This window comes from Pseudoliparis swirei, chromosome 3 (genome assembly GCF_029220125.1).
Source record: "Pseudoliparis swirei isolate HS2019 ecotype Mariana Trench chromosome 3, NWPU_hadal_v1, whole genome shotgun sequence".
NCBI classification, from domain to species: Eukaryota; Metazoa; Chordata; class Actinopteri; order Perciformes; family Liparidae; genus Pseudoliparis; species Pseudoliparis swirei.
Window position 1 is genome coordinate 8,598,479 of NC_079390.1, and position 69,780 is coordinate 8,668,258.

General features: G+C 41.2%; 2 protein-coding genes and 1 long non-coding RNA gene across 3 annotated transcripts; 1 reads left to right on the forward strand and 2 right to left on the reverse strand.

Moving 5' to 3' along the window:
• Positions 1-23,520: 23,520 nt before the first annotated feature.
• bco2a (beta-carotene oxygenase 2a) lies at positions 23,521-37,551 on the reverse strand. The gene is made up of 12 exons (XM_056442770.1): positions 37,472-37,551; positions 29,699-29,903; positions 29,409-29,620; positions 28,574-28,689; positions 28,321-28,423; positions 28,062-28,190; positions 27,798-27,958; positions 27,498-27,665; positions 27,112-27,249; positions 25,353-25,535; positions 24,870-24,980; positions 23,521-24,448 (listed from the first exon to the last, which is right to left on the reverse strand). Exons 1-12 carry the CDS (start codon positions 37,497-37,499, stop codon positions 24,332-24,334), a joined length of 1,671 nt encoding a protein of 556 aa, XP_056298745.1. The 5' UTR covers positions 37,500-37,551; the 3' UTR covers positions 23,521-24,331.
• Positions 37,552-38,966: 1,415 nt separating this feature from the next.
• LOC130191880 (uncharacterized) lies at positions 38,967-41,998 on the reverse strand. The gene is made up of 2 exons (XR_008831278.1): positions 41,913-41,998; positions 38,967-39,472 (listed from the first exon to the last, which is right to left on the reverse strand). It is a non-coding gene; the product is annotated as an uncharacterized LOC130191880 (long non-coding RNA).
• On the forward strand, positions 41,281-51,356 carry snx19a (sorting nexin 19a). Its single transcript, XM_056411604.1, has 13 exons — positions 41,281-41,327; positions 41,809-43,138; positions 43,741-43,879; positions 43,973-44,073; positions 44,155-44,274; positions 44,542-44,660; positions 44,835-44,925; positions 44,987-45,137; positions 45,669-45,792; positions 46,455-46,639; positions 46,746-46,833; positions 47,464-47,656; positions 50,348-51,356. The coding sequence occupies exons 2-12, from the start codon at positions 42,059-42,061 to the stop codon at positions 47,591-47,593; spliced, it is 2,328 nt and encodes a 775-aa protein (XP_056267579.1). The 5' UTR covers positions 41,281-41,327; positions 41,809-42,058; the 3' UTR covers positions 47,594-47,656; positions 50,348-51,356.
• Positions 51,357-69,780: the final 18,424 nt, after the last annotated feature.

The window sequence follows — 69,780 nt, forward strand, 5'->3', positions numbered from 1 at the left end:
AAAGAAGGAATAATGTAAATTGTGTGTTTATGATTTTTTTTCATCGATCGTGAGAATTCACTCCGAAAGAAACCAGTGGAGGGAAAGACTGATAATGTGGGACCACACAGGCCATTTTATTTGCTGTCACTGATCTCAGCCCATTGTGTGTTGCCCGTCAAAGAAACCCTGTTCTGGTAATTCCCTCTTCTCCCCATCGGTTGTCCTTTCCTACCATCTTGTCTCGCGTCCTTTTTCCTGAGCCCTTTCTGCTGCTTCACAGCAGCTAATACTGATAAAGTACAAAACAACCACACCACCAGGCTTCCAGTTACATTTCCCTTTACCGCTCCCTGAACTGTGTTTTCTCTCTCTTACTCCCCCCTTTTCTCTTTCGATCTTGTTCCCACCCTCCTTTTTCTCCACGAAACGCACGCTGTAATACCCAGTCGCTCTCGGAGACACAGAGGGAGAGAGACACAGGAACAGAGTACCGGACTTGCCGACCGGAGAAGGATTTTTTTCTTCTTCTTCCTTTCATGAAAAGGAGCTTGAAAAGAGACATTGTAAGGTATAACTGTGATTGTCTATCTTTGCCTTCTTTCTTTCTCTGCTCGTGTTCACTTTACCACGTTCTCCCTCCCTCTCTGGCTTTCCTTATCTCGCCTCCTCTGCATGTAGCAGGCCTTTTAGAGTGTAAGTGATTTCAGCTGTGGGAGGAAATGAATGCATGATATGTATTTCTCTTCCCCCCCCCCCCCTCTGTTACTGCTGTTCCGTTGCTGTATTTAGCAGACAGAGGGGTAAGCAGAGCCTCTACAGTACAGATGCCCTGGGGACGTGAGCCTGCAATCCATGAAGCATGCAAGGCAGAGGAGGGAAGGGAAATACACAGAGACACAGACAGAGAGGTGCGATATAGCGAGACGAAAGCGCCGAGCAAGAACAGAAAGAAAATGTGAGACAGATGGAGACGGACAGACGTACAGACGGGGGGAAGATTGGGAAGATAGTAGTGTCACATGAAAAGGAAAGAGCGGCGAGTCGCAGTGGATAGAGGGACGACAGCAACAGGCGTGACACATTTTTTCCTATTATTCACGACACTGGCTGTTTAGGCGTCCCGTGTCTGAGCCTATTTTCATAGCTTTTTATCATAACAGCAGCATCCAGATGATAGAACGAGAACTTCCGTTTGTTTTTTGTTTTGCTTTTGTTGAGGTTGGGTGTAAAACTGGGATTGGTGTGGAGAACTTTAGAGAGTGCAGAGATTGAGGGCACGTGTGTCGCTGATTGGTTTGCATGTGGCCTGCCCGTTAGTCTGAGGGCGGTGCATTTTTTTTATTGGTTTCATTTCATTCAACTAGTCAGTTTTAGCGTCTTACATTTATTTGCCTTTTGTTCAACTCTTTCCTTCCTGTCTTTCGTTCCCCTTTCTGTTGATCTTTTGTCTTTTGTTCTACTCCTGAGCATGTCGCGGTGCAGGCCCATTGATCTTCTTTTTTTTTTTAATATTCTTTTTTTTTATACTTGTGCATGCGATGAGATTTACTGCAGTGTCAGTCATGTGTATTACTTTCAATTTAAAACCATCTTTGCTATATTTATTGTTCACCTAGATTAATCCTTTAACCTTGCTCTTGCCGTGCCTTTCATCTCTCTCTCTCGCTCTCTCTCGCTCTCTCACTCTCTCTGGCTGCACATGGACCAGTCTTGCATGTCTGAGCAGCAGACGGCTAGACAGCAGCATCTAAAATATCTTCCTCTGCTCCCCTCTCCAGCTTTCTTTTTTATCCCAGATCTCTTGTCTTTTCATTTTGTCTGGCACATCCTCCCGTCCTCAGTTGACTGGCGCAGACATACAGAGGACTGCGGCAGCCTCTGCCATCACGGTCAGCAGGGTAAGTTTTCTTCTCTCCTTCCTCGCATCTTGTCTCATCACCCTCCCGACCGCCTATTCCTCCTCCTCTTCATCTCACGGGCAGTCGGATCTCATTCTGTCTCCCTGACGAATAGACTTTCCCTCCGTACAGCCAGAGCCGCGTGATTGACAGCTGCGGTCTCAGAGGACTGACGAGCCTGCCATTTCTGGAGATGGGATATCTCAGGGACAATAAAAGTTGGAAGGAAGCTTTGGCTTTTTTTAGCCACGGAGGGCGATTTTAATCTGTCCGTCCTTTTTCTGTCTCTGCTGCTCTCCTTGCCGTTTGGCTGGTACCGCTGCGCATGTGCATGGTGCAGAATTTTGTCATTTTTAGTAAAGAATCAAATGTGCTGTGCTATCAATTATCGTACCACGATTTGGCCGAGCAAGGCTGTGGCAGCGAGAGGCCAAAATATGCTAAGACAAATCCGCTCTTAGGAACATCATGAGATGATTAAAGGCTGTCTGTCTGGGATGTGTATGGCCGGTCAGTGGGGACTAGCGTACATGTGTGCAGAGCACATGTGTGCCCACGCGCAATACGATGATATGTGCTCAGTTTTGAATTCAGAGGGACTGATTGTGTGCGATGTGATTTACGACGTGCATCGGTAAACGACTCGTGCGCAGAGTACCGCCACACGTATTGTCTTTATACAGGAAACCAATGTGATGCATGAACGAATGCATGTACGGTGCATGTTACCGAGACCAGACCGAACTTAGTGGAACAACTGGGTCTTAGGTAACGGCACCGCCAGCGATAGCTGCCATTGTCTGCTCGAGTCTCAGCCACAGCGCTCGTGCAGCGGATGATCTGCTGAATGTTTGTCGCAGAGGAAAGGCCACGCGACGAAGCAATCTGTACCTCTCTCAGTCCCTGAGACCCTAACTTGTGCCGTTTTGCTGTGATATGCACGGGTTGGGCTCTTGGGAGCTGCGAGGGGCACTCACACATCTCTGTAACCTAAAGCAACAAAAAGAAAGAAAGAAGGAAAAGACGAACATGGCGGAGAGACAAAGCGCAACGGAGAAGGGACGGCTTCGCTTTTTTTAGCGAGGCACAGTGACGGGGAGTGTTCACGTGATCCACCCACACGACACAAATAAGGACAGAGGAGAACAAATAGGAAGGACATTGGGTTTATTTCAGGTTACGGGGGGATTTAGACCCAGAGGAAGGCACAGCGTGCGTGGCGTTGGGAGGGAGAGAGGGAGAGGGAGAGAAAGAGGGAGAGATTGATCGAGGAATGTGGGAATGAAGGACATGTGACTGGGTAGTGAGGGATGTCCAGACAAGATGCGGTGATATGGCAAAACGCTGTCACATTTATAGTATCTCCGTTTTTTACGGGCAGGAACAATGAATGAAGGAATGAATGAATACATGACACATTTATGACGAAGGTTACACCCACGGTGACTAATGGTACACACAGCGGAGCAGCACGAGTGCCTCGCTCAGCTGTAGAGGCACTGCCCTGCTTCCCCTGGACAGACACACGGGCATACGCTGACCACATAGCAGGACACATGCATCCATTTATATGCAGCCGAGAAGGGTTTCTGCTCATAATATCACTTGGGCTGCAAAGTACAAATCACCCTTTGATGATAATGGGAATCAGTGCTTTACTGTATTATTTATTATATAACAGAAAAAGACACAAATTCATCGTGACTTCCTTTTTTCCGACGGGCTCTTCTGGCCTCATATTGAGAGCAACACAAAGTACTGATGAGAGCGTGACACTGAAAGCTCGGTACACTTGTGTTTGACCTCATGAAAAAGATCATCTTTCTTTTTCTATACCTGGCACTCCTATCTGTGCGTGTGCGCGTCTTTGTTCCACGTACACACAGTACATTATCGTGAATAGGAGGCACTTAATAGGGAAACTCGACGCATGGTTGAGTGAGAATTATAGGACACTTGTCTCTGTTTGCAGCAGGGCGCCACCCCCATGGGTGCCGAGTCATTAGACTGTGGATGAAAGCAGTATTGCAACATTACAGTAAAAGGCTGTTATAGTGTGTCCTGTGTTTTAATGGGTGTTATGGGAGGGCCGAATGAGAGGGACGGTATTCGGCCCAGTTTTTTGATGCAGTACGGGACTCTGAGCCAACTCGAGTCTGCTGACGATAAGCGTGTCATGCTAAAGACTCGCTTCAGTGTTCCCAGTTCTCCTAAAACTAGCGTGTCGAAATGTGTCTGCATCTAAATGCCTGTTTCTATAGTTGGTCGGTGATCTGTGATCACAGTAACAGCTTCATTTCCAGCTCTCCCTTTACCCACACCTCCGAAATGTAACCCTTTACATGTCTCCTTCCTCTTCCTCTTTTTCTTTTTTCTTCAGCCACTCTGAAGTTGCTCTCAGTCTTCCGGCAAGCTTCAGCAAATATTTGAGCCGCGATGCTTCTAGATGTTTTGTCCTCATTCTTTCAGTCGTTTGGATGTGATGCGATGCGGGGCTCACGTGGTCCAAGGACAGGCAGCTTTGAGCTCCGATTCTATTTCCAGCTTTGAATTGAAGGCCATTTTTAGCCGTGTCAGCTGCCAATTTTAATTCTTTTGTAAAATTGCTCCATGCTTGAGGAATTTAGAGATCCATTAAATAGGCATTTTTTACTATGTGGTCATACAGTGACTTCTCTCAACGTGAAAGTCATTTACATTGTCAAAGCGCTTCACATCTTCGTGGGCGTTTGCTCCCCAGCCTTGTTTTAGTTCACTATGTGAGAATGGATCTGGAAGAAAGGTTTCCTCACAAGGACTCCAGCAGGATTTAATGCAGGCGAGACATTTGTATTGTGATTGTAAACCATCAGATATGCAGCAAAGCGTAACAACAGTCAGACACGACTGCAGTAGAATCGTTTCTGGAGGATTCAATCCACATTCTGTGCATGTTGAGATCCTTCAATGCCATGGTCGCAAATACCTTGAGGTTTCCAGCTCCGCATTATCGTCTTCATATTGAGACGTGCTGGAAGGGGGCTCGGGCGGGTATCAGTGTTTTTGTAATGCCGTCTTTCAATCACTCTGAGATTTGCATCTCAAACACAATCGGTGATAATAAAGCATTCGTTGTCAGCAGAAGTCCATCATCTCGACACATCTCGTCTCCCATGTGTCACACGCGTTTGGCCAAATGTAAATGCAGTGATGTGATTCAGTGGGGCGTTCGTAAGCAGCAGGTCTGGCTCAGTGGGTCACGGTGTCAGTGTTTGCCTTGTTCAGCTGAAACATGCAGAGAATAAACCCGGACGGACGAGAAGAGGAAAACAACAAGACGCAATGTTTGTAGATTCCGGTTTGTTTTTGAAATGTCATCCTCTGCTGTGTGTGTGTGTGTTTGTGTGTGTGTGTGTGTGTGTGTGTTTGTGTGCGTGTGTGTGTGTGCATGCCACATTATTAAGACCTCTCACCACAGCCTTGCCCCCCAGCCTCTGCTCGATTCTTTTCCAACTTGTAAAATGGCCGACCCTTTCTCAGAGGACTGTAGATCTTTCAGTATCTCTCAAGAACAACTTCCTGAGTGAAAAGTGCAATAGTAAATATATATATATATATATATAAACAATATATACAGAGTATATACATATATGTATATATATTTTTAAAAGTATGTACTAATACAAGAGGCTTTTGACTGTAAGCCAGCAGATGTTATACTTCCATTTTCAGGGATGAAAGATAAAACCTTTCACAGAGTGTCTGTAAGATACGTATATCTGGGCCGTGTACAGCTCTTCATCGCCGTCAGTCATTTGTGGAACAAGTAACGAGGTCATGTTTGGATGAGGTAACCAGACCTAAATTCATTATTGTCATTTCATTAAAAACAGCTTTAGTGACATGATAGCGTATGTCAATCTTTTCAAAATGTGATCAGAAACGCATCATATGACATGTTCTGTGGTTCACATATAATCACACGCGCTAAATGAAAACAGGTTGAACTGTACATCACAAAGCAAACCATCAGGGATTTTTTTTCTTTCTCTTTCCCACTGGGAGCAAACGTCAACATTTAAAAATGCTGATTTTTTCATTTCTTTTTCATGTTCATCTAAACGCATGAATAGACCCATCTGTTGTCTCTGCACGGCATATGCTCGTGGGCTGCGTGTCCTCGTCGGTCTGCCGTGATCTCACTCGCGTCCTGAGATGCCCTCTGATCGCGAGACGAGAGGCTGGACTGGCTTTTGAAATCCAGCTCTCTTTCCTTTTCTCCCCGCTGCTTCTTCCAGTCGCTGCTGTTGCTCCAGCGGCGGCAGCAGGTGTGTCCCCCCCCCTCTTCCCCCCTCCTTCCTGCTCCCTTATCACTGCAGTACGGCAGCTCTGTCTGGGAGCCATTCCATTGTTCTCCAGCCCCCTTCACCTAAAGGTGCTCTTGTGGATGTTGGCGCCGCCTGGCCGGCCCCAGCCCATAAACGGGACCGGTTCCAAATCACTGTGATACTTGGCACCTCGGTGCCCGGAGCGCATTACGTTTACGGCTTTTCTGTCTCCCCTTTTCTCCCTGGACAGAGCACGCTGCTCTCTGCTGCAGACCGCCGCCATCTTGTTACTGCAGGTCTGCCCGCCTGAGCTGCACTCGAAACCAAACCGCCGGACCCAGCCTCAAGTGTTTGCCAGCGTCTCTCTCTCTCTCTCTCTCTCTCTCTCTTGCCACGCTTATATTGTTCTATATAATCCTGCATTTTCATAACTTCATCACAACACTAATGGGCACATTTTAGACAGACACAACTGCAACGTTTATTATACCTGAAGGGCATCATGGAGGCTGCACGTCGCAGCGCACTTATGCCCGTTAGTACAAAAGATTATTGATGTCATTGGTAATATATATTTAAATGCAGACTGTGTGTTCTTGTCCAAACCTTACCGTAACTGCCACAATTACTCTATACAGTGTCCAAGCACAACGTAGCCGATTAGGCGTGACAGTAGACTCGTGGTTATACTGCGGATTTACAAATGATGTCATAGAAAGTGAGATCTCTTTTATGCAAGATATGATTGTTGGTCGTTTTAAAAGGGAACAACAGTCGCTCCCCGGGCGCTTCACTGCAGCACACTGCTCCTTAATAAGTAAGGATGGGTCAAATGCAGAGAAGAATCTCCCCACAGGGATCAATAAAAGTGTACATTTCTTTCTTTCTTTCTTCTTCTTATGGAGCCCAGTGTATGTGGCCACCATGAGCACATATTTATACTATCTTTGTGTGTGTGTGTGTGTGTGGGGGGGGGGGTCTTTTTATCTTTGAGGGGGAGGGCGAGAGGAAGAAATTGAGCCGTAGTGAGAATGTCCTCATGCTTGTTCTGCTTGGCACAAACCACGCTGTTTGACCACATGTGCACAGAGCTGATACTAAAATGACTAGAAATGAGTCACGTTCCCTCCTGTTGCATCTGAACACTGTTTACACACAACATATGTGCTGAAATAATAATAATAATAATAATAATCATTTATTTTATATAGCGCTTCTCAAGGCATGCCGACATCCCGAAGTCGCTTTACAGAGTCCAGTAGTCACACACACAGTCATCCCGGTGGTGGTAAGCTACATCAGTAGCCACAGCAGCCTTTTTTTTTTTTTTTTTTTTTTTTGCTTTTCTCCACAGAATTTAATTACAAAAACAGAACGCTAAAGTTTAGCCATTTTCAATCAAAGATAGATTGCATAGATCCATCTTTTCCCAACAGCTTCATAAATTATTCACAAATTTCTGCATTCTAGATGTACTACACTTTCACATATTGTAGTACTAGAAAGTGGATTGTACTTTTCCCAACAGAATTAATTACGAGTGAAATACAAACACAATTAAGGGTACAAATTGCAGCGTACACTTTGGAAATGGTATTACTGTATTGAGACCTGAGCTTTAGTGAACAACACGTGGGTGTGAGTCGGTGGAGGCCGAAGTGATGCAGCAGAGAGGTCAGGAGGTCTTCGATCCTCTCTGACGCTTCCAAGAAGAGACGAAAGAAATCATAAAGAATATAAAGAAAAACAAACTGTCTGGAGACTCTGGAGTACTTCTATACATCTAATGGTGTGTCTCTGGGCACACATGCACAGTGGCTCTGCAGTGATACTGAACATGCAAGGCCAAAGGCTTCAGGGTTCAAATGTTCAAAATCCTGACGTTTCATTTCTCAGGTCAGTGGAGGCAGTCGATCACAGAGCAGTCGATCGCAGAGCCGTTACAAGTATCACACTCATATTTCATCTGAATATGATGTGGTTCAGGGGAACGAATGACACATGGCCCGAATGTAAGTCTTATTTTGTTCTGCTTATTAAAGAAATACATTTATTGTCATATTACATATAGTTATATCCATATATGAAATGTATTCTCTGCATTTAACCCATCCTTAGTTATTAAGGAGCAGTGGGCTGCAGTGAAGCGCCCGGGGAGCAACTGGGGGTTCAGTGCCTTGCTCATGGACACTTCGACATGCAACTCATGAGGATGGTGGGGATCGAACCGACTACCTTGCGGTTGCAGGACGACCGCTGTCCCCACTGAGCTACTGCCGCCCCTAAATTGATGACAAACAGTTTAATTTGACTAATAGCTGAACATCTGGAGGGACATCTATTGAGGCAGTACACATCATGGTAAGACAGATGATGTTTGAAGAATAGAAGATGTAACAAATATAAGTTTCTTTTAGAGTGGAAGTACAACCAATAGTGCAATGTAGGGCCTCAAAAAGGAAACGTCAATCACAGTCGACAGAATTGTACATTTGAAGAGTCATTTCATTGCACTGTACTGTATTTACAGTGTTATAACATGCAATACTGGACAGAGATAAGAGCAACAAACTAGGAAAACACCTTTTTGGAGTGCCATTATTTTCACATCACCTTTTTTTGGGATAATAATCTGTCTTGTATGTACTTTAGTCCAGCCTGATTTATCTCAGCAATTGTTGAAACGCGTTTTTCTACAAATCTCCATGATGCTCTGAGGATGAATACTAATAATACTAAACTTCCCATCGAACACCATCAGCAGGTAAAATTTTTCACCTTTCCAGGGAGATGTCTCCTCCTCTTTTTGATGGACTGGAACAACATGTCAAACAGACATTTGTGGTCCCCAGATGATATGACCTTATGACCTCCAGCGGCACCATGAGGGTGACATGAGTGGTTTTGTGAATGTCTCAACAACTGGAATGTCATTAAATGTGGTGCAGACATTGATATCCTTTGGTAACCCCGTAACGTTTCATGTACCCCCATCATCGGGTCATAAATATAAATCTTTGGTTTCAGGCTAGATACCACACAAACTAATGACATTCCTATCAACCTCAACTATTTTGTGTTTAGTGCTAACATGCTAAGCTAAGATGCACAAAATAAATATTATTTCCGCCAGACTTCACTGTGACGATATTGTGAGCGTAAAAGCACGCAGATGTTAACATTTCTGTTAGCATGTATATAGCATTGCTCTGCCTGCTGTCATTACAGCCTCATCCACAAGTATCTTCTTGGAGTGGCGTTCCTCAGGGTTTCATCACGTGGAGCCGGCATCTCGGATGTAGGAGTGCCTCTCACGCAATGTGGCGAACATGTTTGTTTCCATTTCCACGGCATGTGAGTTTCTCCTTGGGGACAATAAAGTCAATAAAAAACCAAATCGCAGCAGACGACCCGCATTGCTGTTGCATTGTAGTGAGAAATAGGCGAATAGGAGTGAACTGTCTCCACGGCAGCAGAGGAGTTTGGAGATTGCATGACAGGGAGCAGTTTGCGCGTGGAATGAAGAAGGATTTCAGGCCCTCGGTGATGAAGGCCAGATGTTTGAGTTATGCAGTTGTCTACAGTTGCTACTGGGCATGACAGTAATGTGGCCAGGCACCATCACTGGTATCTACTGTATAATCACATTTACATATGACTTGTATGTAACCAAGACATGTGCTCTGTTTGAAAAAACCTCAAAACACATCAGGTGCATAAATAGAAATCTAAAGCCGTACATGTGTGAGTAAGCTTATAGCAACTGGTTATGTTTCACATAAAGCACATCTTACTAAACATTACACAACTGTTGGTCTGAAGGATGAAAATAAAGGTGAACCATCATATTACTGCTGTGGGGGGAAAACATCATGAGTCAGGGACTATTTTGGGGGATTTTTATTTATTTAATACTTGTACTAATGTTTTTCATTTTTCAACAGATGTTGGTCGTTTAAAACTTTTTAAAAAGCTGAACAACTACGAGAGACAACGCCGTCCCGAGGACAACGACAATAAAATCGGTTAACTGCTGTGTTCTGAAAAGGTGGTGATCACAGGATTGAGGAGAAATATACACAGCAGCCATTTGTCCTCCTCCTCCTCGGACTGTCGCCCTTTTCCCTCATTCCTTCTCCTTGCTTTTTTTTCTCCTTGTCCTTGTCTCGCTCACATTTACACAAACACCCAGCCTCTCTGTGTCACACACACACACACACACACACACACACACACACACACACACCGTCTTTTGTTTGGATTCAGACAGCATTGAAGGCAGATCCTGTGGCCCTTCTGAGGAGAATGTTAATATGGCCGCTCTGGTCTCTCTGGGGACGCAGAGAATGGACTCTGGCTGCTAATCACACGAGTGCTGCTTACTCTTCTCACACAGTTAGCAGCAGCACTGAAATGTATTTAACTTCACTAACAACTTACTGAATCATTAAGAGTCTCTCTCAACTTTTTTTTTCACATAACATGCAAACAGTTTATGTGCATTTAAACTTCACTTTGTTTCAGTGCTAGTATCTTTTGATCAGTATTCAACAACATAATGTACGGCTTCTGACTTTCTTTAATCTAACCTCATCTAAATCTGTTCATTTATTATATAGGCTCATTATTGTGTGTTCCACCCCAATTAATTATTGGATTATATTTAAATCATTGCATTTAAGGTCTTGCCTCGTAAGACAAGCTTAAAACTTCATGTCCTTTCAGTGCAAACTCTTTAAGTTAAAGAATAATTTGCCAAACCAAACTGTGTATCATGTATTTGTTCAATTATTTAAAAAATCTTTTTAACGAAAACGAAAAACTAAAATGCTCAAGATTCCACTTTTCTGCTGTTTGCTTGTTCCAGAAATGGAAAATGAAGATTTTTTCTGTCAAAACTATTTCCTCATTAACAGATTCTCCAAAGGTCAAAGTTGATGCAGTGTGTTGGAAGGACATTCAACTCTCACTGTAACCAGTCAGTCAAATAATGGTGATCTTCAGATGTATTAAACGGAACAGTTTTAATGATTTATTGGTCTATTGTATTTTTCCTTAATATTTAGTTTTTTAGATATTGCATGGATTCAAAAAAATTAGAACAGGAAAAAATAAAACTGTCCGCCCGGTGTTTAGATTGGAGTGAGACACGGAGAAAATGTGAAGTGGTGATCTTCGCAATAAAACATCTTTGATGGCTCGTGTCGAGTCTTGGCCAATCAGCGTCAAGATGTCTCGCGTCTTCATTGGGAGGTTAGTGTTAGCTTGAATGTCAGCCGCTCCATCTACTGCTGTAATGTCGCACGGTGTATCCGTGTTCAAAAGGGTATCCGTACGTTAAAAACGATACGATTTAGCATATTTTTGTATCGATACTTCATTAAAATATAAGAAATATCAACTTTTTTATATATTTAAAGGGCTATTTAGGTAGTCAACAAACAAACATAAAGTACCTCACACTTGAACTTGGGAAACAATATTAATTCTAATAATTTTCTGGAGGTTTTAATTGCTGGGGTCAAATTGACCCAGAGGGTAAAATATGTTAGTAAATGTGAAGGTAAAAAAGATGCCAGAAGGGAAATGTGTAAGTACTTTTACTGCATTACAGAGAGTGAAGGAAAGCCCACTGACACACAGAGACCCGTCTGCCGCCCGTGTTCAAAGCCACACAGACCAAACACACATCTGTAAAATGATGTAACTCAACAATCGCTCATACTGAAGGAACTATGTCGTCATCTGGTCAGATACAGACAACAGGCCGACATCGTGTATAATCAATGCTATGATGGCACCATGTAGTTTCATTAATATCTAGCTGTGGGCTAATACTAATATTAATGCAATTTGTTAAGTGTTGAAAAAGCTGGGCAGGAACAAGATGGTATAAAAGGAATCATACAGATGTTTTATTTATTACTATTATAGATAAAAATACCAGTTTTGTATTTGTGGTATCTATCATATTTATGGTATTGTATCGAATTCTGGTATCATGATATCCTAGTTATAATGTTGGTATATCGTGACAACCAGGAGGCCAAACACACTCGAGGAACGGGCTCATGGCAAAAAAAGGAAGTTGGTTCATGAATGACTTTAACCATATTATATATAATTACAATGTATATTTGTTATTATTCTGGTTAGGGCCCGAGCACTGACTTCGTCAGAGCAGAGGACCTATTGTTCTTAAAATGTTTGTTTTTCATTACCGTACGTGTTTTCGCTGTGTTCTTAATCAGATCAGTTTAGAATTGAAAAGACCGTAGTTTGAAGCTTGAGGTTTAATTTTTGTGGCGACAAAAAACAAAAAATTCAACTGGGTTCGGAAATGCCACTAATTATTGTTTTATTTCCTTATAACTGTCAAGCATACATGAACTGAGAACACCTGCTGCCGGGTGAACATGCTGTCGCTGGTGGTCACATCAATAAACGGGTGTACTGTAAGCGTCAATGAACTTTCCTGCATTCATTCCTTTTTCTTCTGTTTCTCAGCTGTGGGCAGGGGAAATCTCCCCACCCTGTCCCGCTCCCCGTCAACCGAAGTCCTTTCATGATGAATGGCAAGGTACGATAATGGCCTTCAGGTTGCCATAGAAATAAGACAGGGGCCCTGTGTGTGATTTCTTTCCCTTTTTTGTCTCTTTTTTTTTTCCCTTCAAGAATAAATGACAGAGGACTCTGAGGCAAACTCTTTTTCCCCGCCCTCACAGGCGGCTCTGCACTTTGCGTTCATCTTTTCTTCCCCTCACATCTTTTCTTCATCAGCATTTCTTCTTTCTTCGACCTAATCTGATGCGAGGCTTTAATATCAGAATCATGTGAGTTTAGCTGCAATTAATTTACCAGCACACATCGTGTTGGAGAAGGATTCAGTCGTCCACAGCAGTATCTATTCACATACAGGACTGTCTCAGAAAATTAGAATATTGTGATAAAGTTCTTTATTTTCTGTAATGCAATTAAAAAAACAAAAATGTCATGCATTCTGGATTCATTACAAATCAACTGAAATATTGCAAGCCTTTTATTCTTTTAATATTGCTGATTATGGCTTACAGCTTAAGAAAACTCTAAAATCCTATCTCATAAAATTTTAATATTTCCTCAGACCAAGTAAAAAAAAAGATTTATAACAGCTGAGTGTTTGTCAAGGCTCAGGAAACCCTTGCAGGTGTTTCGAGTTAATTAGACAATTCAAGTGATTTGTTTAATACCCTACTAGTATACTTTTTCATGATATTCTAATATTTAGAGATAGGATATTTGAGTTTTCTTAAGCTGTAAGCCATAATCAGCAATATTAAAAGAATAAAAGGCTTGCAATATTTCAGTTGATTTGTAATGAATCCAGAATGCATGACATTTTTGTTTTTTGAATTGCATTACAGAAAATAAAGAACTTCATCACAATATTCTAATTTTCTGAGACAGTCCTGTATGTCCGACACCACAAACAGTCCAGACAGGTTGTAAACTCGGGGCTCGGAGCCAATGCGACCACCTTTAGAGCACAAGCACCCGACCCGGGCAACTTTTCAAAACTGATCTGATGATGGAGAACTATCCAAGACTTTAGGGGAGCAGATGGAGCTTTTTCGCTGCACGAGGCATCCGCCCAACTCAGGTCTCCTCCCTGCATTGAGCATCTCAGTGCAGCTGCTACATGGCCTTTGAAACTGAGCTCTTGTGATCTTAGTTTCCCGCCAACAGCTGCTCTCAAGTTAAACAAAGTATTGATCCAGTCTGTCATTTTCACACTTGTTGTGTGTGTGTGTGTGTGTGTGGGGGGGGGGGGGGGGGGGGTTGGTGATGATCTCTGATGTGTTTGTGCCATGTTTGTGGTTTCAAGGAGTCACTTTGTGATTAAGTGATGAGTTATGAGCGCTAGTGCACGTATCAGAATGTGCACATGTATCTAGTTATGTTGTGTGATGGATACGAGGCAGACCTGCGGCTGTAGATGTTTATGAAAAACAGACTTTCGATTGGCTATAGGAGTCATAGATCATACAAGCTACGAACTTTAACTGCAAACATAATCAATATCCGCAAATACAAATAAGACAACGTGCACTAACATTCATGACCTAAAATCCACCCCAAACTGTTTTCTGCTCAGGTACGGTAGAATCAATAGATACCTTCAGTACACTGACAATCACATGTATATATTAAATTGATAAGCACTAGGATAATAAAAAACATCATCTAAAATATGAAAAAGCACAAGACAAATATTTTAATATTTAAGAGTATACATTGTTGAAATCCCTTAAACTTTAACATCTATGTCTTATTAAATGTGCATAACAAAATAAACAACAATCAGTGTTTAAACAGAATCCTGAGGTATTATTTATGGAAAGTTTATAATCTTCTACATTGTGTGGGTTTGCTTTGATCAGATACACAAATGAAGAGAACATCATCACTTTGATATTTCACTTTTAATAATCCTTCAATTTATTTTCGGATATCTGGGATGTGGGGGGGGGGGGGGTATTATACTGCATTATATTGTAATGTAATAACACAAATTAAAAATAACAGAATGCAAACACACAGGATGTGTATGCTGTTTGCCAGACAACAGCCAAATATTTGCCACATAATTGATTTGTGTTTGAAAATATATATTTACCGTCAACATGCCACGACAACACGGCGGGTTGACACATCAGTTTGTCTGTGGGTCCACATGTTTGAGTCTGGCTCCCTGTAGTGAGTGTAGCTGTATATGCAACATATATATATATATATATATATATACTCTCATATCACCTAATTCAGACTCAACCAAGGCTGAAATATGTTATTTATAATTAATTTATAATTTTTTTTATTCGTGGACTTGCTTTTTATTGACATGCCCCTGAAATTCAGGGGATTTAGTCAGATTAGTGAGGTTAGATTAAAATAATTCTGTCTCACATGTCTGATCCCCACTGCATCTTTTCATCCATTGGATTTGCTTCAGTCTGTGAGTTAATAAACAAGCCGACAGAACACAGTGCATGTGCAGTAAGAAGTCACTTCACCTGAAAATTCACAAAACGCGTCAAATGTTCATTCTTTCATGTATTTGCAATTAAAACTGTTTGTTATTGCATCAGATGCATTTGACTTTTTTTCTTCTGAACACTTAAAAATGATGCGTAGACTTTAGAGACTTTGGGATTGAACAAGATGTTGCAACTTATTAAATATGGCTGCCTAGCAATACATGTGCACCATGAACCCTGGCCTCACGAAATGCAGGTGAATCAGGTACGACTATTTATATTGAACTTGTTTGTGAAAAAAACATCTGCCTCTTGACCTTACCCTCTGCCGCCTGTCACCGTCCCGATAGCTCGCCAACAATAAGACGGCCACGCCGAGGAGGCTCCATCTCTTCCTGTCATGGACCGGGTTTATTCACAGGTCTCTGTGGCCGTTGCAACCGAAGGCCCTTTTGGCCAAAGTCCACGTGGCACAAAAAGGCAGCGGCATTCCTGATGTCTGTGGCTAATCTGTGGTGTCAGCTTGTGTTAACGCCGCACTGCCAAATTTGAGGGCGCACGGGGCCGGGGAATATTAAAAACTCCCATCAGCAGCATTCCTCCAGAGGAGGGCGGCTCTGATGAGAGCAAGGGTCACCGAAGGTTGAACGCTGGTTGTGTGTTCGAGCCGCTCGTACTGTAACGGTCTGATCCGCTGGACAGGAGGTGGGGCCGGGGCAGGACGGAGAGAACACACTTCAAAGAGGGAGCGCTCTTTCCTTGTCTTTCCTCATTGAAACCGGGCGAAATGAGCTTTGTGGGGCTTTTGTTCTTGCTGTTGGACAAATCAGAGACCTGACGGAAGATGCGGAAAAGGACAAGAGGTCATACGGGTCGTTCATTATCTGCTCCTCAACCCGCTCTCTGCTTGCCACCCCCAATTGACTCATAATGACCACGAGATATCTTTCTGCTAAATTTGAGAAGTGTACGGTCAGACTGTTCCTACAATTGCCACATGTCAAATTTCACATGGCCATGAGACGAAGACTTTGTACTTGAGTGCAGGCATTTCTTTTCACACACCCAACCCTGCAGCTTCCTCCTCTAATTTGAATACTAATATTACAAGAGTGAAACGAGTTGGCCTCGCAGCTTACAAGATGAACCATTAACATGAAACAGAACTGATAACTGATGCTGTGTTTGTGAGTGTAGCAAAGCTAACAGCAGCCCATACCTGTGCTCACCCCAAGCAATACGATCGGCAACTAAATTCAACGTATTTCTGCTTGTCTCAGGCTGCTGCGCAGACATGTAACATGTGCTCTGCTCTCCCCGAGTCCCAGAGGGACAAGGACAGGAATTCAGGGTCAGGGGTCAGACAGAGCCATGTGCATGTGCACTGCTGTAGCCTGGCAACAGGTGCTGTGCAAGAGCCTCAAAGTCATTTAAGATTACAGCAAACCTTCAATAAAGCTCTCGAGCATTTCCACATTTGTATCTGTCTGTTTCCCCCTCCCCCTTTGTTTTTAGAATGATACTGTATCTTATAATGGTTTTTTAAAAATGATTTTGTTGAAACTGTTTGATGTTAAACAAGCCGAGCTGCGACTACAATGAATGTGCCGAAAGAGAAGCTCGTATAGCTGAGAGGTTGGTCGTGTCTCGGGGAAATGATAGCTCTTTGCCAAGGTATTCCTTTTCCCTCCTGAGAGGCCCGGCAATTCAGCACTGTGAGGTCAACGAGTACAGACCATTACCCACAATGCCCTTGAACAGGGGGGAGGGAGAAAAACTTGAATATGCAGGACTGTTCCTTTAAGATGGTAAGACAGGAGCTGCGTGAATGCACTCCAAGCCAAGATGGAGAGACGGAGGGAGAGGGAGAAAAGGGGGCCAGAGAACAGAGATCCTCTCGGGATGTGGGGAAGGAGAAACTTGCGTTGCCCCGCTTCTGCAGCAAAGCTGTGAAGTCGAAATTATTCATATTGAAAAATGATGGGTGTCAGTTTGCTGATTTCGCCGCTCAGAGGAAAAGGAGTCTTGTTGCTAGGAGAGCAGGGATTCAGCCTTCTCTTATTGGCCACTGGGATGCGTAAGATGGTCCAATGAGAGCCCTCCCTCTTACAGCAGTGCAATAGTAGAGCTACACGCACAGCCCACATGCAGACCTGATTAATATGTCAGACATGTTTTATGGGTTAACGTGAATCAGGCTGCATGTGTTGAAAAGACTGCAGCAAGGATTTAGTGTGTATGTGTGTGTGTGTGTGTGTGTGAGAGAGAGGGAGAGAGAGGGAGAAAGAGAGTGTAATTATATACAGTATGTGTGCCAGGGAAACATACCAAACTGACATATCACACACACTACTTTGAGGTCAAGCTATGCTCTCAATTCTAAATGAAATGTACACGCACACGCACGCACACACGCATAAACACACACACACACACACACATGCACTGAATGCAGTAATGAACTAACTCAAAACAGACTTGTGTCGAGAGGAAATAGGAAATAGGATTCCTCACATGTACATGATTATTACGAGAATGCAGCGCACAAAAGAGAAACAGAAGTGAAGACACAAGAGACTTGAAAGAGAACTGCAGTATATTTAAGACGCACTGGCCAGTTGTTTAACATGTAGTGGATCTCAAAACAAATCTGACAGGGAAGTTTGATACATGTTTTGCCTGTCAGGAAGAGAAACGTTGAATTTCTCTGACATGTCTTTTGTTTCACAGGCAGACACGAAACGGATGATGGATGAAGCTATACACACTTTTCTACATATATTCAGAAATTTCCTGTGTATTCTTTGAAGGCGGCTGAAAACTGTGCAACTTGACTCGAGTTTTTTGTCAACGGCCCCTGCTGCTCCCACCTGCTCTCGTCTCCAGCGAGCCTGTGGTGAGGATGTTTCTTAGTTTGCAGGAACGTTTACCTTAATGATTATGAGTATCTAGCTATCACCTGGATTGGTCTACTTACAACTGAGGGGATGTGGTGCGAAAGGCTTGCTAGTGTCTAGCTAGTGTCTAGCTAGTCAAAAGCTTGCTAGATGGCTAGCTAGCTAGATACTAAGAAAACTAAGAAACATACTCACCACTCGTGCCACTGACGGGCATCGCCTCCCGTCACCTAGCCGGCATTCCTTCTGGATAGATAGTTCTCACTTTAGACGAGGTCACACAAAATACTTGACTAATGGCTGTTAACCACCTGAATTAATTATGAGTTGCAGTATTAAAACACGTTGATAAAGCACATGATAAGATAGTCCTTAACCATTAGTGCATTTCTAAATCATTATGCGTATAAATAAATGCATGAATAATTGACATTTAAATATTTTTTATAAACACTTCATGAACAAATGATCTCATACATGATCTATAAGTACTTAATAATTGGTTTGTAATATATATTACTTAATTTACAAATGGGAAATGCATCATTTATAAAGTATGAAAACCTAATCATGAAAGGCATAATAGTCAAGCTTATTAATCATGAATAAAACATGTATAATATAGTACTTATATATATAGTATTTATAACAACTGTACGTGAATCTTTATGTCTACTTAGTATTAGGAAATGTCTTATCTGTTGTGCCTGTGCACTTTTATATGTTTCACCGTGCAGAACGACTCGCAATGTGCTTGTGCGTTCAATAAAGCAAGGTCATTTCTCCAAATGAATAAGTGTTGATTTATATTTATATTATTAATCCCGTTGGAATAGTAAATTACCATTATTGTCCTCAGTACAGCTACACAAAGTGTTTTCACTTGCACTAATCGTAGGACTTTCTGAACAAGTGCCTCTCACTTAATTTGGCAAGTTAATTGACTTTTATTCAACTTTGTTATGTATCACAATTCTCCGTCAATCAAATGTAATTGTATTGTTTACTCTTATTTCATATTTTATCTTTTTGTGAGTAGCTCACATAATTCCCACCCGAGTTTACCGTCAACCTGAGCAGAGGTCTAATCAGAGAAGTGAAACACCTGTGTGGGGTGCAGGGCAGAGGACCAGTCTGGATGTATATCACATTACATTGGGAGGGGAAATCATTTTGGTGCAGGGACACATTTGACATACCGCATTTTGTTGTTGTTGTACTTCTCCAATATTGTTTAATATTATGTTGCAAACTTTTATTTAATCTAAGTTTTAGTCCTGATGTTGTTGTTGTTGTCATTTTCTGGTTTAGTACAGCCTGAGCTGACTGATGCTGCATGATCACCAATCAAGACCTAAGGGGATAACTACCATGAGTCTAATTGTTAAAGCTGCTCTGGTCAGTGTTGTTATATTAACAATGCGTCAAATTACTATGTGTAATGTGAAAGGTGCCGCTTGTAGTGACAAACCCACAGGAAATTGTGATTAAAGCTCAATGAAAAATAAAATATTGCAAGTTTGGTGAGTATAGTGTCTACTCACTAAACTGTATTTAGGGTTAATGTCCTTTGTCTGAAAGCGATAACTATCATTGACTAACAATATACCAATGTTATACATGTATAATTCAGTTTCTAATATGTATTGACTGCAGCAATACAGATGTTCTCTGTGGTGTCTGACTCCAAACATCTCATCACTTAGAGCTATTCATATCACACACAAGAAATGAGCTAAAAATACATACGTATGATGCCACAGCTGATCACAAACCACCATCCTGCTAGGAAATCACAATTCCTGACCTGAGACACGACTGACTGCTTCAAAAGATGTGTTCAATAAACTGCTGCCAGTCCAGGCTAAATAAGCCCAATATGATCAATATGAAAGTTATTGTTCACGCGCTGCTGGTGCATGTGCGTATATGGTTCTCAGAAGCAGCACAAAAGATACGGCTCTAATTCAGGTTTTAGTCTGATGCGTGTTGCCAGTGGGAATCTGTCTGTCAGCACTTCTCTGAGCGGAAACAATCGAAAAGATGCAGCTCTTGGAACACTGTTCAATGAACAACTGAAGTGGACAGAAGAAAAAAAAGAAAATCACGTCAAATGTTTGATTTATCGCTGTAATTATTATTTTTGACAGCTCCCTTTTGTCTTGTCATGCCACATTCATTCTGTTGGTATATTAATCCACGAATGTATTGATTGTGCAGCCTCCCTGTAGAGAAGAAGGCCCACTCAGAAGTTAGTGATGAGTTGTGAAACTGCATCAATGAAAGTTTCCGCATATTGTTCATGGATTCCTTTAAGATTTTTTTTTAAAATCAGTCTTATATAACATATTGTATACCATCTGCAGCCATGTGGTTGTGACCATCGATAATGCATTTTCTTTACTTCCAAAAGCCTTCCTAAAACTTTTAAAAGCTTAAATTGGCCAGAAAAAAAGAAAACCTCTTGGATCTAGAGGTTTTCTCCGAAGAGTTCGGTCCCTGTCGCTTTAACCGTCTGTTGGGAACACACAGAGAGTTTTTTTTCTTCTCTTCCCTTTTGTTCACTCCTCTATGGTAATGCGCATCTGTTCTCCGGCCACACACGCAGGCAAAAAAAGGGAATTGGGAAGCTGCAGTTTGTCTTCTGCTTTAATCCATTGTTTCAACTTCAATCTATTCCCACTTGTTTTTAATCAAGGTGTTCTCATACTTTATTTTTTTTCCAATTCACTTTTGAGTAGTACAAATGTTTTATCGTTTTTTCCACTCTTAAGTGTCGTCCAAATGCAGTCGTTCAGATCACAGCTTTGGAAATAACAATTCTGAAGGTCAATGCCAATGTTTGCTGTATGTTACAGACTGTCCAATTGTGAAAAGGTCACAGGTTTGATCCCCGTCATGAGACCAGAGTGCCCGTTTGGCCCGGCTTCTTCAGAGCCCGTTTCATGAGCCTGAAAGTGGAACGGTTAAGATCCACAGTGATGCAGCTGAAAGCAGAAGAGGCTGCTGTTGACAAGGGTTACAATACAGAGTGCAACACGGTCACTGAAGGCACCGGTTGCATTGTGGCTGCTCACAAACCCAGAGGACTTACTGTTGTCCAAATGCACACAAACAAGACCGAGCCTAATGCAGAACTTTTTCTTTCAACATTTCTTTTTCTATTTGTTAATTTTTTACGAACAAATAAATAACTTTATTTCTCTATTTCTCCCCCTGCAGATGTAGAGTGGGACTGAGGGCAGCTGAAGTGGCATGCTGCCCTCTAGTGGCGGATGTGAGGATTTCTTACAGCAGACAAAAAGAAAAATTTTTCACTCAAGTTTTATTGGTTTGTGTTAGTCGTATAATTATATAGACCTCATAACCGCAGGGAATGTTCTACATCCAATAAAATAGTTTAGAGAACCTTAATGTTTGGAATACTGCGATTATATTTCAACACTATATGTTGTCTTTCACAAAATGTATAATTAAAATAGAAAAGACAAGATTTATACACCAATGTAAAATGTGTATTATAAATTCAGTATGTATTTTGTTTACATTAAATCTTCTAATTGGAATATATGTCTCCAAATCAAAAACTTGTCCTGTAATGACACAAATCAACTACCAATGCAGTTTCTATGCGAGACAAATCTGAGCAGATAATATTTGCATTTGTCTATTATCTGCTGCAGGGCAGTTGGCCTATTCCTAAATGTATGGATAAACCCATGCTGTAAAACAGAACAATATCTTAATTAATAAAACAATATCATTGTTTTGGAATTTCACACCATTTTTTAAATTTGGGAAATTTGGGAGAATATAAGATAAGAAGCTTTTCAGAAAATGCAAATTTTGGGACAAACAGCGAAGGAAGGGAAAAGAAAGTTGAAGTGATCAAATAAATATACATTTTATTGTATTAAAAAAACATATAAATAGGATTTCTATCTAAAAAAAACATCAAAAGAGCTTTTAAACTAAATGTATCACTATCCATTCTTTTTCGGTATCATACATTGAGGCAGGCCCGGGGTGGGTAATCGGGAGAATCGGGAGAGTTCCCGGTGGGCCGCTTCACTTCTGGGCCGGTCGAGAATTGTATTTGTTGACATTTGTCACGTTAGTCCATCTTCTCTTAAAGTGGGCTACACACGTTCCGCATTCTGACACCGCAGCCTCTGCATGGGTTGTACCATGCGGGGAAGTTCACCCCTCCCAAATAATAGAGTTGGTTCAGTCCATGATGGAACCAACCAACTCAATTTGGGAGAGGAGAACTTCCTAATCGAGTTGGTTCGGCCCTTAGCCGTCTTTTCCAAAAAGTTTTCTCAGCTATTGATAGCTGGGCCGGCCGACCGCAACGATACGCGTCAGGGAGGATAGACGGGAGGAAGAGGGCAGGAGGGGCTGAAAAAGCCAGGTTGAAAAAAAGAAAGGCATTGGAGGAGGATGCTGCCAAATGTGCCAAGCTTACAGATTTATTTTCAAGAGGACAAACACAAGTGGCAACTGGTAAAGAGAGACAAAGGCCTAATGATAAGCAACATAACTATTCGGCTAACGTTGTCGCCTTGATTAATATCATTGTAGCGTTGTCAACCTATTCCCAAGCAAAATATTAAATTGAATTAAAATATTTGCCTTTTTATATCACCCAAAATATGGCGATCCATAGACTTTGCAAATATTATGGAAATATTGATATATACTCTTGATATTGATATTGAAGTATGCAGTAATATGACTTAATTTTTCTTTGTAGCTTCGGAGCAGCAGATAAGAGTCTCCTGCTGAAAATGATGAGCCCGACATTTGCAATGAGGAGGCCATGACGGACAGGTAGAGAGGATAACAGAGGAAACAATATGAATTAAAGTGATATATTCTAAGAAAGAGCAGTATATGACAGTACTTGATGAACCAATATGCATTGTTTGCTCAGAAGTGGGTGTAGTAAAGGAGTAAATCACCACTTTATAATACTCATGCAGAAAAATGATAATGACCATGACAATGACGGCCCCCATGAGGTCTCACTCCAACAAATCTGTCCGACTGCCTCATCTGAGTCTGACACCCCTGCTACGCCCTTCTGCCTTTTTTAATGTTATGCATATTTTTTGTTAACTTCTCATCTTAAGTGGATTATTATTGTTGTATTTAACCTTTACATTATTTGTTGGACCATGGTATTAATAAAAGAACTACAGGATAGTAAGAGCTGAACTGTTGCTTCATTTATCCAATTTCCACTACCATGAAAATAGTGGGCTGGTCTTGAGCCTGAAATTCCCGGGTTGAAAAGTGGCCCCACTCCGGCCCGGCATTGAGGCAATTTACATTATTAAGTTCTGAAACAGCAGTTTTTATAAACACATTCTGATTATGTGTTTGTAAGGGTGCACAGACAACTCGACATCTCAGATGGAGGTTAAGTATTTTATTGGCAAAAAAGTAGAAAATAGTTTGAACTCTGTATTCAAAATATAATATAATTAGACATACAATGTTCAAGTAACAAAATAATATATTGAAATTAAATGTTAATTTGACACTTTTGGTGTTTGGAGCATATCATAATGAAACTTGAAAAAAAGTTTGATTTCTCGAGTATAATAACTCACGAGTACCAGTTAAAGGTTGATATAAAAGTATGACAATAATAATAGTAATTAATAATAATAGAAAACATTGAGTTTATTGGGGTTCTTTAGCCTTTAGCCTGGGTTTGATGTTACCACAAACCAAACCATTTGTTTAGTAAAGTACTATAAGATACATCTGTGACCACACTGCTAGATACCACCAAATGCTACAGTCAATAGCAACCATAATATTTAATTAATTAATACCCAAGTCTTTTTGTTAATAACTCGCACAACTACGGCATACACTACAAACAACCTACATTATGCTGTACACTGTGCAGAGGTGTGTTGGTTTGGTTACAGTGAAAGGATTCACCGAGTATATCGCTTAAGATCATGGATAATCCCGCCTAAACTGAGTGAAAACACGGCCTCGGGAAAAAGAGCTGGTACCAGAGTGAGTCGGGTCGAGCAGAGCCGCACGCTGCATTGTAAACACGGCTTAACAGAACGCTGCATCTTCCTTCATATAGAGCAGCAGGCGGTCAGTACCATCAGGAATATAGTGGTTATAATGATCATCGCTGAATTTGGTATTCTTTGTATTAGACTCATTGAAGAAACACTTTGAATGTAACAGAAACCGGTTTATACAGAGGCCTCGAAGGTACCGTGGAAGCCATAAGCCATCTTCACAGGCACGTAGGCTCTAGCCAGTTCTTCAAAGTTCTTTGCATCCAAAACCAAGAGGAACGCCCCTTTATCCTGGAGAGACAAGATCAGAGGATGAATTAACACACAAATGGCTCAATGAGGCAACGACAGATCAGAAACATGCTGCTCTTCTTTCAAAAACAAGAGGGGATACATGATTGAATCATTTTGTTTTCTATATTAGCTGCTGATTACAACAGTTTAATTTAAGCTTTAAACAATGGGAAATTAATTCTGTGTTAATTCATTAATGCACATTTAATCTCCCTTCTGCATATTGATGAAGGGTTATGTGTCCACTTAATACCAAACTTGGAAGAGAAAATGAAGTTGGATTTAAAAGCCTGCTTCTGTTATAGATAAATAGTCTGACTTGGCACATAATAACACTGATGTAACCAGAGGCAACAGCACTTTTACTTCCAATGTTTTTTCTTACAATTCCGGTTGATCCTCAGAAACAGAGTCTTACCTGAGAGGGGCAGAGAACCACGGAGAGGATGAGCCCATCGTCCTCTTCCACGGCATCAGGTGACGGCACAAACACAGGCTCCGACGGGAAGAAGCCCTTCTGGTACCAAACCTGGACACACACACACACACACACAGAAACACACACAACACACACACACACACACACACACATATTATATTCACAAATAGTGGTATATTGTACCTTTACGATTTACTCATTTTAAGAGTAGTTGGTGTAGAATATTATACTTTCACCAAACAACATCTTTATTATCATTTATTTGTGTTTGTCAATGGGAGAATTAAGAGTTAGATTTTAGCATTAATCTAATATGTTACGATAGAGCATTAACTACGCTATTTTCCATGATGAGGATGATTTTATGTTGCGCCCCCCCCCCCCCCCCCCCCACACACACACACACACACACACACACACACACACACACACACACACACACACACACACAGACACACACACCTTGAGCGTCTTGTCCTTCAGGTCCATCTTGAGCAGGGAGTCTCCCACCAGGTGTCTGAAGCCACAGCCATAGAAATAACGGTATGGCCGCGTGTTATATTTCCGATAGTTGATCTGAGGGAACTCCAGACCACCGTACTCGAGGAGGTCGTCTCCATGGAGATCCTCGTGTTGGCAGAACACCTGATGACGACGAGCGGATGAATGGTCTTCGGTCACAAGGAAACAATGTGATACAATTGGAAACACCTCTTCTACTCCACCGAGGATGCCGGCGTCCTTAAGCCCCTCCTCTTCTATTTGACCGGCTTGCTCACGCAGACCACGTCAATAAACATGGGTACATATGGCATCCCAGGATTCAACACATCCTCATCTTTGCAAAGAAAATATCGATTTCCTTTTATTTCTTATGCATTTTTCACAAGAGGAGCCCAAACACACAATTACTTTTTAATTACGTTTTTTCTTCTTTTTATTCCTTTATTATTTTGTATAACTTTATTAATTTGTATTACTTTACAGTGATATTGATCCAATAACAGTGATATTGTTCCAGTTACAGCACTCAAAAAACGATTCAAGTCCTTCTTAGAGGTGACACATTTAAATATGGTTTAATAAATTAAATCAATTACATAAATGAAGATATTCATATTTAATGGGTGTAAATGTATTACTTTTTAACTTAAAAACAACTTTTAATTACTAAAACTTTTATATTACTTTATTACTTTTTAATTACTTTATTATTACTTCTGTACTATTTATTACTGTTTAACTTTTTCATTACTTTTGTACTTTTTATTAATTTTGTATTTTTTATTAATTTTGTACTTATTATTCCTTTTTATTTTTTATTATTTTGTAATTTTCATTACTTTTTCATTACTTTTGTACTTTTCATTACTTTTATACTTTTCATTACTTTTTCATTCCTTTTATACTTTTGTACTTATTTTACTTTTGTACTTTTTAATTTGTTTTTTAATTTAATTTCTTCTTTTTCTTACTTTATTATTTTGTATAACTTTATTAATACACTATTGAAATTTCCCCACTGTGGGACGAATAAAGGAATATCATTTTATCATATCATATCATAATATTTATCACTTTACAGGGATATTGATCCAGTTACAGCACTCAAAAAACTATTCAAGCTCTTCTTAGAGGTGACATTTAAATTCTTCTGAAACTCAATCACGGTTTCATTGTTTACTTTTTTAAATTTCACTCTATATATTCAGTAAAATTATTTACTTTGATTTGTTCTATTCTCTTTTGATCGTGGCTTTTGAAGCGTTGTACTGTGTATGAGCTGTTATTGTGACAAATAAACATTGATTTGATTTGAAGATATGAACTGTTTAATCCCTGCTCGTTGAAAACGTGAAAGTGGAAATGGCGAATAGTTTTTAGGCTGTCACTGTGTTTCAATTTATTGACACATTTTAAACAAGTAGATGTCAATAACATTGTATTATTATATTTCTATATTTAGCAATACCAATACTGTTAGATTACATATTTAGCAGTTACTTTGTGGCATGTAACTAGTTGTATATTTCCCATTCAACAACACATCTCTGTGTTTTAATGCATCTGTTATAATATAATCATACTGTATTATTTGTGTATTGGATTTTTACTATTTGTAAGACTAGTATTATAACATTAAATCACGGTATTGCTACTGCTACTCAAACAAAGGAGCTGAATCCTCCTGATTGAATATGAGCATTACTGAACAACTCACCTTATCTTTGCTGACGTGGACACACGTGGCTGCACTGGAGGGCCGTGTGTTCAGGTTCTGCTCTGATGGGCTTTCCCCGCCCACGTTAAGTGGAAGAACAAAACGCCGAGGGAATACCCGGCTCATGGTGTTGTACACCTGGGAATGATACCACACAGGAACAATACTTTATGGGTGAAATTGTGTTTCCTCTTTTCCAGGATGAATGTCTTTCTGTCGCTTGGTGCAAAGGAACGTAAACAGCAACACTACGCTTAACGGATTATTGTACGAACAGGTTTAAAACTATTGACATACCGAACGTTAAACAAAATTCTTCCTTAAGTGTTCAGCAGTTATTCATTACAAAGGGAAAAAAGACTAACAACGCCCATAATGCTGAGCACCTCATCTAATGCGTCTCCCGACTTGCGCAAGTTCTGGATGAGGTAGTTGTTGATGGCTCCGCCGTCTTCTGAGCAGCACATGTCGAGAATTAATAATCCATCTTCCTCGAAGGCGTTGATCTGATGGAAGGTGGAGATGGCTTTGGTGTGGTACTTCACTGAGCTGACCTGCAGTGCAGAATACGTAATTAGATGATGTCAAAGGGTCGAAAGCAAGAGGACCCCCCCCCCCCTCCCCATCAAAATGTCCACCGAGTGTCCGACATTAGGCGTAATTAAACGATAACGGTGACATCCCACCTCGCCTGATTGCTTGTCAACGAGATGGAAGACAGTATCCTGCTTGGGATCCCAGTAGATGCCGTCACTCAAAGCCTTCCCCCTCAGCTTGCATGTGACTATCTTCAGCAGGTCCATCTTAATCGGCTGCTCGATGAACACCACGTAGTTCTCAGTCATGGCTGGATGCAGGAGAAAGGCGTTACGGGGCCTCTCAGCTGAGGGCATCGCCATGAAGGTTGCAGACGTCACAAATGAAGGATGAATCCAGGAGGCCTGGCTTACCAAAGCTGTGGTAGTAGGAGGGGTGGGACTTCTTCGCAGGCACAATAGAGCAGAGTATTTGGGCTCCTTCTAGGGTGTCTTTGGCATCTGTCTTCTGGGGAGGCACTTTGATGATGTTGTATTGGGCTCCTGGAATAGACAGGATTATTTGGTTATATTTGAATTTTTTTTATTTTTTATAATAGAAGATGAGAGATGAATGATTCAGCTGTTGATAAATGTAAACCTTAATGTGGGTCCTGTGGACGATGGGACTGACCTTTGCTTCCATAGGAGTTGCCCATATTGTAGGTGGTGCCGTCGGGGTCATAATGTGGGTGGGCGGTGGCTCCATTTACAGCAATGAATTTGCTCCAGTCCACCTACAAAAACAGTGTGGAGAAAGACGGCAAGATGCTGATTCAACAGATATAACTGAACTACAAGATAAGAAGACAGATAATGTGTTTGTATATCGCATATAATTAATGACATTACTATTAACATCTATTACTCCATGATCATGATGGTACCTTTTCCAATGTTTCTAAGTTCTCCGGGTTCACTTTATGCATAAAATTGGTCTCTGTGCTGACAAAGTAGTCACCCTTGTATTTCACAAAGCTCACACTCGCATTGTCCGTGGGCACTGTAACAGAGAGAAATACAAAGTAAATGGCTTTTCGTGAAAGTCTTCCTCTGTGAATGTTTTTCTGTTTGCAATTAATCTGGAGAGTCTGCAGTACAGCACATGGCTCTTCTGGTCCCCCACTGCTGCACATGTCCTTATGTAACCTCTGCACACAGTACTTCAGAGGCTCCACCCCTGGCCCCAGTTCAAAAAAAGCAAGATGGTTTGTGCAAACAACTTAAAACTTTCATGCCTCAGGAAAAAAAAGACAAGCTACATTATTGCACAATGAGTCAACCACAGTTATTTATGTATGATGTATTCCATCCCTTTCTTATTGTCAGGTCTTTGTGACGGGGTGAGGCTCAGGCGCAGAGAGACAGGCTGGACGCAATATAAATAACAAAAAAGCTTTAATGAGGCAAAACAGTTTACAGAAAAACAAGGTCCAAAAGGGGCAGGCAGGGTCGAAGCAGGCAGGATCAGATACGACACAGGACGACGGGAAAAAGACACGGAACTAGAGACGACAATCCGACAGCAGACAAGGGAAAGACTGACACAATATATAGGGGGGGAAACACAGGTGTACGACATCAGACAGTAACGAGACAAGAGTGGCTGAGGGCAGGTGCAGGGAATTAAACAATTAAGACAGAGAAGACACAGAGGAGACATAGGAGACACGGAACACAGGAGACACAGAACCGGGTGTTACACTTATGCAGTGTACTCACACATCATCTCAAAGCGAGACAGGAAGCGCTGGAAGAAGTTTTTACAGGGGTCGGGCATGGCGAGGGTACCGAATTCTGACATCACGATGCGGTCCTTTTCACTATTGTTCTTGAATGCATCGCTGTTTAGGAACCGACTCATGTAAGTCACCTGGCCGTTGGCGATCTTGAACTGGTGCAGCATGGCCATGCCGTCAAACCAGTGGTTGTAGCTGTGAGGAAACATAAACTTAACTTGGAAACGTTTTGGTTTGTGCAACAGTATTTTGAGGTGTTTCCAACTCACTCACTGTGTGTTTCCAAACTCAAACTTCCCGGGGCCGTTGCGGAGCAGTTTGCCATTGAGCCAGGAGGGAATGGTGCCTTTTACCTCAGTGGAGATGGGCTCGGGGGTCTCTTCTACAGAGCGGATCAGAGGTTCTATTGTCTCCAGTCCCGTTAATGCTGGGGTAATGCATTCCTTGGCCTTGCCATTGTCCACAGACCTAGCATCATCTGTAGGAAACAGGTTCATACATTGTCATACACGTATTATGTTTACCTCAACCAGATGGACAATAGGGAGATGGACATATTTTAACCGTTAAACTATTATGCAACCATAATTTTTGCGTGGGTAGATAAAACAAGCATGTTGACTGCACTACATTATAAACAAGTTGATCTTGATTGATTTCTCCCCTGATCAACAATGAAGTTTTGTAAATGTCATATTGGTGTCAGAGGACAATGTCAGAGAATTGTAAACATCCAACGCACTGTCTTAGCTCACCATGACTATGAAAACTATAAAGCATTGCATTTGGGGAAAGGTTATACTAAAGATAATTCCCTTAGAGGGAGGAATAACAACCCTCTCGGTTCGCTTCATCACAGTGTTGTCATCCACACCTGCTCTCCAACTTGTTACCATTTAAAACTAAATTCCAACGTCGTCAACAGTCTCCATTGTTAGCGTGCACTGAATGGCATTTATCCCAGGATCACGGTTAAGGAACGGCCTTCGTCCTGTTGTTCGTAATCAAAGGAGCTCAGTCTCACATCAGAGCAGTCAGCAGTTCAATTGGATCCAAATTCAATTTGATCATTTATAAAGTCCTGGGAATTCTTTCTACTTCCAAAATAAAATCTGTGTTGCCTGCATGTATTATCTAGAACATATATGTTCACATAAAAATCACATGCGATATTTGTTCTGAAAAGCACCGTGTGAAACAAGAACGAGCAACAGATGGCATTTGTGGAATCTTTAACAAAATAGTTATTCACACCTTAAAGGAGAGGATTATATTTATGTGTCAAAACATGTTGAGAGCAGAAGTGCCTAACACAATCATTTGGCAAGACAGATATGAAACTCTATTATGAAGGGGAGATGTGGACATTCTTCAACATGCATCTTGATCTACATCCCCTGCTCATCACTGTGTGTTTTGGGAGTCCGTCATATCCTGTGTGTAGCGTACACATCACAAACCTGCACTTGAACTTGATTACGTCATATTCTCGGTACGACATGTTCTCAAAAACAATAAGTATATAGTCCCTTATAAAAGCACTTGTAGCTTGTAAACTGAAACCTGACACGAGTCTCACGGAGCGAACCGTTTGTCCAAGTGCGCAGTTTGGATCACCGCGCTGAACTCTGCATCAACAATACAATCAGATCCAAATATATTAAGAACAGCACTTATTCTATAAATATGTCCAGACAACACGATTACAATGCACACCTGCAACATGGGTTTTAAGCAGTGGTGTATAAAGTACCCAAAAGTCATACTTGAGTAAAAGTAAAGATACTTGACTGGAAAATTACTCAAGTAAAAGTAAAAGTCACCTATGAGAATACTACTTGAGTAAAAGTATTAAAGTATCTGATATTTATTGTACTAAAGTATCAAAAGTAATTTTCTGATTTTAAATGTACTTAAGTATTGAAAGTAAAAGTAAATACTGTTAATAAAAAAAACAAAGGGTCAGAATTTTGAGAATTATGAAGTTTATTTGTTTGGGTGCTGTGGCCGCCATGAACAAGGAGTATGAGCTAGGATGAACTTAGCAATATATGAATACTATGAAATTACTAAAATATAAAAACACGATTAACACAGAAAAAAGCAGAACCAAAAGTAACAACCAAAATCATCACTTGAAACTGAAAAAAAATTCTTGTTCATCTTCAAAAGAAGTTGATTTTCAAAATGGCCAGATGTCAGTGTCGCTCTTCTGGGGCTGAAGACGAGTCCTGCGATGCTGAAGAGCCGTTCACCTGGTGCAGGTAGAGTGTGTCTAGCTTCACAGGCCCTGGTGCAGGTAGAGTGTGTCTAGCTTCACAGACAGCAGCACACAGTTGGGAAGCATTTCAACAAGTCAACGATCTGCTGAACAGGTCACGTCTCCATCCAGCTGTTTGCTGCTGTCACGGCTTGAGATGACGAAGAAGTCCTCTTCATCAGATGAACTGGACCTGGTGGTATCACCTACCTGCAGGGAGGGTTCTTCCATGTGCTGCTTGATGTAGTCCATTCCTGAAATAAAGTGAGAGTATTATATACATGATAGAATTAATAACACTTCCTAACATGTCATGACAACTGTCAACACTTCTTCAGCTCATTAACTCGCTAGAGATCCGTCTACTCCACTCACGATAATTGTCTCATGTAATTGACGATAGCTAGCGAACGGTAGCCTAACATACAACATGCGGAGGACAATCAGACACCTGCCTCCCCCTCTCCTGCCAAAGATATAACTTACTACAATCCTGAGGGCAACACTGCTAGATATCTTAACAGGTTCATGATGATTATCAAAACTAAACATTAACGTTGCGGCTCATGGGATTAATCTTACTTTACCTCAATGTGTTTCCTGAGGTTGGTGAGTTGTTCAAGGCCATATCTCCGTAGCTTTCGGTCGGCATAGGAGGCACTTCATCCGATAGGAAGGAGCTTTCACTCCGACAAAAGAAAATAGTTCGCCCAAATATGGCCACCGACGTTGATCTTGGTCCCCGTCGTTGTTCAAGTAGCTTCCATTGCTGCTTCCACATGAAATGAGTCGTATCTGTAGCCGCTCGCTCGCTAACATCCTGGGCATCACTGGGAAGAGAAAACACGCGGCAAGGACCACTGATCCCCAACCTGGTGTTCGTGCTGCGTTCAGGTGCGCTGCGGTGTGTTCCACCTCACTGCGGTCAAGCCAGCCGCCACTTCGAAAAACACAGCCCCGCCATTTTTTCAGTACACGTATATACCAGACATTACGGTACGAGCGTGTGAAAGCTGTCTTCAAAATAAGAGCGAACTTCCGGTCAACGTGATATGACGAACCACGCCTTTAAATACAGATATAGTGATAGATTAAACTAAATGAAGAGATGAAAAATCATGAATGGTATTAATGATGAACACATTAAATGAAATAAAGTAATTATTCCAATATTGGGATATTCTGATTTAGAATTTCAAAATAAAAGCTAAAGACTTTCTCTTCTGATTCATGGTAGAGTACCTCAATGTGTCATGCAGAGATGATCAAGACATTCTGACGTTTGATTTCTAAATGAAAGCACTTCATAAAGAAAATAATAGTAATATATTTTCAATATTTGATATTTCTTTGAAGCAAATCTGTAAGTTTCTTGATAAAAATTACACTGCGGTCTTGTTAATGGTGACCTCTGCTAGGCCCATGATTATTCTCATGAGATATTACTGTGTAGATTTCGAATAAATTCACTTTAAAGTTAGCGAGAAATAAATATGATTAATATTATTGCAATATTTGGATTTTATTTACACGTGATATGACGAAACACGCCTTTAAATACAGATATAGTGATAGATTAAACTAAATGAAGAGATGAAAAATCATGAATGGTATTAATGATGAACACATTAAATGAAATAAAGTAATTATTCCAATATTGGGATATTCTGATTTAGAATTTCAAAATAAAAGCTAAAGACTTTCACTTCTGATTCATGGTAGAGTACCTCAATGTGTCATCCAGAGATGATCAAGACATTCTGACGTTTGATTTCTAAATGAAAGCACTTCATAAAGAAAATAATAGTAATATATTTCCAATATTTGATATTTCTTTGAAGCAAATCTGTAAGTTTCTTGATAAAAATTACACTGCGGTCTTGTTAATGGTGACCTCTGCTAGGCCCATGATTATTCTCATGAGATATTACTGTGTAGATTTCGAATAAATTCACTTTAAAGTTAGCGAGAAATAAATATGATTAATATTATTGCAATATTTGGATTTTATTTAAAGCAAATCTGAAACTTTCTTCAAAAGAGGTACACTGCAGTCTTGTTAATGGTGACCTCTGCTAGACCCATGATTATTCTCATGAGATATTACTGTGGGAATTTTGAATGAATTCAATTTAAAGTTGGCGAGAAATAAATATTATTAATATTATGGCAATATATGAATTTTATTTTAAGCAAATCTGAAATATCAGCTAAATAACAGGACCTCAAGTGGGAGCTGAACATCAGCTCCATCACTAAAAAGGCATGGCAGGGGACGTTCTTCCTGACGTAGCTGAATTGAACCTGCCAAAGACCATGATGGTGCACTTCTACACTGCCATCATCGAGTCCATCCTCTGCTCCTCCATCACCGTCTGGTACGCTGCAGCCACTGCTAAGGACAGAGCCAGACTGCAGCGGATCATCTGCTCCGCTGAGAGAGTGATTGGCTGCAATCTGCCATCCCTCCAGGACTTGTCTGCTTCCAGGACCCTGAAGCGAGCAAGGAAGATTGTAGCTGACCCCTACTCACCCGGGTCCCACACTGACTTACATACCCAAGAAAATTTCCTTCCACGCACCTAATTATTCACTTAAATACACTGCATACACTTAGAAAACTAAGAATTAGAAAAACTCTTCCTTAGACTTTTTGTTGCTAACTATGTTATTATTTTTTGTGAATGCTGGTAAAGTTATTGCCATATGACTACTTACTTCATGAGTAGATTTGGTTAATTATAACTGAATTGTTTCTGTGTTGAAATATTGTTGCATATGCTGTTGTTGTTGTTTTTTTACTTAATGTCTCAATCACTTTGTTTGGAACTTGTTTTGAGTGAGTAAAAATTGGGTACCAAATGGGGTAGTACTATATATTGCCAGCCTACATGGTTGGGACCCATTGGGGAGTGGCTACAACCTGGGAAAGAAAGCTAAGCTCTGACATGTTTAGAAAAAAGAAAAGCTAAAATCCTGCCCAAACTCACAACAGGGTCTCAGATTTGCTAAATCACACACCCTCTTCAAGTCCTGGATTTCAGACAGCCAATTAACTCTTGTGGGTGTTTTGGAAGAAATGTCATCAACATCATTGTAGGCCCTGTCTTGAATGTTCATGCTCAATTTAGAATTTCCAGGAATAATATTTAGGACATTATGGCCATTTTTGCACTTGTCAATAAATCTGCAAATACAAGAGAACAAGGCCCAATTTTACCCTTTGGACCTTTTTTGGGGCCCTTAACTCAGACCTATCGGTTCTAAACCTTAGGGTATTCAGATGCCCTTCTTTGAATTTGAAAAGGATCCACATCTCAAGTAGATTGGAAGTATGACAAATTAACTAAAAGACTTATGTTGAATATAAACCAGTAAGGTTATATTCTAGAGAGAATTTGAAGGTCGAAGGTCAGTCTGCAGAGTAGTGTTTGTGTGTGTTAATAATATTTATTTTTCGCTAACTTTAAATTGAATTTCTTCAAAATCTACACAGTAATATCTCATGAAAATATTCATGGGTCTAGCTGAGGTCACCAATAACAAGACTGCAGTGTACCTTTTTTGAAGAAAGTTTCAGATTTGCTTTAAATAAAATCTAAATATTGCAATAATATTAATCATATTTATTTCTCGCTAACTTTAAAGTGAATTTATTCAAAATCTACACAGTAATATCTCATGAAAATATTCATGGACCTAGCAGAGGTCACCCTTAACAAGACTGCAGTGTACCTTTTTTGAAGAAAGTTTCAGATTTGCTTTAAATAAAATCCAAATATTGCCATAATATTAATAATATTTGTTTCTCGCTAACTTTGAATTGAATTCATTCGAAATCTCCACAGTAATATCTCATGAGAATAATCATGGGTCTAGCAGAGGTCACCATTAACAAGACTGCAGTGTACCTCTTTTGAAGAAAGTTTCAGATTTGCTTTAAATAAAATCCAAATATTGCAATAATATTAATCATATTTATTTCTCGCTAACTTTAAAGTGAATTTATTCGAAATCTCCACAGTAATATCTCATGAGAATATTCATGGGTCTAGCAGAGGTCACCATTAACAAGACTGCAGTGTACCTCTTTTGAAGAAAGTTTCAGATTTGCTTTAAATAAAATCCAAATATTGCAATAATATTAATAATATTTATTTCTCGCTAACTTTAAAGTGAATTTATTCGAAATCTCCACAGTAATATCTCATGAAAATATTCATGGGTCTAGCTGAGGTCACCAATAACAAGACTGCAGTGTAACTCTTTTGAAGAAAGTTTCAGATTTGCTTTAAATAAAATCCAAATATTGCAATAATATTAATCATATTTATTTCTCGCTAACTTTAAAGTGAATTTATTCAAAATCTACACAGTAATATCTCATGAGAATATTCATGGGTCTAGCAGAGGTCACCATTAACAAGACTGCAGTGTACCTCTTTTGAAGAAAGTTTCAGATTTGCTTTAAATAAAATCCAAATATTGCAATAATATTAATCATATTTATTTCTCGCTAACTTTAAAGTGAATTTATTCAAAATCTACACAGTAATATCTCATGAAAATATTCATGGACCTAGCAGAGGTCACCCTTAACAAGACTGCAGTGTACCTTTTTTGAAGAAAGTTTCAGATTTGCTTTAAATAAAATCCAAATATTGCCATAATATTAATAATATTTGTTTCTCGCTAACTTTGAATTGAATTCATTCGAAATCTCCACAGTAATATCTCATGAGAATAATCATGGGTCTAGCAGAGGTCACCATTAACAAGACTGCAGTGTACCTCTTTTGAAGAAAGTTTCAGATTTGCTTTAAATAAAATCCAAATATTGCAATAATATTAATCATATTTATTTCTCGCTAACTTTAAAGTGAATTTATTCGAAATCTACACAGTAATATCTCATGAGAATAATCATGGGCCTAGCAGAGGTCACCCTTAACAAGACCGCAGTGTAATTTTTATCAAGAAACTTACAGATTTGCTTCAAAGAAATATCAAATATTGGAAATATATTACTATTATTTTCTTTATGAAGTGCTTTCATTTAGAAATCAAACGTCAGAATGTCTTGATCATCTCTGGATGACACATTGAGGTACTCTACCATGAATCAGAAGTGAAAGTCTTTAGCTTTTATTTTGAAATTCTAAATCAGAATATCCCAATATTGGAATAATTACTTTATTTCATTTAATGTGTTCATCATTAATACCATTCATGATTTTTCATCTCTTCATTTAGTTTAATCTATCACTATATCTGTATTTAAAGGCGTGTTTCGTCATATCACGTTCACCGGAAGTTCGCTCTTATTTTGAAGACAGCTTTCACACGCTCGTACCGTAATGTCTGGTATATACGTGTACTGAAAAAAATCGTGCGGGCTGGCTTGACTGTGTTTTTCGAAGTGGCGGCTGGCTTGACCGCAGTTCCACCTCAGTCCCAGATGTTTGTCCCATGATTATTTTTTTCCGTAGTAACGATACTGTTTCAGGGGAAATGTATCGGAGTAAAAGTACAAGTTTTCATTGCAAAATATAGTGAAGTAAAAGTAAACATAAATATAAGTAGTAAAATAAAGTACACATATGATATCCAAAAAAACGACTTAAGTAAAGTAACGAAGAATTTCTACTTCGTTACTATACACCACTGGTTTTAAGTATGTCCCAGTTCCGCAATACCGGCGCTCTGAAACCAACAGCAGGTGATACACGGCCGTGTTTCGTCTGTGACGTTACAATAAATAATATACAAAATATAGGAGGAATTACCCGAAGTCTCGAGCTTCACGGGAGACATGTCAGCGGTTCACGGATGGATGCAGCTGCTGCTGTCCCAGTCTGAACCCTGCTGCACTTTATAACTGCGCATAACGAGATTATGTAACCTGGGTGCGTCATAGTTTTATTGAGCATGCGCAAAAATGCTTTTTGAGAGCGTTAGACTGGAGATACTGTCCCGACTGTACTCAGTGGATGAGGATCGAAGAGATAGTCTGGAAGTTGACTTTTGAGAGAACTGCAGTGCATTCCTCTGATCATGCACAAAGTAATCGTGTTAACTTATTACAAGGTGGAACAAGGAGTGTATTTCAGGTTTGTAAATCCACTGTTAATTTGTTGGTTTTCAAATGCTGACTGTCAGACTGACTTAAGTATCATTTGTTTTGCGCTCAAATCCACATGCACACTATAAGTGAATATTGTGGAAGGAAAATGTATTTAGAGGTGTTATAATTATCTAAGCCTTTATATACTTAAGTATGTTTCATCTAATGGGTTATTTCTCACACTAGATTTAAACACTGAATGTATAAAAGCATATTAGTTGAATACTGGGTTGTGTAACAGATGTAGCCACAACAGAATATCTGTCTTTGATGAACTGTTAAAAACATATTGATTGAAGGTCGAGCTGGCCTCAAAGCAAATAAAATATACAGTGAACTGAACAGTGATTCAATTCAATTCAGTTTATTTTGTATAGCTCATTGTCACAAATTACAAATGTGCCTCAGAGGGCTTTACAATCTGTACACATACGACATCTCTGTCCCAGGACCTCACATCGGATCAGGAGAAACTCCCCCAAAACAGAAAAAATCCTTTAACAGGGAAAAAAGGGAAGAAACCTTGAGGAGAGCAACAGAGGAGGATCCCTCTCTAGGATGGACAGAAGCAATAGATGTCATGTGACCAGAAAGAATCCTTACAGAGTTACAACAAATTCAATGAGTATGACAGTGTGAGTATTTGGTAGTAGGCATGGACCACGATCCAGACCTCCACAATCTGTCAGGCAGATGGAGGTATAGAGGAGGAGTGGGCGGAGCATCAGCAGGGCCATGGCATCAGACCCAGCCAGGTCCAATAGACCTTCCTGGCAGGAAGTAGAGAGGGGTGGCGGGATGGGAGGAAACTTTGGACAAAGACCTGGTTCCAGAGGACCACCAGGGGGCGCCAGACAACCGCGGACAAGCCCCACAGAGAGAAGGGGGTATCAGAACCTAAGGAATATGCAGTAGTAAACAGTTGTGTATAAAGTACCCAAAAGTCAGACTTGAGTAAAAGTAAAGATACTTGACGGGAAAATTACTCAAGTAAAAGTAAAAGTCACCTATGAGAATACTACTTGAGTAAAAGTATTAAAGTATCTGATTTTTTTGTACTTAAGTATCAAAAGTAATTTTCTGATATTAAATGTACTTAAGTATTGAAAGTAAAAGTAAAAGTAAATGCTGTTAATAAAAAAAACAAAGGGTCAGAATTGTGAGAATTATGAAGTTTATTTGTTTAGGCCGCCATGAACAAGGAGTATGAGCTAGGATGAACTTAGCAATATATGAATACTATGAAATTACTAAAATATAAATACACGATTAACACAGAAAAAAGCAGCACCAAAAGTAACAACCAGAATCATCACTTGAAACTGAACAAATTCCTGTTCATCTTCAAAAGAAGTTGATTTTCAAAATGAACAGATGTCAGTGTCGCTCTTCTGGGGCTGAAGACGAGTCCTGCGATGCTGAAGAGCCGTTCACATGGTGCAGGTAGAGTGTGTCTAGCTTCACAGACAGCAGCACACAGTTGGGAAGCATTTCAGCAAGTCAATGTGATCTGCTGAACAGGTCAGGTCTCCATCCAGCTGTTTGTTGCTGTCATGCGCTTGAGATGACGAAGAAGAAGTCCTCTTCATCAGATGAACTGGACCTGGTGGCATCACATAGCTGCAGGGAGGGTTCTTCCATGTGCTGCTTGATTAGTCCATTCCTGAAATAAAGTGAGAGTATTATAGAAATGATAGAATTAATAACACTTCCTAACATGTCATGACCCCAACCTAAAGTTTTGTACAAAATAGTTTGTTTTAATTTGAGGTTTATACATTTAGTTTCATGCACTGTCTGTGCATCCAGAGTTGATTTGTGAATATGTACTTGTATCTCTGTAGTTAAACACAACAACAGTCCCAAATCAATATCGTCGGCATTGCTGGATCGTCACTCTTATAATATTAATACAAATAATAATAATAATGCTGTAATAATTAGCGTGGATGTGTCGGCGTGTACGTGCTGATCTGGAGTCAGTTTGGTAGGATTTGGGTATAAATAAATTATTTCATTTTAAATATGGATTTTTATTTAAAGATATTCATGTAATTTGCATGCAAAATAGGTCTACCCGAACCAGCGGACAAAAAATTCAACATGCGGCAACACTTCAAAAGTAGCCCAATTCCGCGGGAAAACCGCGGACCTGGCAACACTGATCACTGGGAAGAGAAAACACGCGGCAAGGACCACTGATCCCCAACCTGGTGTTCGTGCTGCGTTCAGGTGCGCTGCGGTGTGTTCCACAACAGTCCCCGATGTTTGCCTCATGATGATTTTTTTCCGTAGTAACGAGTAACGATACTGTTTCAGGGGAAATGTATCGGAGTAAAAGTACAAGTTTTCATTGCAAAATGTAGTGAAGTAAAAGTAAAAGTATACAGAAATATAAGTAGTAAAATAAAGTACAGATACCCAAAAAAACGACTTAAGTAAAGTAACAAAGTATTTCTACTTCGTTACTATACACTACTGGTATTAGTGTTGGTAGTGTTGTAGCACCGGACACCAAAGACAAAACGGTCCCCATCAATACCAGCGATCACAGACCGACTACGATCAGAGACACTGGCTTTGTGGATGGTTTTGGAGGACAAGGCCTAAAGCACGCCCAGAGACTGTCACGGCTGACCTCTTTCGAGTCTGTTCCCTCAAACAGAGTCTACTGGTTAGAATTAAAACCACACTCGACCATGTGGACCCAGTTCACAACCTGGTGTCCTTACATTCGCACACTGAACCCAGAATATGCCATGATTCAGGACCCATGGCACTATGATCAGAAGGGAAAAGATGAAGACTACAAAGCCCTTTGAGAAAATGTCCTGCGGCCAACACTTGTGTAAAATGTTAAATATTATATAGTTGGATTTTTGTCTCTTCCTGCACTGTGATAATCATTTATCTCTGTTGTGGATTTGGTTTTGTTTTATTGTTTGAATTGTGAAGAATATAAATAAAAAACACGGAGCAGGCCCATAAGTTAACGGACGAATACTGCGGAGCTGAGGGTTTGGTAAGTGAGGCACCTCTCAACCCAGAGATGGCAGCCAGTGTCGTCGAGGAGGGAGAGTTCATGACACCGTTCCACATGGTTCACTGATGGTCTGTTATGTTATGTTATGTTATTGTGGGATGCAGGTATGTGCCTAAAGAGCAGTTAAGAGAGCTGGACCCAGGTGCGTGTGTGGGTGTGGCAGTCATGTGATGTGGAATAGACAACTGTCAAAAATCAGACATTTATTATTTTATTAATTAACTGACATTTATTTATCTCAAGCCGACTTATTTCACAAGGTCGTGCAACCACATTCCAGGTTGGACCCCAGAGCCTTTCCGGCAGGTCAAGTGGACACCTAAGAGCTAGTTAGCTGCCCATATGGGCCATGCGTCTATCTTGACTAGCAGGCTGACCCAGATAATCTTTGTGAGAGGATTAAAGCAATGTCTCGGAGGAGGAGGATATCCTACACTGCTTGTATTCGTGTCATAAAGCTCCTACAACCTTGTAGGTAATGTATTTTTACTGTCTGACGGGTGGTTTTACAACAGGGTTAAATATTCCTAATTATGGCAGTTTAATGTCAGAAGACTGGAGGCTATCTGCATATGTTAGGTGTAGATTAGCCCCATATGCTAGCTTCCTGTAGATGTGTAAACAAAAACAATCCTCACAAGTTTAGTGCTGGAGAACAATGCGAGAAAACAATATCTTGAATGCTATATCTTGGATTTCGAAAATGTAGTTTATTCAAACATGTAGTCTACCATATATTCTACCATATAGTGTAACATGTAGTCTACCATATATTCTACCATATAGTGTAACATGTAGTCTACCATATATTCTACCATGTAATCTGACACAGGGCTCTCAAGTGTCACGCATTGAGCGTGAGACTCACGCATTTCGGTCTTAACTCACGCACTCCCGCCACACATCGTATTTCTCACGCTGAAAAAAACTCTGTGGCTGCTCTGCGTCTTCACCAGTCTCTTGCTGGTTCTCGGGGGTTGGCTCGGGTCCCGCGCCGCGCTGGACGCGAACAGCCTTCTCCACCTGGAACACTTCTTGCCTCTTGGCAAAGTTAACCCACCTCTGCATTCGCCCGAACACGAGTGGCGGTTGAACCGCGCGATCCACAATGCCGTCCACAAAGCGGTGCGTGACTCTGTGTCCTCGTGGTATCGCACTCTCCTGCCAGAGGTGGAGGGGGAGTTTGAACGCGCCGTGCGTAACACGATGCTGGAGTCAGCGATGGAACTGAAGGAGCGTGCGCGGCGAGTGGACAGAAAAGCCCTGGTCCAGCGGCTGCTAGAGCTGTATGGCTGTCACCTGGAGAGCTGCCTGGCGGCGAGGCAGATACAGTCGACGCAAAAGCAGAGCTTTGGCCTCTGGCAGCTCTACAGTGAAGTTGGTGCCCCTCACCCAGCTGTGAGCAGTGCAGCCGCTGAGCTCAGCTACTCAAGAGCTCTAGTTAACCTCGTCTTACATGTGCTTGTTCCACACCCCCATATGGAAACCAGGACTGGAGGTTACATGGTGACAGAGATCATCACCTGCAATGTGCTGTTGCCGCTCATAAGCAGGGTGTCTGACCCCGACTGGCTCAACCAGACCGTCGTCGATGTAATCACCAGGTCCGGAGAACCACAGGAAATCAATGTGGCTGAGTTCCCAGCGGCTCTATACAGATGTCAGATCCTGCAGGAGTCCTGGACCACATGCAAGTCACTGTCTTCTTCTGATCCGGCAAGCTTCAACAGCAGAAACAGCTACGACTTTGATGATCTGCAGAGCCGGAGTAGCATCTGTGAGAGGGATTCCTCACAAAACAGCATGGTTAGCCTGACGTCTGCCGGGAAAGTAGACGGTTGCCACGCAGGTTTGCTCACACCATGCAGAGTGAACTGCTGCTCCCTCCCGTCTGGCCGCTACTCCCACTCACCAGAACCCAAATTGATTTCATTGGACTCCTTGATTCAATTAGACTCAGAGGAGGACCTGACAGGAGGCTTTTGTGACTGCGGTTCTCCAACGAACATCTGCAACACGATCACTTTAAAGTACGATGAGGCCTTCGGTTGCTTCGGACCTCTGAAAAATCTTGGGCCGAAGATGGCGGCGCCCGAGGACTCCCAGTGGCCAGCGGGTATCGCCCAAGAGAAATCCCAAACATATCCTCCAAGGACCTGCAACTTCGATGCCTCCAACAACCAAGCTGCACCTGTGAACATCCAGAATGTTCAAATCTCAGGCATTGTCGCTGCAAAGGAGCAGCGGGGCACAGGCACACACCCATATACTCTCTACACTGTAAAGGTTGTGCCCCCTCTTACTTCTTGATATCTGAATATACACTACCGTTCAAAAGTTTGGGGTCACTTAGAAATGTCTATATTTTTCAAAGAAAAGCACTGTTTTTTCAATAAAGATAACATTAATCAAAAATACACCCTATACATTGTTCATGTGGTAAATGACTATTCTAGGTGGAAACGTCTGGTTTCTAATGAAATATCTCCATAGGTGTATAGAGGCCCATTTCCATCAACTATCACTCCAGTGTTCTAATGGTACATTGTGTTTGCTAATCGCCTTAGAAGACTAATATCTGATTAGAAAACCCTTGTGCAATTATGTTAGCACAGCTGAAAACAGTTATGCTGGTGATATAAGCTATACAACTGGCCTTCCTTTGAGCTTGAAGTTTGAAGAACAAAATTAATACTTCAAATATTAATCATTATTTCTAACCTTGTCAATGTCTTGACTATATTTTCTATTCAATTTTCAATTCATTTGATAAATAAAAGTGAGTTTTCATGGAAGACACAAAATTGTCTGGATGACCCCAAACTTTTGAACGGTAGTGTATGTTATTAATAATGAACACACAATAACCTCCACTTTCCGTCTCACAGTTTGAGACGATGGCTCCAGCAGAGGACAGTGAAACTTTGCAGCCGGTGTCCTGTCACACTGTCAACCGCAGATACAGCGAGTTCCTCAATCTGCAAACACGTTTAGAGGAGAAGCCTGAGGTCAAGAAAGTAATCAAGAGTCAGTGACTTTCGTCCTCTTTATTTGACCATTGCACTTCAGTACGAGTCAGATCATCGTTGCAAATCATGCAATAAATGTCATGGATTTCAGATGTCAAAGGTCCCAAGAAAATGTTCCCTGACCTCCCATTTGGCAATGCAGACAACGACAAGGTGGAAGCCCGTAAGAGCCAGCTGGACACGTTCCTTAAAGTAAGTGCTTGGGTCGAAACTTCTGTAATTAAATGATTTATGTTGTTCTGTAATTTGATTGCTGTTTTTTTCTTCTTCAAGCAATTAAGCAGCATTCCAGAGACATCCAACAGTGAGGACTTGCAGGAGTTCCTGGCTGTCAACTCAGATGTTTGCACATATTTTGAAAGAAAGCCTTTTATCAAGTCGAGAATAGATAAGGTTAGAAAGAATCGTCATGCTGTCGATCGTGTCAATGTTATTGGAAGAAACCAACAAGTAGCTTAAAATTTCTCCGGGAATATTCGATTTTTGTCTCTTTTTAGATGAGAAGATTGAATGAACATTGATGTCTGTGTATGTGTGAACCCTGGCTCCGTCCAAAGTTTAAATAAGATCTGCCTAATGCTATAGATTCCATGGGAAAGTATGATCAATGGGTTTTGTTTTGGGGACTTTATTTATCTCCGGTCTTCTCCAAAATTTAAGATGATGGAAAATGCTTTAGACACCTTAAAGACAGCTTTCCCTCATCCCGAGCCCCTCAGTCCAACGGAGGACCTGGAGGGAGATGCTGATGTAAGAATAATGGACAGCAGAAAATACAGGTGAAATCTCTCTATCAGTCCAATGTCATTGTTCCCAAAATGTCTTCGATGTACATTCCCTTAATAACGGAGCGATTTCCACGTGTAACCCATCTTCACAGTCTTTGAATTATCTTGTTTATCTGGTATTCTTATGAAAGGAAAAGTGTTGTTTTGTTTTGTTTCATCCATCAGGAGGCTTATGTTCCCAAGCAAAATGTCCACATCTCTCAACATACCTGACCTGCACCCGAAAGTGACCTACTGCTTTAGTGAAGGCAGCGCTGTAAGTCACTGACACCTTTGATTGATAAACGTCTGTTTGACATTTGCTTTGCTCCTTATAGATCCTCAATGGCATGTCACTGTCGGTCCTGGAGAGCTTTGTCAAAGAGCAGGAACGACTTTTATGTGAGCCGAACGGGAAAGAGACAGCCAAGCAGAGCCGTGAGCCGCCCGGCACAGACAAGAAGACGTCTGGGAAACCTCCTGGCACAGGTTGATATTGTTTGAGTCTACAGTGGGTACGGAAAGTATTCAGACCCCTTTAAATTGTTCACTCTTTGCTAAAATCAAAAATTGTCATTTTATTTCTCAGCACCCCAACTTGACAGAAAAAAACAGAAATGTAGAAATGATTGCAAATTATTGCAAATCTTTTTTCATAAATTTGCAAACATTTCAAAATTTCTGTTTTTTTCTGTCAAGATGGGGTGCTGAGTGTACATTAATCAGAAATAAAATTAACTTTGGATTCCGTACCCACTGTATATATTTTATTGTATCATTCTTGTCTTGTGTTGCATGCTTTACAGTCCTGTAGGATCTGCATGCAGTAACTCAGCATCACCGCTTGGCCGCAGTAAAACTCCATTGTTTCTGTTTCTTCATTGGCTGAATATTTCTCACAGTCGCTTTCCACCTTTGATGCGTTTTGTCGATACATGTGTGTCATACATGTGTGTTTGAACATGTTCCTACTGTTGTGTTGCTGTGAATGTATTGTGTGTCTGTTGCTGTGCACTGCAGACACAGCCGTGGCAGATGTTGCCTTGAACATTGTGTGTCTGCTGATGAAGGACCAGTGGAGTTGGCTTTGCACTGAGAACATACAGAAGACCATCAGACTGCTCTTTGGCACCTTCATTGAGAGGCAGGTGTCTCTTTCAGCTCCTGTGGAGCTTTCATGAGTGTGTTCCTGTTGTATCCTGCTTAACGTGTAAACAACTCAGTGTCGGCCACCGGAAGAAAAAGTTCATCTATAAACCCATTTATTATTAGGAGTACTTTGGCTGAAATTGTAGTTGATGCTACGAACACATGCAATGATGTGACTGCAGACACATGTTCTGGGCTGGGACATTGCGGCTCTCCTTTATTTGCCCCTTCATACAGCTGAACATCCAGATGTTGGGTTCACCACTAAATGTCAGATTTCCTTTCAAAATAATACTTTTTCTTTCAATATTTATGCCTCACTGGGAATCTATCTTTTCCACTGGGCTTATTATTACCACACAGTCTGTGGGAACTGTGCTCGTCTCGTCTCTTGTGTCCTTAACTGATTATACTGGCCTCCATTTTTGGACTGAACATATGCCTCTGGGAGTTTTGGGGTTCACTCAGCATGCCAGTAAATAATGTTCATGTTCCTTAAATGGTTCATTGAGATGTACTAAAGTGTGTGTTTGTGTGTTGCTTCCCCTTGTGTATATACCTTCCTAATCAATGAAAGTATGTACTTTACATGCATCTATGTGCATTTGTTTGTGCAAGGAGGAACACCACTGCACTAAACTGCTGATTCTGTTTCAGCTGGTTGGATTTGGGGGTTGCCCACCTGACCAGTGCCCCATGCTGGGTGATTTACCTTCAAGCGCTGCAGGAAGCTGTGTGGCCGGGCGGCACACTGCCTGCTCAACCTCGGCCAGAGCGTAGTGCCCCAGAACGAGAGGAGACCAAGGAGCAATGTCTGGACTGCCTCATGCAGCTGCTGCCAGGCATGCAGAAGATGATTCAGCTTGCAGCTGTTTGAATGCTCGTTACATTTTGATTTCTTGACGGCTCCTGTTCTTTTTCTGATTTGTGATTTATTCTCTGAGGCAGAGCTCATCACTGACATGTTGGGAAGTGAGAAGTACAGACTAAGCTTGGAGACCATGCTGGAGTCTTTACAGGATCATATGATAAACAAGTAAGTCAACAAACAAACTGTGGAGTAAACATACGTTTGATTCTGCTGTTATAAGACGGGTACACCCAACAGCTCAGAGACTAAAATCAATAGTGTATACAGGAAACGAATGTTTCTGGTTATCAAATCTATAATTCACTAAACTGTAGCGAGTAGGGGTGCAATCTATTGCTATGGCTATTATCTGAATCTGTTTATGTCACAAGGATATCTGTATGTGTATTCAGATTATACGGCCTAAACTGAGTCTAAATTAAACCTGTGTAACTGTTCATGGTCCTGGTGGAAATTAATGATTTCATTGCATGATTTTCACGAGCCGTGTTTATAATGAGAGGAGATCGTTGAAACTGTTTTTGTTTGAAATGTCCATTAAATAAAAAGAGTAAGTTATTTACAATAATTACAAAATCTTTTGGCCTCTAAATTTGCACTTTTGAGACGGTCCTTAACTAACTAACTCCTCCGTTTCCTGTCAGTCAAGTCATGCACAGTGCCACACCTCATACAGTCATAAATACAACACATCTGCTCTCTTTAATCATTTCATGTTCCAATACTGTCCTGATAAGCAGCTGTATTAAAAACAGTTGAGCCTGTCATTTACCCCGTTTGTGTGATTATGTGCAGGCATCTGATCTACTGCATCTGTGACCTGCTGCTTGAGTTTCTAATTCCTGAGTCGTGCGACGAGGCCTTCCAGGGGTTTCTGTTGCAGAGCCTGGCCAAAGACGCAGAGAGGGACAATCCTCACATATGAACAGCACATGATAACACTCAGATGCCCCACAGCTATAGGAAACTGATAGATAACATGCCGTATGTAAGTATGGCCACAGACCATCAGCCCACCCTCCCCCAGCCCATCAGGGGCTCACACCTCTGGAGCACCCTCCATCAACTCAGCGACGCCTGGTCCTGGAGAGAGAGAGCAGTCAACAGGCTGTAAAGCAGAACCCCAGCGGGCCCGGCCGGGCTCCCCACCCCCTCCACTCTGAAGCACTATGCGGACGCTGTTGCTGTCCATCTTCAACACTCCCTGGAGACATGCCACGCCCAGCCTGCTTCAAGCCCCACCATCATCCCCTCCTCCCGTCCCAAAAACACCACAGGACTCAATGACTACAGGCCTGTCGCCCTGACTCCTCTGTGGTCATGGTCCCCTTGCAACGCTGGGTCCTGTCACACCCAGACCCCCACCCACCCACTCCTGACCTCCCCCAGTGTTCACAGAGCCAGAGCCAACAGACGAGGCAGTCAAGTCAGTCCTCTCCTTCACTACATCCTCCTCCATCCGAGAACCTCCTCCACAGACCTCATCCTGTTGTTTGTGCCAGCTCTGCCCCTCATTTCCATCATCATCTCCCCCCCTGCAGGACAAGCTCTCCCAGCCCCACGACTCGACCGACTCCACCTGCAGGTGCAGAACCTTGGACTGACAGGAAGGAAGCAGCACGTGGGGGGAAGGCTCTCAGGCAGGCTCCCCCCCCACTGTGCTCCCCCCCCCCCTCCCTCCTCCCTCCTGCTGTTTCCCCCACACCACTGCACCTCCCAGTCAGTCATCCGTCAAGCTCCTACTCCTCGCGGATGACCCCACCCCCTATGGACTCATCTCTGGCGGGGGCGGGGCCGCTCTGGGACGGAGACCACCTGACCCTGGACCTGGTGCAGCCAGAACAACCTGAGCTCAGCTCCTCCAGGAGGTGAGGAGATGGTTGTCCTGTCAGGAGAATGCAGCCCTCCCCCTCTCTGCCTGTGTGACTCCCTTCCCCCCACAGTCCTCCCAGGCTCTCCTCTCCATCATCTCCCAGGACAGCAGGTGGGAGCTGAACATCGGCTCCATCTCCAAGAAGGGCCCAGCAGAGGATGCTTCCAGAGGCTGTCCCCTGAGGCAGCTGAAATTCAACCTGCCAGCAGTTCTCACGGCCATCGTTGAGTCCATCATCTGCTCCTCCATCCATCACCTCCCTGCCCAGCACTGGCAGAGCCAGACAAGCTGCAGCGGGCAGGCACGGCTCGCTCCAGCCCGGCCGGGCTGCAATCTGCCTTCCCTCTCCCCATCTTGTCGCCACACTCCAGGTCTGACCAAAAGCCAGCCAGAAAGTCCTGACACCCCCCTCCCCACACTGCTCCCCCCCTTCCCCCGCCTCCCCCCACAGGAGGCATGACATCATGACCATGACCTCCCGCCACACCGGTAGCTTTTTTTCCCGACGGCGGTCGGACCCTGGACTCCTGACCCCTCTCCCCCTCACTTCAGGACCTCCTCTCCTCTCCTCCCCCTCCTTCTCCTCCTCTCCTCCTCCTCCCCCCTTCCTCCTCCTCCCTCTCCTCCTCTCTCCCTCTCTCCTGTTGTTTGTCATTTGTTTGTGTAAAAATTCCCAAAAAAAAAAAAAAAACCCAAAATTTTCTTTTTCCATTCTGTTGTGATGTATGTGTGTGTGTGTATGTATGTATGTATGCATGTATGTATGTATGTGTGTATGTGTGTATGAGGGTTGTGATTAGAGTCCGCCAGGTGATGGCACAGGATAGCAGCAGTCATGACCCGATAGCTCAGTGGTAACAAGGAGCTAATACGGTCTGCTTTCTCATAAAGTTGACTATTACATGGTCATGCTAACACCCAATCAAATAGTCACTCCTTTTCTGACAGTATGTGTGTGTGTGTTGTATGTATGTAAGGCTTTTATTTCCCTTGGTGTCATGGTTGGCATCTTCTCGATGTGTTTAGTGCCATCAGCTGAGCACTGGGACAGTTATCAATGACATCAGCTGTGCTCTAAAGAAAAACGAAACAATTTACATGATGTAAATCATTAAGAAACTGCATTGTTACGTTCTGTTCACTTATTATGAACAGTAATTGCAAATTGCTGCTCAGGTGACCTATTTCGATAATATGTTTTCATGTATGTCTCATGAATATTACATTCAAAGTAAAACTTTGAAGAAGTGTTTGTATTGGCAACAGCAGTGACGTTTGAGAATGTGTTGACTTGCTTTGAGCTGACCGTCTATTGGAACAAATCTCCAAAATTGAAATAAATGAGGAACAAAAGTAATTTATTGAAATAAAAAAATTTATTCTGGGCCTCTCTTGAATGAATTGCACATGTTCAATTTCAAAAACTGTCAATTCATGGTCCAACTTAACCCATGACACCTCTTTGATCTATCCAATCAAATGAGTGTATTTTGTGTAATTCTTAACAGTTGTGAATATGATTTGCTTTCTGGACATACTAATACTTTCTGTCCAATCAAATCTCTGGAATATTGGCGTGAGCGGGGTCAGCCTTTGACTGTTGTGTGTGAAATAAAAACATTGGTAGCTATTTAATTATTTAAGGAGGATGAAGTAAGTGTCCTATTTCCGGGCCTTTGTTCCAGACATCTTTCTGATTTCATGTTTTCCAACCGGCAGATTATGTTATTTATTTTATATCCTGCAGGTGCTACCACATGTTTACCACAACACGTTGACTAACCAAGAGTATTTGATTGTTTCCAGGCTCCCAATAGATGCTGAAGGAAAACTGATGTTTCACCCTCAATCAATAAGTCACTTTGTTACAAACAAGCTCAACGAGATCCGGGAGAGTTGGAATCAGTTCAAAGTTCATATTTTCTGTTTTTGTCAGCGCAGAGTTTACAAAACTGGCAGTTTTTGCTTGCCGTCCATTTGAATACATATCAAAGACACCAGGCTACAATGCCAAAAGTGTCATATACTTTCACTTATCTCTAGTTAAAGAGACATCTGGAATGATACGTTGTAATGCAAAACTTCTTTCTTTCAGTTTGTTAATTGTTCAGTTTCCTGGCTGTTTGATAAAGGATAACCATCAAATACAATCTCTGTCCAGAGCAATAGTCCTGAATCCAATTTTAATATGACACTGCAGGGGGTGGACACAATAAAGGGAACAAAATGATCATCATCTAACTGTCGTTTTCTCAATGCTGACGTTTACATATAGAAACTTGTGTGGATTGGATCTGAGGCGCATTTACCACAACCACACTTTCTCATGATATAATGGGCTGATACTGGCAAGATTCCACCTCCTTGTCTCGGGGACTTTACTGGCAACCAGAGGAAACAAAACACGTATGCTGCATTGATGGTGGCCCCATAGAGTACGTCTCAAGGTCATAACAGCTGTATTTTCAACACACATCTCTCATTAAAATAAAACATCTGTGACATTTCACAACTACATGTAGACTGAGCTCAGATTGATCTCCTACTTACAATGTATTTTCTCATTCCAACTAAAAAGTAAACAAATACAACATATTTTAAGACCTTTTCCTTAAAATATTGAACATTTATTTCCCTTTTAGTTAAATTTGAAGATTTTTACATTACATTTTGACTAAAAAATACTTTCGTTACTGAGATTTTTTTTGCAGATGTTTTGATGCCTCTCATCAGTCCATCAACAATAAAGTCAGCTATACAGCTTTGTTGTACGGTTGTTTAATAAACAATAAACATATTATATAATTGCAATGTCCTGATTATGTGAAAGAACTCTTTTTGTTTTGTTATGTTGCTATGCACGTTGCTTTTATGGGTGGGATATAATTCAGGTCCGTATTTGACTCGTCTTCTCGTAAACTGTTACTTGGTTTGGGCCAGTGTGGGAATCTTCTCAACACTTTGATGTTAATCTGAGCTCCGGACCTGAAATACAGCCTTCTACCACCAGGTGTCACACGTGACTCAGCAGCCGCTCTCGAGCACAATTTAATTAATCTGATAAAACCCTTGAATTAGAATGTAGCGACGCCAGTCCACTTGGTGGCGGTAATGCACCTCTAAGAGGATTTACCAAAAGCCAATAAACACTACTTTCTAAGAAGAAGGACAACTGACACTTCATGTTTAGACAGTTTTAGTTTTTCTTAGATTTTCTTTGTGAGGAACATATTCAAAATTACACTCATATTGTCCAACAGCACAGAGGCTTCATGGTCTGAACCAAGGCGGCAAACTTGATTTACTTTACACTGTGTGTGACTGTTTAGTGTTTAGGCTACTAGCTGGAACTTTAATGCACTCAAACCATTTTGATTAAAGTAGACTTACTACAAACAGACGCTGCTCTGGGTCAGTGGATCTCGTAGTTGGTCCTTTTTCTGCACAAATCTATTCAGACCTTTAGTTGAAAAAAAGACTGTTGCACATGTTCATCGCTGCCAAATTATTTGCTGGCAAGTGTTTCTTATTTTCATGTTATTCTCCACATCCCTCACGGTGTATAGGCCTCGGCTGTGTCTTGTTCCGTCACCCTAAGAAAACATACACACTTTCAAATAAACATACACAATATGCACATCTTCTCCCCTCCCACCTCGACTAAAAATGTATCTCCTTAATGTTGCCGGCTTGGCAGTAAATGGTCTTACTTAACGGCCTGTCAGACACGAGTTGCTTTGTTAGACCTTTTATAAACAAGAATAATGTTATGTTAATCACGTTGTCACATTTTCTTCATTCCTAAATATACAAGATAGATTTAGCAATGTGACTCTTTTCCAAGCCTAGAATCACAAGGCTAAATGCTGGTTCAGCTGATTTTCATAGAATCAAACCGATTCGCGCCCATGCACCGAAACGGACCGGCAAACCCGGAAAACGACCCAACTCACGCTTAACATGTTTTGGCTTCATGTTACCACTATTATGAACCTAAAGGTTGGTGTAAAGTCTGTCACAGGTTAAGTGATATAACATGGTCTGTATACTACTGTCAGTTTACAAAATACCTGTATGGAAATACCAATAGATGGGTGGTAACGACTCAACCAGTGCCATGTAGCTCTGTCGTTTCATACAATGCAAGTTTGACACTGTTTGAGAGATTATCATTATTAATGACTCCCTGGTCTTGTGTTACCGGCTGTCTTTACACTTGATCAAGAACAATGATAATGTGGCTTTTTTAATCACACTATGTGCTGTCTGCATTGCAATACATTGCCAAAAAATACATTGTGTATTGCTATTGTTTTAGGATATTTTATAAGTAGATGTTCTGCCTGTTTGGATTGAGGAAAATATCTGTCCTGCTTTTTATAATGTGATTGATTAAACATGATGATGATGATGATAATGATGATGGTGAACTGGATTCCCGAGGACTTCTCATGGGTCCAAACAACAGATGTCCTGGACATGTATTCCTTTAAACCGCAGCACTAACAGTCCAACTAAAGCAGGCCCGCAGCTGACGTGTCATTAAGTGAGTAAGTTAAAAGGGGAATTCCATCTTAAAAAGACGAATGCACACAGCCTACGAATGCACATTTTGCACAAACTCCCAGATGTAGCCGTTACTCAGAGCCGAGGAGGCTGCTAAGGTTGATAAGTGTGTATGTGCTCCATCAGCATGTTGAGGGAAACCTCTGTGTTTTCTGTTTTGCATTTATTATCACAGAGCGTACTTAAAAACAGGATTTGACTTGAATCTTTGAATTTCACCCGTGTTGATTATTATTATTCATAATAAAATCCAGTAACAATGATTCATATTTATGACACAGAAAGCCTTGGCAACCTCTCCCATTGTTCCCGTCCCTAAACGCTGATTCCAGCATCTGACCGTTAGATTAAGTGAATCTGGTTCCTGTTAGCAGTGTGTCCTCTGCTGCTCAGTACAGATGTGCAGTGAGGCCTTTAAGGATCTCTTTACACCCCGCCTCAGTGCCCTATTTTTATTTACTTCGACTGGAAAAACTCAGACGAAGAAGCTTTCTGCAAAACAGCAACATATTTTAAATCGCAATATGACTTTGTCCAATCGCATTTCACCCTGCTACATATACTCCACCCCTGTCCAATTTGATTTGACTGTTTGCCAATAGTTCGGGTCAAAGAGAAGGAGAAACGTGGGAGCGGACAGAGAGGAAGGCAACAGTGCTGTGTGTTGACTCATGTGATCAGTGGTGTCATTTAAACATTCACTTCCACGAAGCAGAGGGAGAAACACGATAGTTCGGGGTCGGGGAGAGTTGATCTCTTCCTGACCCCACCTTGGGACAACTGTGAGTCAAACCACCACTCACTCAGTTCTGGTAACTGAAATGCGTGTTGGTTCCTTGGTGGTTCATCAACAGTGTCTGTGAGGTCAACGTGATGTTGTAAAAACTATTGCATTATATGTCTTCATTCATTCTTTTGAAAAAATTTCATGAATATAATATAAACACCGTTTTATGTTTGAGTGTACAAACGGTACAATGGTTTTTGTTACTGTAACATAGTATGGTACTTTATTTCCCTGCAGCTACAATCAGTTGTAATGAACAGAATCAGGTCAAGAAGGACTATAAATCCAGCCTTGGGGGTTCCTCAACCAAGATTAACATGTTCTAATCTGATTGGTCAAGTCTTGCCTATCTTTGACTGATCATTGAATCCTGTTTTTTGTTGTTTATTTTTTGCTTATGATTGATGCTGTTTGTTGCATGTATGAATATCAAGCCCCCAGCAAGAGCACTGGGCTGTTTATGCACATTTTACATAGTGGCCAAATGGTGGAATTACAATTTCAGGATGCATCAAGATGCCCATAAATACTTTTTCTATAGACTTACATTGAGAAATAGAGGTCTGTAATTCAGCTGCCCTTTTTTTAAATCATTGGGTCTTAAAATGCATTAATTTCTTTCTCCATCTCTGTGAAAGAGCCAAAGAAAGAGGCCGGACCGAAAGCAGGGAGGCCGAATTAATGAAAACATTACTGTGCTTGATCTATGGGCTCATGGGTGCTTTAGATCAGAATTTATACAAGGAAGTTATGCGGCGCCGAGCAAATTTCATAAGAATGAATGGGACATGCCTCTAATGCTGAATACGGTTGTCTTCATAAATCCATGGTTTGTGTGCGTAAGGTGAGGCGCTGCCAGTTGTACTGAAACAGACCGGAGAAGATTGATTGGAAGACGGAACTTGGTTTCTGGTCTTCTTCCTTTTTTTGGTTGGTATAATCTTTATGTCCTCTGTCCGTTACCACTAACTAAGTGTTTCCAATTCTAAAGTCTTCTCCATAGACTTTACAAGCGTGACTTCAATGTCTTTTATCATCTCGTCACTCCATTATTAAGTCACTTTTAGAGCCCTGTGAGTTAAAGACTGACAAAAGAATGTCCAAAACTAAGCTTTTTTCTTCTTCTTCAACCCCTGAAGGGGGCATTCTCTTCTCAGTCCTTCCTTTCCTCGTCAACTCAGGTCAGCAAGTGCAAAGTTGCCCAGGAGCGACCAAGGAGTCAGCGTCTTGCTCAAAGACGCCTCAGCTTGCTGCCACAGACATTTGAAGCGAAGCTGAGACTAAACATTCTCACTGCAGCACCCGACTATTGTTCAAACCGCCAGTCAAAACATAGACAGACATTTTGACAGACATTTCTTCCTGAGGTCAAGGTGCTCTGCTTGGTATGTGTTTCAAGAGTTTGCCTCTACCACAAATGAACATGTCAGAGATCTTAAAATAGTGCAAGTTACTACAAGTTTGGTCAACATATTTGGAGATCCCAGTCCGTATCGTCCCTGCTTACCCCGTACGGCGTAATTAGTGGCTGTCACCAACATGATTCACATTCCCACTTTCCAACGTTCAAGGCTACTGTTTTTACAACGGGCATATGCCGGGGACAGACTGAGGTCTTTATGGAAAACCTCAGACTAGGCCACTCGTTCTCAATGGTTTATCTTTTCACCCTCAACAGCCAAGCAATGCCTAACCGTGACCCGTCATCACAGGTTGCATAGAGTTGTGTTTGCTTCTTAGATGTATGATATTGAGATGTGAGGTCAAAATCTCCAGTAAAAGATCAACGGTTAAAGAATAAACACAATGTCAGTCCTACCTTTCTGGTAGAACTGAATATGTCTCACTGGGAAGATGCAAGTCCGGACTGCTGCCTGTCTCCTGTGGTGTTCCGCAAGGGTCGGTCCTCGGCCCCATCCTCTTCATTATTTACATGCTGCCCCTCGGTTGTGTCATTAACAAAAATAGTATGCCCTTTCACTGTTATGCTGACAACACACATCTTTATATCAAAACTGCCCCAAGCCCCTCTGCAGCCATGTCATGTCTCAGCGCCTGTCTTGGGAAGATAAAGGCATGGATGAGCAACAACTTTCTTCAGTTAAAACGCAGCAAAACTGAAGCCCTCATTGTTGGCACTCCACACCAGGTTCAGTCATCCTATTGTTATTATCTTGCATAATTTATTTTCCTATCTTCTGTCCCTCAGATGTATCTAGCAATGCTTCGAGGGGTCCTGACCACTGGACTATGCAGCAGCTCAGACATACAGTGCACTTGTCTGTATTAACTTGTGGTCGTAAACACATCTCCATCACCGTCTCACATATCTGATCACTTGCACTTGCACAGCTGTATCGCTGCTCTTTCTGAACAGCATGTTCAAGCTTCTCTGCTTGCTGTGTCCCATCTGCCAACAGGCCTTACTTTTATAGCTGTTGACATTACAGAGGCAATACGCAGACATATCTTGCATGCAGAGATTGTGTTGCAGCTTCTAGACAGCTGCTGTCTCCGGGTGATGAAACCAAGCATGTCGGAGAGAATTATTTTTCACCTGTGAAGGGATAGGGGAGAGGGGTGCCCCTTCAATTTCAACATTATAAAACATGCTTGTTAAGTTTTGCCTCCCCCTCTGTACACCTTCTTTACATAGTAGTTACAGGCTGTACCTCAAAGGAAGTGTAAAAAGTGACACCACCTGTCATTTTAATAACCAGCCTTTGTGGGCCCTCGGCGAAGCCCGGGCTCATGCTCCGCATCTCCTCTGCTTAAACATGTACAACATGGTAATAAGGCTACAGGGTTCGTTTTCTCCTGGAAACTCTACACCGCACCATCAACGGCATTATCAGTTTAAACAACTCCATGTAGCATAAGAAGGAGAGTAGATACCATATCTCTGTTGGTTTTGTAGAAAATGCTCGATAGTCTTTACTATCCTGACTCACATTCAACCCTAAAGACAATAAACTGTACACTTTACATAAAGGTAAAGTAGAGAAGTTGTTAGCTGGTACATGGGTCATCTCTTACAGTGTGTGTGCGTGTGTGTGTGTGTGTGCGCGCGTGGATGTATGAGATAATTGAATGAGAAGAGTGCAAGAAACAGATCCTGTAACAGGCTCAGGGAAGAACTCCAGGAATTAAACCGAGCCGTCATTAGTTATTTTGACCTCTACACAGGCGGAGAGCAGGCGGAGGTATGTGAACAGTGCTTGTAAATCAATCCAGCGGGGTCCAGGGTATCATCATGGAAGAATGCAGTTTTGCATTGTGCCAGGGAGGTTTTATATCAGCAACAGGTGGTGCAGGATAAGATGTAATGAGTAAGTGTTTCACAGTGCTGGCAGAGTTTAAAATATGTACAGTTTGGTTTGATGATAATATGCTGCTATTGTTCAAGTTTGAAAAGACACACTCTTACTCCTATATGGCACCTGCAGGACATTTTTGCCCTCCATCATTTGGTTTAAAAGGCATCCGTGCACACCATACAGTCATGACCCAAAAGTAATTCAAAAGGTGCATTACTTGAGATATTCTGGTATGTCAGGCTGGTCAATGCTTTGACATAACACTGTACTTTCTGAGCAGATGTGAAGGTACAACTCTACACCACAGGGCTTGCCCAATAACAAAGAAAAGAGGTGGTTTGCTACATGAAAATAAGAGCTCAGAGTTTTGTGTAATGTTGTCAGTTAACTGACAACTCTTTGGTTTTGTCTGAGCTTATAAAAGCCTTACAAATCCTGATTGATTGTTATTATGAGCATGCAGCTGATAATGGTCAAATAAAGTGAAAGTGACATGTCAGTGATATCATTTGCATATCAACAACCCACCCATTGTAAACTTGGGAAGTGCAGGAGGCGGCCAAAACGACAGTGTGCAGTATTTTTACATTTCTCTTGATTAATCACATTCATTTTACTGCTCATTTTAATGAAGCAGATTTTAAATTCTAGATAGAAATATTTACCTTTTTTAGTGTTGATTTCATAGAAAAGCTTTCAGCGAGACGACTGGTAACATGCGTGTTATTATACAGGTCATATAACTTGTCTGTTCATTTTTAAAAATAATTTTTAAACCTCTGTATGAAACTCTATCAGTCATGTCCTCACTCTTCTGTTTGTGAAAGACCCGTGTGAAATGAGCTGTGATGGCTTTATGGGGGTTTGGGACTTCTGGGAAAAGGCTGTAATTGGATTAAGACTGTGACTGCACTCCTTAAAATGAAAGCCATGAAATACCAGCGAGCAGGCTTTCTTTGCACTGGGACCACTGGTTAACCCAGTCTGTTGTTGTTGATACACGTAATGCACTTTACAACACTATTAACACGTTATAAATTACTTAACGATCTTGTTAAAGCTGAAGAATAAAGATGTGTTTTAGATTCTTTGTGTTGTGTGTTGGTATTAATTGGACTCTGAAATCCAAAACCTTTTATTTATTGTGTTATTACCTGGTTATCATGATTTGGGCTTTTGCATTCAGAATGGAGAAGTGGATGCAGGGATGTCTGTTAAAGAATAAGCCACATTATTGTGCTTTGGCCTTACGACAGATTTGGGTAAAGAAGAGAGGCGATGAGTAAAGTCATGTATTGCACTGAGCGTGGGACGGTCTGCTGCTGTAATATGCGACGCATGAAAAAGAACAACAATATGACAGCTGACATTATTCAGGATAACCACACTGAAGCCAGTGTTGACGTAGGACCACCGTGAGCTCAGTGTCGGTCAAGGATTAACTCTAGTCATTCATAGGACCGATATCGACGTAACACAGACGAGGCTCGCTCTCCGTGGGCTTCATGCCAGCTGCCAGCAGATTGGGCTGTGAAAACTGGGGTGCAGAGGGAAAGTCCCCCACACTGTCTTTCTTCTCATTCTTTATTGAATTAGAAGATTTTAACTTCAAATATTTGTCTCTGTTGTAATATAGTACGCGGCGTGTAAACAAGGCATCATATGTCGTTATTTTCCCGCTGTGACGTCCCAGTCCATAAACTACCTATTCCCGTTGCCATCGCTGTCCTAATGGATTGGGTAAATTATTCACATGTATAACTGTGTTGATATGTGGAGTTTACTTTTTACACCGAACATGTTTACTGACTGAAGCCGGGCCCTTTTATATGTGTTGTGAATTTACTCAGACGAAGAGCCCAATTTACAGAGTAAATACCCAACTCAGCTGCACCTCCAACGAGAAGATGTTTTTTTTAAATATTGTTGCAATACATTGTGATCACATGCATCTCATGCCAGGAGGAGAGAAGTGATATTGCGTGTGTTGCTGCTCTGCAGCCAGCGTTGGTTTCACCTCCTTCCCTCTCCCTCCTGCAGAGTCAAAGGGTTTGCATTAGAACTTGGCTCCACAGAGAGGGACTTTCTCAAACTTGTCTTGTTCTTGCCACGTCTAAGAACGGTTTCAGAAAGCAACGGGATTCTGCACAAGCAAACATGAGCGCAGTGTTCCGTCTCTCTCCTCAGTTGCCCTTCGCTCTTGCAGTGTTTCAGGTGCTTTGACATCTCGCCGTGATTGGACTGTGATTGCGGCGAGTGGAACTCATCAACTCATATCGCTGCAGCACACCGGTGGGCCTTTTATTTATTTAAGTTTGTGTTTGCATCACTTTTTCCCCCCTTCTGGAAGTCACATATTTATTTTGTTCATATGGAAACCACAGCTGGTTTACATCCTGGCTCTGGAGCTGTCATCACAGTAGGCTACCAGAATATTTCCATCTCTGTTTTTGAAAATCCAACATGTGAAATTCATATAACGGCCCAACACTAGAAACAGTTTGTTCTAATGTTGTCGTATTCACGTGGACAATAGGACACTGCACACTCTTCCTATATTTTAAATCCTGAACAGTTTTCAAGTGTTAAAGCTGTACATTAATTGATGTTTGTTTTGGATGTGATGCTCACGTGATATTATTGTGCTTCCAATAGATTACACAGCTCACATTAGAGACAGGGGACTTCCTTTGCCACTTCAGAAACCACAACAATATGAATCTGTTGTTTGAGCTAACTTTTCGCCTCCAGAACAACATGTTTTATAACAGTTTCCCTGTGAAGCCAGCGGCACCTATCTGTGTAAAGTTGGTGGAGTCCTGCCGACCCTGTATCAGGCCTCCACCCCAGGCAGCTCTGTGTTTGGCGTCAGCAAACCCCCGATGGGTTATGTAACATCTACAAGAGTGGGCTGATGATTTATTGTACAGGTGTTGGGAGGCTCGGAGCTGGTGGAGCTCCAGTCATAAAACAATGCTCGGGGCATGTTCACTGACGAGCAGGGTCAAGACGCACATGTGGACAGGTGGAAACACACGGTAGCCTCCTTTGTGTGCAGATGGAAGCGTTCACACTTTAATACACACACATTTATTTGACAATTACATCCAGTACATGAGGTCTCCATGTTTTTTCTCCTTGCACTCTATGTTCCTGGACCAGGTGTTGTGTTGGTATGAAGGCGTGTGTCTGTGTATTTAATGAAAGACAAGGGAGGCCCGAGGCTTCTCTCAAATCTCACAAATCTTAGACGCAATTGTTTTAAGACAGTTTCCATATCTTGTCTTTATGGTTCTATAGAGGGTTCATAGAGGGACATTTTTAAAGGCAAGTTGGGAGGAAAGATGTCTGTTAACGTTCAGCCTGAACGGTTTCAATATGACTTTTCCCACTATTTAGAGACTGTTCGTATTGTTCAGAAATACTCAACTCGGCATATTTCGCACATCAGTAACATTCAAAGAACAGTTTAACAAATTATTATTTCGAGATCTAGTTGATTTAGCGACACCTGTGGTTAGTGGTGGTAAGAACACAACGTCTAAAGAATACAAGTCCCAGATTAGTGATTGAAATATGTTTTTGTATGTTAGGGGGAGGACACACATTTGGAGCAAGGCTACTTTACTATTACAATGGAAAAGGTGAAGCAAATTGTGTCACTTGTGAACTTCACAAATCCTGTTGTAGCTATACTTATGCGGAAGCAAAGAGGTGTTCTCTTATAAGTGCTTCACGATCCCTGACCACAAATGTCCTGTCAGATCGACCCTTTTCTACAAATAATCTCAAGATATATGTATTAAGATCTTAGAATGAGACCTAAAGTGTGTTAATGAAGACATGTGACCTCTTTTCTTTCATCACAAGAAAGGCAAGGTAAAAAAACTAATTCCTGCAGTTCATGATCATTTACGATGGTGGAAATGAATCCTTGAATAAATCCCGCCTATTCAACGCAGACTAGCCAATCACAGTGTGCCATCAGCCAGCTCCGATCCGGGTCCGACATCTTTAATGTTCTGCTCCATCAATTCTCATCGCAGATTTTTTTCCTTTTTACGGCTTTTTGTAGTTGTTGCCTTAGGCACGAATGGTGATACTCGTTAAAAGGTTGGAAGCAAATACAAATGTTTCATTTCATTACATTTCTGTGTAAAAACCTGTGGCGCTAGCACAAGCGGAGAACATCAGCACATTGTTAAGCGTTTTAATGATTGTAGCGGTAAACGAAGACCAACCCGGCTTTACAAGAAATTCCTTAATGTCATTGTCTTCTCTCGGGTTGCCAGGTGATGTGATGACTCACTTTTCCACTGTGATCTGTCGGCTTTATCTTCCGTCTCCATCCACTGAACCTGTTTTTATCAGTTTGACATCCTGGATCCTTCAAGCACATATTTTAGACCATTTTGGCTTCTTTCTGAAATGGCTTTTTCGTTTCCCAAAAATGTGCTAATATTTATTTAGAGGGTGCAGTTAATCTGACTCTGGCTGCTTGACACTGGATGGGTGGAGAATTGATCCTTCGTGTCTCTGAGACAAGTCTTGTATTTCCCGTTATTTAAGAATGACAAAACGCCCTGATTGCTCGGTGAGGGATGCAAAGGTCGAGGAGGATCAGGTCTTCACAGATGTGTGTGTGTGATATTTCTGACCTTCATCTATAAATATTAGGTTGTTTGCAGTTTTGCTCTGAAGCTCCATGTTTTATTTTGAAGTTTAAAGCCTATTTCATTCAGAGGCAGGTCATCCTTTATTAAAAATATAAACATTCCTGTGTAGAGCCAACTTCGTGGACATATTTGACCTCACTAAGAATCACTATTATCAATAATATGAAACATATTCAGAAATGGAGACAGCAAATATTGTTGGAATTCGTGACCAGTGTTATGTCCACAAATACTTCATTTGTATTATTTTTTTTAATCAGCACTGGAGTGCACCAAGTGTATTTTCACGGATCACATAAGACCCAATGAGTGGTGTAACATATTTTCTCAATTAGCACACAGGTCCGTGGTGAAATATGTTGGGCAATTGTTCAAATATGTTCGAGCCTTGGACAAGTCTTCGGCATCATGTTGACATGAGAGTTGGAGAAATTATGGTTTGAAAGTAAGGAGATTTGAAAGAGGGATCCATCAGGGCTGATAAGACAGATAATACCAGTGGGAAGAGTAGAGCTCTCTGGAGAGAAACCCTGAGCGCTGTTTGGGTGTGAATGCTAATGCCGCCATCTCTCCTTTTGCTCTCGGCAATCAAAAGCTCTTCTGTCCCTCCTCTGATCTCGCTTCATTGGGATAAGAAATCTTTGTTTCATCTTAATTTTCACTTTGTCACAAACTTTGATGACATTAATTTTTTGCCGACCCCTATTTCTGTAGGAACAGCAAAAGTCAGCAAATCACTTGACTATCGAATGATTATGAGAGATAGTTATGCTCTCACTTTAAAACGGTGTATTTAAGAATGTATATATTCAATAATATACTGTGGTGTGTATTTAATATGTATTTATTTGTGTGTGGACCTATCATATGCATTTAGAGCTTCATTGTTGTTTTAGGGATTTGGCTTTACCAATAACATGGGATATTTACTGCCTTTGTTTATGTTAGTGTCAGCTATCCATTCACACACATTATGTATAATTGTCTGTCATATAATATCTCTTAAAAGTCATAGCTCAGTGTGCCATATTGAATTATGTGTGTGCTTAGTAAAGGGCTTCAGGCAAAGTGCCTGTTTATGATTACAGTGTAAAGGTTGCCAAGATCCTGTGAAACTTCAACATTTTCATCAGAATAATGGAGATGAACAAGATTGTCCTCTGAATGACTGAAAGGTGCTCCATGAAACAATAAACAGACCATTAATGCCACTAAAGTGAATTGGCTGTTGGTTTAAAAGATATTATTGAACAGGGTCGTCTCTACAATTCTGTATCCGAAAATCTGCGCTGTTTTTTCTCACCAAAAATCTGGAATACATAATTTTGTGTATGTGGGAATGTTTTCATTTAGCTCCTTCAAAAGAAATGTAAGTGAGTGTTGAAGCAAGAATGGTTACAGACTCTTTACAAAATTAAGACCGAAGAAAAACAGATCCGACTTATAGTCGACAGCTCCAAGTGTTTCGTTAGCTGGAACCACAACTTAAAGAATTCACTTAAAAACAAAAGCCACAGAGTTGGAATCACTCAATGGGAAACTTGATCTACAGTGGGTTTGGGAGAGTGACACGAGAGACTGAGTTAAACCGTGCGCTGTGAAACACTTTGAGGTGACCAAAGTGTTACGAATAACTTACATGAACTGACAAAAAAATCTATTTTACTCAAAAAAGTCCTTAATTGACTAAATAAACATGCTGCATTGAATAAGACTTGAAACTGAAGATTGAGGTGTTGACTGAGAGGTCAATGCTCGCCGCTATCGAAGAGACAGCTTGACACAACATTAGTTGACATGAAAGACAACTTTTGCAATATGAAACTTTAAAGGCGACTTATTCTGTTGGTGGGCTTTTTGATAATATAAGAGACAGAATTTACTTAATTTGAACAATTTAAAAGCTAATTGAGAGGTTAAATATTTGCTTGATGAATGTATGAAATTGATATTGATCTTGCCATCTACTGTACCTGTAAGAAAGCCAGCAAGCACATTCACTAGAATGTCAAAGTATTACAAATAAGTAAAGAGTTAGGCTACTTTTCTGACATGGCATGCACAAACTGGATGATGTTAATGGAAAATGTAATATTTACGATGCACAACACTAACATTATACAACTTCCTGCATCAATATTTAGCCATTAGCTGATCGTTCTTTAAGAGTTCTTTCATTTATTTCATATGACATGTTGGCTTTAAAAAAGGTCATTTCCAATGCGGGTAATACTTTTATTTTCAGGGACTAATGACACATTATTTATTGAACAAGTGATCCAGCAATACATGTTTCATTACTTTGGTTACCCAGCACACCTCAGTCAAAGGTATCTTTAAACAACTCCAAATCCTCAGTGCCCACACGTCGCATCCTCAGACATTATGATTTAAAAAGCAGTCAGCCTACATTTCCAAGGTGACCCTCAACACCTCGCTCAATTGTAGCCCCGGTGACTGCACAAAGCTGTCCGGAAGTCCCGGCCTCACAGGGTTCACATATCCTCCAACTTCACTCACCACTTTCTACACTGAACACAGAGCGACACAACTGATACCAACCCTCCATCAAACTCCCACGCTGAGCCCGTATACATGTCCAATTAACAGACTCACTGGTGTACAATACGAAATTGGGAGCATTTTCATTCGCTCTCAACGACCCTCAACATGGCGACGCCTTTTAACTTAAGGTACAAACTATGGTGAAAGTGCTGACAGGGCTAACAGTGTTTTCCTCAGGGGGACCTGTCGGGTGGGTGCTGCGCCTCCGTGGTGTAGCCGCCATATGATAGAAGTGCCGAGCGGTGGCCTTGAGCCGTCCATTTGGGACGCTCACATGCAGTAAAACAGTTTATGTCAACAACAGCGAGGAGAAGCTCACACAACAGCGCACGCAGAGGGAGAGCATCAGGTAGAAATGACTTTACTATATCTTTGATGCGTGGGAAGTAAGGCCTACTTGACATTTCTTAAGGTTCCAGTTATTCAGATGAGGGCGGCTAGAAAAAAGCAATTTAAAGACCAGATGACCGGCTCTTCAATGATGTTTCACCCTTCAATGTTTTCTGTTCCCTCATCCATTTTGTTCCCCTTTATTTTTTCTACCCCGGCCGGTATTTCCCCAACTTTCTAGAGGTGTAGTCTGGAAGGGAACCTCCAGTTTACTGACACTGGAACACACAAGTGAGCGAGTGTGGTTTTGCTTGGATAGATGTTTTTGTGCCAAGCCATGGAAATGTGCTGTAGCTTTGGGGTTTTCGGTGATGTGATGCTGACTCCATTACAACGTGGCTGTGCGTCAACCTCCGTTAACCCCCCCGCCCCCTAACTTCCCCCCCCACCCCCTCTCCCCGTAGCCGAAGCCCCGAGCTCCATCAATCTCCAACAACAACACGCTAATGGTTGAGTAACACATGTGATTCAAGAGATTAGCTCGCCTTTGCCGCTGTTTTCCCCTGAGAGATATCAGTGGAAATGTTGAAGAGATCAGAGTCTATGGATATTGGAACAAGTGAACAGCAACATGGAGCAAGGATACCGTCATTTGTTTTCATTGGCTTGATGCACATATGTAAATTCTGATCTTTAGTCGCTTAATGATGGGATCAGGATTTAACGTCATGAGAATATTGTTAACGTACCCCTGTAAAGATTTGTTGTTTGACTTATCATACCAAAACATGGGGATCATTATCACTAGCTGCTTATCATAAGTGAATTAAAAGTAATGCTGCAAGTATTTTGGATCCCACCAACAGCGCACGGTCATCGACTTTAACTCGGAGGGGGTCTCAGCTTTTTATGTGTACTAATGAGCAGCTGTCCTCTTCAAAGAGGTTTACAATATAAGACAGTACCTTCTGGTTTATTGTGCCTCATACATTATGTGAGCTCTTCATGTGATAGATTATAGTTTCATTAAGAACTGGTGTGCTCCATAAAAGAGATTTGACCTGCGAGTGTTTACATCCTGCTGAGTGCAGACAGACTTCAGAGATTACTTTTCTGACAAACCACAACAAATCTGTATTTATCTGACAGGAGAGATGTAATATGTGCATTAAGGATTACGCCTCATGAATGGACATAAGATATTAGAAACAAGGCTGACGTCATGACAGTTGTTTTGGCGCATTTGATAAGCATGTGCAGCCAGAAAGCAGTGCTTTATGGAGAAAACCCGCTGAGTGGCTTGAGTAACATACTGCAGGGTACCGTGGTTTTATGAGTGCTCCCATCATTCAAAGACAAAGCACTTAATCCTGAGACACCCAGTGCTTTGAACTGCAGGGGTAGACTCTGGTCATCCTGTCTGCGCTGTCTTCCAGGAATCCGCTGCTCACATGAACAAGTGTGCAGTTTTTCCCCCCTCAAGAAAGACAAAGAACAACACTTTTAAAGCGACAGTTGCATTGTTAATACATGAAGGGACGAAGTTGGATCCAACACCTTTTATTTATGTTTGGCAATGTTCGTTGGCAATATCGAAAAGGTCGTGACTAATAAAGCTTAGCAACTATTGGATGTATTACCATGGTATTTGACCGTACTGACTTTGGTGATGACCTGACTTTTTATTAAGAGACACCACACGGTCAAACTCATCACTCATCCGATGAAATATATCCACATCTGCAAAACCAGCTGGATTGGCACAATATTTGCGAAAGAAAATCCCGTTGGCCTCTGATTGGTTTCAGTGCTGACATGCTAACAATGCAAGATGCTGAACATGGTTGTTATTATCTGCTCCGTAGCGGGTGAAGATGTTGGCACAATGACAGCAGCATTTATCACACAGCACTGATAGCATGACTGCAGAGTGTAGTCTTGTTTACAAACTGGTTGAAAATAGCACATTTCTTTGCTCTTTTATAATGGACCAAAATGCGATGGCTGAGGCAGACGCTAACTTAGAAAATAGATTAATACTGTGCTGTAACATGCATATCATTAATGTCTTCATAAGAAATAAGAACATGCCTCAACCTAAGCCAACACCATTCAACGTAGACAGTGCAAGTCAAGTCAAGTGAGAGAAAGTGTGTCAGTGTTCTGGCTTCTTCAGAGTCGTCCATTTGTATATGTAAAGGGTGACATCTTGTACTGCATATTTACAATCCAGTATGTACCATGATATAGTTTACTTTCCTGAGCTAGTTTTCCTTTCATTCTTTCCCAAAATGTTCTTAGATCCGAAGAAATGCATTTGCTTTACTCCGAGAGCTACAGTTGTTGTGCTTGTTAGTACCCGATATATTTATAGTACCATACAAACCGTAGAGCATATGTTCAGACAGGCGAAACTTTAACGAACAAAACAATCTACAGAACACAGACAAGACAAAACGGCAAGGAACATCAGGAACATGTTAAACGAAAACTCCTGTGTGTGTGTGTGTGTGTGTGTGTGTTTTCGTGTATGATTGCATGCTGGCATGTTTTTCTAAAAATTATTCCCAGTATGAAAGATGGTAAAACCTTTTAGACAGATCACTTGCGGCAAAGCTAGGACGTTATAATTGTAAACAAGCAGCTGTTGGCGTAAACAAGAAAGCGCTTCTGGTGCTCAGCCATCAACTCCAATGTATGGGTCTGCTGCTGCTGTAGCCCAGTCCTCTGTTGCACTTCTTGCTTGCTAGATTTCATTAAATCTTTCTTCTTTTTTGAACAAGAATGGATTCTGAAGACAATAAAAAATACTGTTTTATTGTGGAATTTAATCTCAGAAAATGTTCCTATAAAATTCAAGATTCACTTTCACATTGTTCTTTCTGTACGGAACAAAATGGCAAGTTCCTCAAAAGACCGATGAGATGCATTAAGATATTAGAAATGTGACACAAACTGGAGTTCTGCTGCCAGGGCCTCGGTCTTAACTCTCCAGGGCTTATTTGATGGCTCACTGTACCAGAACAGTCTTGTCAACCTGCCTGCATTTACCAGGTGCTTTCAATAAGTTTCCCTCAGACTGAAATGTCCTTAAATGGAGCTCTGCTGAGTCCAAACATTTCTATTGTACTCTTTCTTTTCTTCCAAAATAGCAAAATAAAACACACGTTTCATCTCCAGTCTCCTGAGTGTATGGGGACCTGGTTTACTTGTTTCATCAACATTGATTAGACCACTACGTGTAAAGGGCTACAACATGATTCTCTCGATGCCACGTACTTTGGGCTGAAAGTGGAAATAATTAATGAAACTCTTCTCAAGTGACTTAATATAGCTGGCATCAGATGTGTGGTTTACTTTTCTCATAAACAAATGAAAACAATTCTCTCAGACAAACATGCTTGTAGTTGATGAAGATTAACAGGTTCCGGCTCCTTAAGTTCCCATCTGTTCAACAGGTTTCAGAGTGGCAGAGTGAACCACAAACACATTATAATCACGAGAGTAAGCCAGACTTAAAAGAAAACTGATGATTAATCAAAACTGGTAGACCCTGTTGATTGATTCCCTCTTTACTGCCTCGGCCTGCTGTCGTAACTCGCTCCTCAACTCAGTCGGGCAATTCAAAGTTGTAGACAAACATTTGGAGTTGGTGATTGTAATCGTGACTCCATCACACTCTGCGTTAAACGTCTCGCACACCAGAGACTTCAGACGTGACCAAAAGGATGACATCATCAGCAAACAACTCGGATGAAAGCAGACGTTTCCAAGGCAAAAAATGGGGCTCATGCCAGAACATTTTAATGTTGTTGTTGTCTGACTTTTTTAATACGAGGTTTGCTCATACGAGTGTTAAATTCACACAACTCAAGACAAACTAGATGAACGTGTTGTACGTTTCTGCCACTCTAGCTGCACCACCCACAGAAACTCAATGACGCCATCATGTTTCCAAACTCGTGGAGAGGACTTTAGAAAACTTCCATGACTCATGTATCATCGGCATTGCATGTACTTTATAAGATCACCATTATTTGCCTAGTCATCAGTATTTGTCATTCCACTTCAGGGACACAGTTTCCAAGTTTTGTTTGTTGGAAAATGTCTGGGTTCATTCCTGGTTACCATTACGATGCAAATGACGTAATAATTATTACTTATTATTTTTTTATTCTAGTACTTAAAATTATCACCAGGAAATCTTTCCTTTTCAAAATAAGAATTTGAAAACTTCAACTGACTAAATTAGTTTTGTATTTAAATGCAGTCTTACCATCTTCTTTCATGAATACAAGTATACATCAATCTATCTATCTTTCTATCTATCTATCTATCTATCTATCTATCTACCTATCTATCTATCTATTTATTTATCTATCTATCTATATATCTATCTATCTATCTATCTATGTATCTATATATCTATCTTCTTCTTCTTTTCATAAGCATATCAGCAGATGTAGAGGTTTGAGTATAAAAGTAGAACCAGTTTTATTTTGGTAATCTGCTCACAAACCATACAAGTGAACACCTGTGAGAGCGTTCCCTTCCCTCCTGGAGCTGTGAGCCTCCTCACTCTTCTTTTCTCAGGACCTGCAGCAGGAGCAGCCAGTGGTTCGGGGAGCACTGTGCATGTTCCATTGCTCAAGTTATATCTGTCGGTGGATCAGCTGTGGCTAAACAGGCATGAACTGTTATTCATTTACCACACAACGGCCGATGGAGGAATTTGAAATAGTGTCATGAACTGGCCTACATGTTGCTGTGGAGTAATGGGAGTGCAGGACTTGTTGGCTTTGACTTCTTCCAGGCTGTAAGTGGTCAATTAGTGCCAGAGTTTGGCTACACGTTCCACACACTTGACTGGGTAACCACGGCAATTCGGTAAATGGCCCGCAGGGTGGTGGCTGTGTTTGGGATAAAAAACTGGCATCCGCACAAGTCTGTTGTTCCGGCTGCTCGCGTGTTGTTGTCGAATTTTATTTCATTTAATAT

Excerpts from the sequence above, each read along its gene's own strand:
- bco2a (XM_056442770.1), bottom strand. The coding sequence starts at position 37,499 with ATGTCTCCCGTGAAGCTCGAGACTTCGG. Across the intron at positions 29,904-37,471 it reads CGTGAAGCTCGAGACTTCGG|ATGATGCTAGGTCTGTGGAC; the intron begins GTAATTCCTCCT and ends TGTTTCCTACAG. Across the intron at positions 27,666-27,797 it reads TTGACAAGCAATCAGGCGAG|GTCAGCTCAGTGAAGTACCA; the intron begins GTGGGATGTCAC and ends TCTGCACTGCAG.
- snx19a (XM_056411604.1), top strand. The coding sequence starts at position 42,059 with ATGCTGGAGTCAGCGATGGAACTGAAGGAGCGTGCGCGGCGAGTGGAC. Across the intron at positions 44,926-44,986 it reads GCTTTAGTGAAGGCAGCGCT|ATCCTCAATGGCATGTCACT; the intron begins GTAAGTCACTGA and ends TGCTCCTTATAG. Across the intron at positions 46,834-47,463 it reads CAGGATCATATGATAAACAA|GCATCTGATCTACTGCATCT; the intron begins GTAAGTCAACAA and ends GATTATGTGCAG.